Raw genomic sequence first — 51,541 nt, forward strand, 5'->3', positions numbered from 1 at the left:
ACCTGTAAATGCCAGAATTTCATTCTTCTTTATCGCTGAGTATTTCATTTGTGTATATATACCACATTTTCTTTATCCATTCATATTAAGAATGATTTTTATTTAAAGACAACTAATCATGATGGTAAATACATATACAAAACACCTGCAGAGCAACACCTAGATTAGTGTTGTGTTGAATAACCAAGCTGACACACAGATCTGTCATGCCTGGTTATGTGGGATCATCTGACATGGCTCAGAGAGGTCTAAAATGTCTTAACTCAAGATTTGAAGAGAAACAGGGGGAAATTGGGGAGGGCAGGATTGTGTGACAGAAAAAAAAATAAATTTCATGGTCTCTTTTGTGGCAACCTCTCAGTTCCATGGATGGTTCTGCTGTTGGTACTATTTTGCCATGGGAACTCTGGGAATAACTAGAGACATTTAAACTAAAATCCAGTGAAGAGAACTGAGTGACATTAAAAAAAAAAAAGCATAAAGACAAAAACACAGACTGCAACCTCTCAAAAATAAAAAATACAATTCGTTTATTGAAAAGAAAAAGTTCAACACATAATCTATGTGTGCAATCCAAAACAAGATCTTCTACACATTCTGGCAAAATTCACATCTCTACACATACCATGGCGGAAAGACATCTCTGTAGGCACAGATGCAGTTCTGTCTGTCATCCAGACGTTGTGTGTGGTAGTTCTCTTATTCCTGGTGTTCATACTTCAATCAGCTTAGTTTACAACAGTCACCTGATTTCATTGTTCATCAAAAGAAAATTGCTTTCCCGGCATCACCTTGATTTACACCACAGAACACACCTAACAGCAGGTACCTTCCACTGTTTTGCACCTCCTGTCATCTGATAACTCAGTATCATCACCATTTATGTCCTCCGGCCAGGAATGACTCAGTGGTTTGAAGGAAAAGGAAGTACCCTCAGAGGCGGAGGCTGAGGCTGCCCGAGCAGACAGCCAGCCGGACTAACTGTCTTTGAAGTATTGACCATGATTCTCAAAGCAACCCACATTGCATTATTTTCCTCTAATGGTCTCAGAGATTTGTAATGTACTTTGGAAAATTAAATTCTAAGGCTGACTTGAAGCCGCCCTCGTGATCACCACATCCTGCCATCTCATACTGTCGGTCTCCTGTTGGACAAAGCAGCGCTGATTCCCACCGGGGGAGACACTGAGGTCTGCCATGCAAGAAAACCACAGGTACAGAGCCCTTGCCAGGCACACAGACCAGAGACCACTGAAACAGACAAAAGGGAGACGCTTCACTTCCGAGAAAGGTGAGGATGTGTAGTGTGAGACATTGATGATACTGGAGGAGAGACAAGTTTGAGAAGCAGACAGTAAGAGGAGAATAGGGAGAGGAAATGATTTTTCTAGTGATTGTTATTACTTGTCACACTGACATTATTACCTTTCCCAGGGGTAGAGAGAGTGAGCAGCAGGCACCTGCCAACGGGTTTGGCTGGAGAGGTGAGACAGGAGAGGGCGGGTCTAAGCTAAGTCATGCCTCCAAGTCACACATCTGGCCAGGGCTTGTGCAGGGGAAGGGCTCCTAGCAGCTGGATAGCAGCATGACATAAATAATGCCACTTGTGAATGGTGATAACGCCTGGGCAGAGTGAACAGCCAATGCCAGGTTACACTGCTCCCACCAAGTGCCTGCATTTATGGGGGAGGACACTGCCCACCGGGAGCTGTAATCCTGTGCCCAACAGCAGCATTTTAGAGGATTCTGAGAAAGCTACCTGTAGGCTCCTGGAAATCTGGGGATGAACCAAAGAGACGGCAGTAGGAACAGAAACCCCACGGTTTGCTTTTGGTACGTCCAGCATGCACCCTCACACTCGGGAAAACCACGGCTGTGTGATCAGTTTTCTACTTAACTGGGTGCACTCCTGAGGGGCACAGAGCACAGTGAACAGCTGGGAAGCCGGCTCATAGCCAGCATGGGAAGACACAGAAAGGGCTCTGACTCGGCAAGCACTGTGGGCAGCAGAGGAGCTTCTCAGCTGGTCCAGGGCTCCTTGCAGCACAGGAGGAAGGGCTTCCCCCAACCCACCACCTGGCTTTCCTCCTTGCCCATAAGCTGAGCAACTGCACAGCGAGGAAGGCCCTGACTGGGTCACCTTGCCTGGGTTTTCTGAAATAGCCATGCAGTCAGGTTGTCAAAGCAACAGGAGCACAAGAAAGAGATGAAGCAGGCATAGGCCATGCCAAATGAGCTCCCATATCCCTACACACTAAGGCCAGCTCTCCTGCTCACCACACTCTCTAGGCCAGGGGCCTTGAATCAACAGCTCACATGTTGCTACGAGCTGGAGCTGGAGGACCTCAGTATCCTTCGGTCCTGCTCTCAGGTCCCAGCATCACAGTCCCAACTGCAGCAATGTCCTGGGCAGGGTTGCTTCTAGCAGCTCTGAGCATACAGAGGCCTCCAATGAGGAAGTTATGGGCAGGACACAAAGTCTGGCCCCTTCACTGGCTTGTACCTGTCCACTGAAAGCAACGCTCAGGACAGCTACAGGAAGATGGGGGGTGGGGGGGGGACTGACAGTTGGGCTGCCAGAGCCCAAGTTCGGGAACAGGAAGTGACAGTTTCTGAGCCCACTTTGGTAACTTCTAGAGACCTGAGACATCAGAGGGCAGTGCCTCTGCTAATCCCGTCTGGGACCTTGGTCACATAAGCACCTATTAGAGACGACCAAAGAGCAGCAAGGGTGGGTTAAAAAGTGTCATTCTCCTAAGGGAGAATAAGTAAACAAAGGTGACATCTTCCTAAGTCATCAGATTATTAGGTAGGTTGGGACATGAGAGGGTCCACTCTTCCCATCGCCCTACCAAGAAGGTCAGGCCTTATCAGCTCGGATGGCTTTGGAACAGAAGAGAAAGAAAAAGCTGGGCTGGGGGGCGGGGGGTCGCAGCTCTGACGGGCTTTGGTGAAACACAAAAGCAAATCCCTGATAAATTCTTGCTGTTTTCCCTTAACCAACTTTCAAGCCAAATCATCTCTAGGTAAGCGAGGGCCTGGCAACAGGAATGCAGGAGACACAGAAGCTACTGTACACACACACACACACACACACAGTGGAAGAGCTGGGTAGTTAACAAATGCCTATCTGAAATACTTCACACACCAATAGGAAGGAAGTGGCAGCTCAGAGTGGGGTAACCCATCTCTCTCTGCCCTCCCAAGTTGCTCCCTAATCTGCAGGCTGACTTTGAGGTTACTCAGGATGCCTGGGAAAGGACAGGGGCAACAGTTAGTGTTCATTGGTTCCTTTCAAGGTCCAGGGCACAGAGGCTGCTGGGATGAGGCACTACTTCTGCCCTCCCCCCGTGATTATAAAAAAACCAAGCACCATGCATAGTGTCAGATCATCTGCCTAAATTCTACGAACTTCACAGCTGACTTTGTGCACACTGACCGCAGCCTCCCACCCATGGCGACAGAGTGGGTGTCTTCCCCAGAGGATGGCAAGTGAGCACTGCCATCTCTTTCTCTTGTCAGGGGATGAGATTAAAAGGGGGGCCAAGATGCACTAAGCAACCACAGGATAAGCCTCCCTTGACCAAACCCTCCTCCACTTGGCCACGCATGCCTTGGGCCCAGAGCATGCCCGAGTATTTCCCTAACACTCTTGTGTTCAGCATGAGACCAAGCTGACCAATGGGAGGAAAACCCGTGCCTCCCCATGGAGGCACACGTGCAGGCGATCCTGCTTTAAACCCCTCTGGGTGCTCCGCCAAGGGTGTGCTGAGCACCTCAACAGACATTTCCCAGAGCAAGTTTCTTTTCAGCAGGAGGAGCTGACTCAAGAAACAATTGAAGAAGAAACAATTCCTCCTAATGACCCCAGATCCGGAGTCAGATCTTAAAAACCCTCATCTTAAATAAATTATAGATACTGTCCATTTCCACAGCACTGCGTATCTTTTAAGAGTGAAAGCAATGAAGAATATAGTGTTGTGACCTGTGTGGAAGAACTCAGAGAAGGTGTGGCCCAAGGGTCCCAGCAAGCCAGAGAGGGAAAAGATTAAAAACTCTCCAGTGTGGGGTCTGGCTTAGAAGCACTAGGTAGATCCAGACACCCCCTGGAGACTTGAATAGGTAGAATACTGAGGTACGATTTTGGGAAAGAGATTAGAAAGAGGCCTGGCTTTATAAAGAGGGGAGGCTCCCACTTACTGAATCTGGGTCTGGCCTGGGACAGGAGGAAACAGCAGGTACGGGGAACTAAAATTGTTAAAGTGAGCTGTGCAACGGGGAGAATCTGGGCGAGGTTCTAAGAGCGAGGGCATGAGGAGGGGAAGAACTGAAAGTTCCGGGTTAAAATAGGTACAAATGAGCTGTCATAGAGCTGTCACTAGTGCACCTCCCAGGTGTCTCCCTGCCCCGCCCCCACCCCCAGTCTTACCCAGGCCAGGGCACCCAGATGCCACGTAGAAGGGTACCCAGACAGAGCCTGCATTTCCCAGAGGCTGACCACATCAAGGCTCTGGGGACAGTTACTGGGGGCACACACAGGGGTGGGGAGTAGGCAGGTGCAGAGAAGGCACCCAGATCACTATACAGAGGCACTGGTGGAGTTGATGGAGATGGGAGCACTGCTTGGCTGGATCAGCTCACTAAGGGCCTGGTAAGTCCCCGCCACAAAGCCCACAAAGCCCAGGATGCTGATGAGGGCGTCCTTGGCGATGGTGAGGGGGTTCATGCCCTCTGAGTAGTAGGTGGTGATCTCCAGCAACGGGGGGATGATGAGGGCCAGGGCGCTGCTGCTCATGGAGCCCACCAGGGAGATGACCAGGTCCAGGCGGGGGACGAGGATGGCCAAGATGCCTGTAGGGAGAGAGCACATGCCTGTTCACAACTGCTCAGGGCGGGGAGAGAGGCTCTCACTGATCAACCATGTCGCCAGCATCTGTCCATGTTCTGGAATGGAGAGCGCTAAGAAAGCTTAGACACCACCCGATTCAAATCTCTCGTTCCAGAGATAAGCAAGCGAAAGCCCACAGGTGTGGAACCCCCAGCGTCTCCTGGCTCAGCATACTTGCCTTCTCTGGGGTCTGGTTCTCCGTGTGCGTAGTGACAACATCATGGTGATGGCTCCACTTGACCCAATGGGATAGAAACAACACCAGAGCAGCAGTCAGGGGAACCGAGCCCAGGGAGTGGGTGGTAGGAGAACGTGGTTTGGAGCACGGGCTCTGGACTCAGAATGCTCCCAGCCCAGCCCCCGCACTAGATAGCTCATTACTTCCTCTTTTCCCAACAGCTAAATCGGGACATTAGAATGCGATCCCTGGTGTAAAAAAACTCAGAGCACTAAAAGTGCATAATCAATGCTTATGTGTTTGCTAACTTCACCACCAGGCCCTGCTTATAATAAGCCATATGGTTTGAGCCTCAATTTGTTTACAGATGAAATAAGGTGACTATTCATCCCGGATGACAGCGAGAGTCTCACCTGACTCAGAAGTTTTAAGAGGCCGTACATTCTAGTTTGGGCTCCTTGGAGTATTCTGGGATGCTTCCCCAGCACTCTGACAGCCGGGAAGCCCCGTGTGCAGCCCAAGAGGGCACAGTGCAGCAGCAGCATTCCCTTCCCATGGCTGTGCCACAAAGAGCAGCTCCCAGCCCACTGGTTTTAATCCCAACAGAAGGTGTGTGAGTGATTGCTCAAGTGCCAGCCACGTGAGTGTTTCCACTGACACACAAGCCCCTGAGAGGATGGAGGCCTCTGTCATCAGGAGAAAGAGCTCCTGGCAGGAGACAAGTGGAGACCTGCCCCCAAATCGGAGGAACCGACAGTCTCACCCTGTAACCTGGGTGGACGTCTGAACTTATGGTGGAGGAGGTAAGTGCAGCCAGACATACGCTGCACTTGGTGAAAACACTTAGAGGAAACAGGAACGGAAGCTTGTAGGGTCACAATCAGTTCTCAGTTGAACAGAGATCTATCTTCCTTCCACTTCATCATATGTCATAAGCAATCTCAGAACTGGTTCTTGCCTTCACTACAAAGTCACTATGCAAGACAAGCATTCATAATATTATCAATAGAGATTTTAAAGAGGGCGCACATTTCTCCTAAAGTTAGGGCTGCAGAGGGGAAGTCCTACTTCCTGTCTTAGCTGGACCACATGCCTCCTCCAGACCTCAATGAAGCCCAACACTGGAGAAGATAAGGAGGTAGGGAGGTTGAAGAGTGAGCTTCTCAATAACAGGAAAAAGGAAGAGAAGCAATACTCAGCCCTGGGTTCCAGAGCAGGCATGTGTTTTGCTACCAAGCAAAATGGCTTTCATCCCAGGATAGCAACCAACCACTTAGGGAAGATATGGGGCAAATGAGACCCCTCCAGGCACTAAATATCTTCATTCTGTGAGTTAAACCTTCCTAGAAAGAGGAAATCAGGAGAGATCTCAGGAAGCAGCGGCCTGGGAACACCCCGCCTCCCCACTCTTCCCTATACTCCCCCAAACCTCCTCCCAAACAAAGAGGGAGAAAGTGTTTTCCCTACCCCGGCTACATGGCTCTTGGCAGCAGCCTAGCTGTGGCCTCCACGGAAAGAGGCACTGAGGAGAACCTAAAACTAGACCACGTGGTGAGTCAAGAGACTGCGCTATTACACAACTGTGGCTTCAGACGCCAACAATGTGATCCTGCAACCACCGAAGCTCCATGAGGCAAACAGCCAGGCTCAGAAAAGGAGCTGACTGGAGCCTGTGGCTTTGGACCACATTAGAAAGGGCTGATTCATACCCAAGGGAAGAGCAAAGCACTTCGAAGGACAAACTCGGAACTACAGAACGACTGGGACTCTCCCGGCTCCCGCGGCAGGAAGCTCTTGCAGCTGCTCTTAAGATCAATGTTTGGGTATGATTGCACGAAGGGTGTGACTCTACATCATGCACAACCAGAGAAATGAAAAGTTGTGCTCCTTTTGTGTACAAAAATTAAATAAAATGAAAAAAAAAATCAATGTTTGGTGAAATCCACCAGATTAATTTTTACTACTTTTTAAATTTAATTAAGTCATTATTTTATTAAGGTCAAGGGATTTGTCATCATTCTACAATCATGGATATACTGATTTTTCCCCCCATATTTTTTATTGGTACATTGTAATTATATATAAAGTGGGATTTGTTGTTATACATTTGTACATGCACATGGCATTACAATATAATTTGGTCAGTATTGTTACCCATTGTTCTTTTAAATGTCTAGAAATATGCCTTCAAAATAGCAATAATCTTGAGCAGATATAAAATTTCATTTAGTACATAAAAGCAAGAGAAACAGCTGGGTGCGGTGGTGCATGCCTATAATCCCAGTGACTTGGAAGGCTGAGGCAGGAAGAGTGTGAGTTCAAAGCTAGCCTCAGCAAAAGTGAGGCTCTAAGCATCTCAGTGAAACCCTGTCTATACATAAAAATACAAAATAAGGTGGGGGATGTGGCTCAGTGGCCAAGTGCCCCTGAATTCAATCCCTGGTACACTCCTCCCCCCCCAAAAAAGGCAAGAGAAACTACCTATATGTCTAATACTAAAGTAATAGTTTAAATAGAACCTACCAAAAGAATGGAAAATTGAATCCCTTTCTCTTGCCATGTACAAAAGTTAACTCAAAATGGATCAAGGAGCTAGATATCAAACCAGAAACTCTGCGTCTGATAGAAGAAAAAGTTGGCTCTAATCTCCATCTCGTGGGGTCAGGCTCCAAATTCCTTAATAGGACACCTATAGCACAAGAGTTAAAATCAAGAATCAATAAATGGGCCTAAACTAAAAAGTTTTTTTCCTCAGCAAGAGAAACAATAAGAGAGGTAAATAGGGCGCCTACATCCTGGGAACAAATTTTTATTCCTCACACTTCAGATAGAGCCCTAATATCCAGAGTATACAAAGAAATAAAAAAAATTAAACAATAAGAAAATAACCCAATCAACAAATGGGCCAAGGACCTGAACAGACACTTCTCAGAGAGGGATATATACAATTAATCAACAAATACACGAAAAAATGCTCACCATCTCTAGCAATCAGAGAAATGCAAATTAAAACCACTCTAAGATACCATCTCACTCCAGTAAGAATGGCAGCCATTATGAAGTCAGACAGCAAGTGCTGGTGAGGATGTGGGGAAAAGGGTACACTTGTACATTGCTGGTGGGACTGCAAATTGGTGCAGCCAATCTGGAAAGCAGTATGGAGATTCCTGGGAAAGCTGGGAATGGAACCACCATTCGACCCAGCTATTCCCCTTCTCGGACTATTCCCCAAAGACCTAAAAAGAGCATACTATAGGGATACAGCTACATCAATGTTCATAGCAGCACAATTCACAATAGCTATACTGTGGAACCAACCCAGATGCCCTTCAATAGATGAATGGATAAAAAAAATTTGGCATTTATACACAATGGAATATTACTCAGCACTAAAAAAAAATCATGGCATTTGCAGGGAAATGGATGGCATTAGAGCAGATTATGCTAAATGAAGCTAGCTAATCCCTAAAAAACAAATGCCGAATGTCTTCTTTGATATAAGGAGGGCAACTCAAAACAGAGCAGGGAGGAAGAGCATGAGAAGATTACCATTAAACAGGGACGAGAGGTGGGAGGGAATGGGGGAGAAAAGGGAAATTGCATGGAAATGGAAGGAGAACCTCATTGTTATACAAAATTACACATAAGAGGATGTGAGGGGAAAGGGAAAAAAAGAGAGAAATGAATTATAGTGGATGGGGTAGAGAGAGGTGATGGGAGGGGAAGGGAGAGGAGGGGGGGATAGGAAGGGGATAGGAAGGGGATAGGAAAGGCAGCAGAATACAGCAGACACTAGTATGGCAGTATGTATAAATGTGGATGATAATCAATGTGATCCTGCAATCTGTACACGGGGTAAAGATGGGAGTTCATAACCCACTTGATTCAAATGTATGAAATATGTCAAGAGCATTGTAATGTTTTGAGCAACCAATAAAAAAATTTAAAAAAGAATGGAATATATAGTAAAGTCATGAAAATATAAAGAGCATGCATATTCATGATATAATATTAAACAAAATGGGAAAAACCGTTATGTGTGCACTATGATTACAACTATTTTTACCATGTACCTGTGAGGGTTAAGACAAACGAGATAAAAGTGCAAAATAAAAATCATTTTTGTTAAGCCAGTGGTATATTGAGAACTTTTTTCCCTTCAAATGGCTTTATATTAACTTTCATTTTTTAGAGCAATGTTTTTGTGGAAATTTAATCAAGTCAAGCATAAACTACTATAGAGAATCACAGAACTTGGAGTTGAGAGAGACCTCAGAGATCAGACCTCTTCCTATCTCACAGTTGAGGAATCTGAGGCCTCCATGAGGGGCCCTGGGAGGTTCCCCATAGCTGCACAGCTCATTCAGGATGCCCTTCTTCACTGTAGCTGCAAGACGGTGAAGTGTGAAAGGCCAAAGACCTCGAGAAGCCACTCTGCACCTAGACACTATGTGCTCTGGAAGGTCTCGCTGCCCGGGATGTTTTGTGTCTGTGGGTCTCAGGCTGAGCAGGCCTCATAACTGATATTGTTTTATGTTATTACATCTTCTATGGTAGGTTTCTGAAAATCTCATCCCTAACTGAAGTAACATCTTTCACATGGCAAATGCCACCGAGATTTCAGACCAAGCATAGAAGGATGGGTTAGTGCCTGAGGGATCCAAAGGAAGAATTTCTCCTTCACCTCCAGACTCTCAGGTGCTCCGGACATAAGGTAACCCGCTGAGTCTGCATTTCTGACTTTGGAGTTCAACTTTCTCATCACATCCCCCACCCCACAAGGATGAACAGTCATGACTACTTTTAACACTTAAAGTTGGACCAAAGTCCCCTCTGCCCAGGACCCCTGGGAAATAGAGGATGAGGTAAAGGAGGAAAAGTTGAGAAAATTCTGGGAAACACCACAGATGGCAAGAAAATAAGCTGCCACTTAAAGGTCTGGTTATAATTGAAAACAATCAGTTACATCAAAGACCTAAAATCCTCTACCAGTCAGCCTGTGCCAGAAGATCTGAAAGAACTGAGAAGCAAGAACAAAAGGAGCTCTCATCAACACGAAAGGCCTCTACCAATTCCCACAATTACTTCAAAGTCTCCAGGGAAGGTAGGAGAAGCCAGAGTGCTGTGGGCTCTGCTGGGCTGCCTGCTTTAAAAGGATGACAGTGCCCTGCTAATCACAGCAGATCACAGGAGAAGGGCAAAAAGGGCAGGTCCTCCAAGATCAAATGCAGCCTGTGGCCTTTGAGCATCGTTCTGTAAAGGGGAGGGGAGCCACACAGAGCAGGGACAAGTAGAGCAAAAACCCAGGAGTCATCTAAGGACTGCAGGAGGCCTATGAATCAGGACTCCTGCCTCCTGCAGGGTGTGGTGGAAACAAACCTGGTGGGGAGCCAGACACAGGCTTCGGGGAGGCCAAGCCAGGCTTGAGAAGAAAGTGGGACAGTGGTGGGGGGGGGGCAGGAATCTGGGCCAGTATCACCACCCGGCCCTCCAGGGCAGGGGGAAGGAGCTGCTTGGTCAGTTATAGCACATTTTACATAGACAGACCTACTTCTTCTATAGGAACCACTTTGAAAAAAGGCAAGTGATTTAAACTATTCCCATCTTTTTTTTTTTTTCCAATGCCCTTTATATTTAAGAATCAGGCCTTCAGAGCTGATATTAGAAGTTACTGCATACATGGAATGTGTCTCCTCAACACCTGAAGCTCACATCCATCCATGGAAAAAAACCCTATACATCTAAATCAAAGCACAAGAGCTGCTGGCAGAAGCCAGGATTGAAATCCACATGCAAGATGACTATCTTACCATCACCCGTTCGGGCAACAGCTGGAAAAGCAAGACACGTCAGTGGCTCTGTGCCCTGGAGTAGCTGTTCCCAGACACTGCTCTAGGAGATGTCCAGATAAGAGGCAGAGTAGAAGCCAGGTTCCTGGATGCTCTGTAGGACTGGTGAGTCCAAGTTATCCACCCTCTGCCCTGCTCCTACCTAGACCTACTCTGCAAGAAATCCTAAGGAGAGCTGCCCGTGATTAAATCAGAAAGTCAGGCAAAGGCCTTCATCTTCCTAGTCCTAGATAGTTCTTTCCACACAGAGATTTTGGATGCTAGGCTTCCACCCTCTATCTTTGAAGAACAACAATGGCAGGGTCTGCAGGTGGCCCAAAGAATTCATTATGGGACACATATAAGTCCAGTCCTCACATCTGCGTGGGTAGATGAACGGAATGGATAGCCTCTTGCTTGGCTTTCCCTTGGTAATAGACCACCAATCAAGTCAAATGCTAGACAACATTCGCGTCTTTCATCTCTAAAATATTCAACTATGGGTCACCTAAAACATCATACAGACCTATCCTTATTTCAAAGATAAAGAACCAGACTGAATAATTTAAGAAAATTCCCAGGAAAGTCCCAATATAATATACAAAAATGTTCTTGTCCCAATAAAACAAGAAAAAAAAAGCCATATATAGCCAAAAAAAGATAAATTAATGCTTTAAGCATTTTAATTTAGAAAACAATGGCAAATCTCCTAGAAATTTAAGTTAGATATTATGGACCAATTTGTTCAGGGGTTCCATAGCCTATCAATTCACAGAAGTTACAAAAAAAAATTTTATTGTTTTAAATTAACTCAGTTTTCAACTAACAGCAAATAAGGGGATATCATCTTAAATCGTACCCCTTGTCACAGGGGAAGGGGAATAAAACAACTAGATTAATGGATACACATTGTCTAAGAAACTTATTAGACTGACATTCAAAAATGCCCAGAATTGTATAATCCCAGCTCAGAATGAACAACTATGAGAAAAAATAAGCATGCACCTTCTGTGTAGGTGACCTGACCTCATCATGGATGTAGGCCAAGTGGCTCTCTCTAGGATAATTTACCTTAGTTTATGTGGAAGAGTGATGACATGTCTTTACTGAGTTACTATCATCCCTGCAGCATTTCATTCCACATCTATAAACAACTGTCCTCATTCCAGAGTCCTTGAGAGCACACACTAAGCCCACCCCCTTCACCATCTGGATGTGCCCTGACTCCGAGTGAGGTGTGTGCCGGGTATTCTGCCCATGGTACAGGTGGCCTCACGACAATACACACACCCTCTTCCCCCATGTAAGCCCTCTGGGAAAAACAAGCAGTTATCTTTCCTTCTACTCACACGTCAGGCAGACCATCACCGTGCGCACGAACAGGTCCACCACCAACTCGCAGTGCTCAGGCGCTCGGGACACAAAGAAGGGGATGATGATCTCAGCCGGGACGTAGAACTGGAGCGCGTAGGTGAAGAAGATGCCAATGGAGTAGAGCAGCTTAACAGACTGGTACAACCTGCAGAGGGAGCGGGGTACCTTCAGAAGCCTGCTCAGCACGCCTAGACATCATCAGAGGGAAGGCAAAAGAGTCCCACAGCAACCTGGGAACACCTGTTCAGGTCACACACACATGTCCTTTAGGCCCAGCAATTTCACCCCTAGGAATTTATCTCACAAAGGCACTTGTAACGTGTGCACAAAAGGTGCATTCAAAATATGGCACAGCAATGTTATTTAAGAATGGAAAACTGAAAACGATTGAATGTTAATCATTGAAGAACTGGTTAATTAACTCGGCCCCATGAAGCTCTTAAAAAGTATAAGGCAGTGCTCCAGGTGCTGATGCAGAACTATCTCCACTGTGTGCTACAGCTTGATGCAGTCCAGTGTCTACCAAGTGCTATAATTTGTTTCAGAAAAAAAAAAAAAGAGAACCCCACCAACAGCCACACCCTGGGACATTCTCATGTACACGAAAACACAAGAGGGTGGAGTATGGCTGCCGCTGAAATTATAGCACTGTCTTCTAGGGATGGGGGTGGTAAAACTTAATATTCTTTATATACATTTTGCACATTTGTAACCTTCACCATGCACAGACAGATATATATATCCTTCCAAAATAAAAATGGCTTAAAATATAATAAGCCTATTTATATCCTTCCCACCCAGTTCAGTGCTCCCTAGAATCAGATAGTGGCCATACAGGGATCTACAGGCAGGTGCAGAATCGTTTCCACCCCACCCTGGCTGCCTTTCTACCATGTCTTTACAAGTATCTGCCTGCGAAGACCATTAACTCACCCTAGGATATCCCCCAACTTACCACCCCAGGGTCCTCTCATGCAGGGTAGAAGAAAGTGCTTATGGCTCTGATTCAATCATTCAAGGGAAAGGCACTCTGCCCTGAGCAAAGCTCCACTTTCAACAATACTGTCAGGTGTTAAGCAGGGACAGGCATTTGGCCTCCCCTGTTGGGGATCTAGCTAAATGTGCTCATAAATTATGTGTTGGACTGAACACCTAGATGACATTCTACACTATGAGTGGGAGAACCCTGGGGAGAGACTGAATTTAGAAAAAGTCTCACTTGCTCCAGGGTAATACAATTTCTTGGAAAAACCAGCTGGTGGCTCTATAGCTAAACTCAAAGCAGCACCAAAGCCCCCAGAGATGCAAAGTCTGGAGTCAGGAGAGTCCCATGCAGGGAAAGCTACATGCATCAACCCAGGGTGGGTGGAGAGATGACAGCAGCTGGGTTTGGGTGTCAAAGGGAAAATAAACACTGACAAGTGTTCCCCGAGGTTTCAGGTGATCTGGCTGCTTCTGCTGATCCTGATCTTCTTGTCTCCCAGGGAAAGGTGACATGGTTACGCCAAGCTACCACCTGACTCTTCTCTATTGAAAGCACAGGCACATTGGAAATTTAAAAGAGGAATAGAAGAAGAAAGACTTTCTGAAAACAATGGTCCATTGCCCAGCTACTATTCGGCTGGCTGTGCAACATACTTAATCCTCAGACTTCTGATCAGGGCATCCTGTGTTACATGCTAATGCTACTGAGTAAATATTTTCCTCAATTTTCTCCATCTGTTCTTGTCCAAAGACTCACCAATCAGAGTTGCAATATGCACACACAGGCAGGCAGATCAGGCAGGCTGGACTGAAAGGTTAGTTTTATTCCTTGGGGCCCTAACAAGCTTCTCAGAGTCTACAAGCAGCTGTTCTCCATAACGAGATTTTCATCTTCCAAACAGAATTACTGCTCAGCACACACGCTGTGACATCTAAGCATTTCAATATGTCTCAGTGTTTTTTTACAATACATCCACTAATGAAAGATGAATAGTCTCCAGGAAACTGGGATCCAAAGCAAGATGCTCCCACATGGAGGCATGGCAGAAACCAGTAGTGAAACAGACTGGCCCTCCTCTTTTGCTTAAGGTGAGCAGGATGGACGCTTGGTCCTTCTAGGTTCAGGATTTCCTAGGAGAAATGACTTGTCAATCAGCTGATCAACACATGGATCTGTATAAGTCTCCATAGGAATGACTCACCCAAATAATCATGCATTCAGCTCAGCCAAGGAGCGATGTGTCCAACCAAGACTGATTTAAGAGATAAGAGGAAGAACACACCTTCTGATCCACTAATTTTATAAAACATCTTGTGCTTCTAGGTTTCCATCCCCCGCCACATACCAGCAGTTGGGCAGGTTGAGGGTGATGCTGCCTTGGATATCAGCTCCAAATTCCAGGTACCCGAGGCATCCCAGGGTGATGTAGAGGCCGGTGACGATGCCCATCCCCAAGTATAGGATGAGTGGAAATTTCTGAGGATCCTTCATTTTGTTTTCAAGGGGCAGCACCTATGAGACAATAGTAAGAGAAGAGAGAAAGCACAGGAAAAAGTAAAATTAACAACCAACAAAAATATTATCATCAGAAAAAAGGAAGTTCTTTATCCCCAGAATTCCCTAAAAGCCCAACTATCCTTTACTAGACAGACAACTCAGCCAAAGTGATTTCTTCGTAAGTTACACTCTTGGGACTACAAGAGGCTCCATCATCTCCATAGAAGTCCTGAGAGGTAAGGGTGGGTAGGAAAAGAACCAGGCCAGCTCTGTCGTCCTGCAGCAGGACCCCTCAGGCAGGGAGGACCATTCCCCTGAGTGCAGGTGTGGTCCCCAGCAGCCCCCCCTTACCTGACTGACATCACAGCTTCTTGCTAACCTGTCTCAAAAGGTGAATCACAGGTCAAAGAAAATGGCCAGGGTAGTTCTCAGCAACAAATTCCCTACCTCAACAGGGGCAGGGACAGTGGTGACAACTTAAGCCTCCAAGTTAAAGGAGCTGAGATGCTGGACACAGCTTGACCAACAGAGGATCTTGAGACTCGGGTGCTTAACTGGGTCCAGTTTCCAGGTTCCTGTTTCAAACCACTGACGCTCGCTGCCTCCTTAGTCCTGTCAGGGCATGTTCTTTAACACCGGGGGAAGCAAAGGCTCCTTAGAAGGGAGACCTCATTTAGGAACTGAGGGGATGGAGGGTAGCAGGTATGATGTGACATCTTCACAACCTGCTACCAACTAGGTCTGGAGCCATGATGGGGAAAATCAGTGTAGGCAATGACCAACTGTCCCACGAACTACCTCTGACCTTGTCATGATGCTCATTTTCCTGCAGTGCCCGTGGCCATGAGGCATAATAGGTCTGTGCTGTCTACACCTGACACCACTGCTCAGGCCCCATGCTGCAGCTCTGCGCCCTTCTGGGCCTTGGCATCCCCATGGCCAGCTGCAGCATCTCAAGCCCCAGCTAATCCACATCCAATTTGAAACAGCTTCCCAACTTGTGTGTTGTTTTCCTTCGTGCCAGAGTACCAAGAGCCTCTGGGCAGGGAACCATCAGGCCTGGGTCAGTCATGAAAGCATACTGAACACACAGGTGCTTTACCTGCCACCCTGAGCAACCCTTCAATCCAGGACAAAGAGCCCAGATAGTAGTGTTAGCTCTCTAACAATGGAAAATACAAAATAATCTTGAAGTGTGGGATAATGATGTCTCCAGAGTGACTCTGTATCCAAGCCGTGGCTAATGATATAAAGCAAAGAACAGCCTCTACACTGTGCTGCTAGGAGAATTGATTAAAATTTGGTAGCACATTCCTTAAGAACCACTGACCCTGGGCATCTTTCCATATGCTCTCAAACTCTCCTTTCAAGTCCTGAGTTCTTGGGGCCACTTTTACACTGATAAAATATGGGCCCACTTGGGGCTCTGACCAGCAGCTGGAAAGCACTTATGTTCTTGAATCAAGGTGAGAAAGTCCTCCCAGGCCCCAGGAAAGAGCCCAGGGGAAGGTTTAAAACCTCAGGACAATTGTGTTTTACACGCAGTCACTCACAGTCTCCCCCTGGGTCAGATCCTTAAATACATTCCATCAAAATCGCTGGGGCGAGTCCTCAGTATTTTGACAAAAAAAAATTGGCTTCTAGTTTTTTAAAAAGTGAATAAGTGGTAGGGATTTCAAATTGGGAGAGAAAGGAATGCTAGGAAAGGGAAGTGTCTTCTCATTTTCAAAGCTTTGGTCAGTAGAGCTCATTAGTTACTTCGGAGAGGAATCCTGGGCCTTTATTATGAAAAATACAAATAAATTAGGTACAGCTGAGTGGCAGATACACTTTAGGTAAAGAAATCTGGTAAAACCATAGCAATGACAGGAGGAGCCTGGGCCATGAGTGAAGACTACTTACTCATTTGCACATAAAAAATATACTGCATCAATGTGCCCGGGCAGATGACTTACTCATAGATTTATTGATTCAATAATATTGTTGGTAAAATAAAAATTTATTGAATGGTTATTATCATATATGTCAGGGACTATACAAAGCACTGAAAACATATCTCAATAAAACTTTTTAATTGGTGCATATTAATTATTTAGGGTCTCAACTGTGGCATATTTGGACATGCGTATGACATAATTTGACCAATTCCACTCCCAGTACCTCCCCTGGTCCATCCCTCCTTCCTCATGATCCCTTTTCTCTTCCTAAGAGTTTCCCCTCTATCTTCATGAGACCCTTTATCCCCTTTTTTCTCTCTAGCTTTCCCATGACAGAAAACACACAACACTTGTATTTTTGAGTCTGGATTATTCCACTTGAAATAATGCTATCAAGTTCCATTGATTTTCCTGAAAATGATATGATTTCATCCTTTATGGACGAATACAACTTCTTTATCCATCCATCTGATAATGAAAACCCTGGATGGTTCCACAACTTGGCTATTGTGAATTGTGCTCCTATAAACATGAGACGCCATGTGAACTCTAAAGTACTGTCTTTATCTTTCGGATAGATACCGAGGATCGGTAGAGCTGAATCATAAAGTTCTTTAGTTTTTTGAAAAACCCTGATACTGATTTCCATAGTGGCCACACTGATTTACATCCACATGGACAGGGTATAAGTGTTCCCTTCTCCCTGCTTCCCTGTCAGCATTTATTGTTATTTGTGTTTTTGATGGTTGCCATTCTTACTGGAGTAAAACAGAATCACAGTGCAGTTAGTTTTCCTTTCCACATTTTTTATCAGTGCATTATAGTTGTACATAATGATGAGATTTGTTGTTACATATTTGTATATGCACATAATATAACAATACATTTGGGCCAATATCACTCCCCAGCACTCCCCCGCCCCCAGTCCCTTCTACTGATCTTCCTTTGATTTTCATGAGATCATCACCCACCACCACCACCACTTTTCTTTTCCTTCCCTGGCTTCTACATGTGAAAAAAAGCATTTGGCACATGACCTTCTGATTTTGGCTTATTTCACTTAACATATAGTCTCTACTTCCATTCATTTTCCTGCAAATGACATAATTTCATCTTTCTTTATGGCTGAATTGTGTACATATACCACACTTTCTTTATCCATTCATCTGTTGATGTACACCTTGCCAGATTTCATGGTTAAATTACTATGAATTGTGCTGCTATATAAATGGGTATACATGGATCATTGTAGTGTGATGACTTTAATCCTTCAGTATAAACACCAAGGAGTGGTATAACTGGGTCATATGGTGATTCTAAGCCTAGTCTTTTGAGGAACCTCCATACTGATTTCCATAGTGGTTGTACTAATTTACAATCTCACCAACAGAGTAAAAGTGTTCCTTTTTCTCGACATCCTCTCCAGCATTTATTATTTGTATTCTTGACGACTGCCATTCTGATTGGTGTGAGATCAAATCTCAGTATAGTTTTGATTTACATTTCTCTAACTACTAACAAAGTTGAACATTTTAAAAATATATTTGTTGACCATTTGCATTTCTTCTTTTGAGAAGTGTGTTTAGTTCATCTGTCCATTAATTGAGGGGTTTTGTGGGGGTTTTTTTGGTGTTAAGTCTATTGAATTCTTTATATTTTCTAGATAATAATCCTCTGTCAGAAGAGTAGGTAGCTTTACAGCAGACAGTGAGGTCACCAAGCTCAACAGGGAACCCTCAGGCCCAACCACAGCACAACTCTTACCATTCCAATGCCTTCAAAGGCAAAGATGGCCGTGCCAAAGAAGAGAGGGTAGGTTTTCCAGGATGCCACCAAGGGGAGGTTTCTGGGGTCAGGGATTTTCTGAAAGAGACAAACAAACAAAGCAAAAGGCTATATGACAGAGATTGAAGATTTGAACTACAAATCAGAGAAGTCAGGCCTTTTCTGAAATTCAAGATTCTCCAAAGGGAGAAAGCCTGATATCTGACAGATGATTTGGGGACATTTAGCCCAGTTGTATTTTTTTCTCTTCAAGCTGGGAAAACCCTAAATTGCTTTGGGGGATGACTAGTTCAATGTACCATAAGACATTGAAATGCTGGGGCTTGCATAAAGAGAGTCACATTCTTTCACTGGGTAATCCTATCCCCAGAAATTTAATGCATGAAGAAAAGAAAATCAAAAGATGAAAACAGTTGAGCATAGCTATTTAGCAAAGTAACTGCCAACAACCACTTTAAAGAATCCCAATTGCTCAGTTAAGTAATGACCCATATACTAACTGTATCACAGATTATATACTATTTAAAAAGTAAAAATTGAGATGATTAGTAGTAAATACAAACTATTTATGCAATAGAAACTTTTTTTATATTTGTATAATCACTATGATGGGCCTATATAAGCACTCCATATAGATAAATATGAAGGGAAGGGGGTCAATTTTTAGATTGGCCCCTTTCCTTTTTTCTCTTTTTTTAAAATTGTCAATGAAATGGAGCATTTTGAACATATGAGTAAGTATAAGACAAGAGTGTTGAAAAACACAGGGGAACAGCAAAAAGAATATTAAAAATAAACAGGCAAGTTTTTTAAAAAAGCAATTATTAAGTATAGGCATAATGTTCCTAGCAGGGAGGGATGGTCCCAGAGTCCTATTTGGCTCACCCCTGACCAGCTACTGGTAATGGACTGTGTCAAAGAAATGGGGGATGGGTGGGGACTCAGAAGTTGCTGCCCTTTTAGAATTGGGCTTTTCAACCAAGTGCATACACTACTTAGGTTAAAAATTGCCTCTTATAATATGCTATGGTTTGAACATGGCTTGTCCCCTCTGAAGCTCAGCTGAAACTTGACTGCCGTTGTGGCAATATTGAAAATAGGGCCTTTAAAAGGTTGTTAAGAAGGATCAATGCTTTTCTTGTGAAACTGTCCACAATGAAAGGAATAAATAAACTCTTGCTGTCAAAGGACTGAATCAGTTACAATGAAAGCAGGTTGCTATAAAGTGAGGCTGCCTCCTGTTTTCTGTCTCTTCCATACGTGGAGATTTGCCCTTCTGCCTTTCTGCCATACTAGGAAGTGACACAAGGCCCCCACCATTATTCAAACAGTCCAAGGTATCATTCCCTTGGACTTCCCAGACTTTAGAACCATGAGCTAAATAAACATTTATTCTTTGTAGATTATCTAGTTAGTATTCTGGGATAGCAACAGAAAACAATAGTAATGATTTTTTTAAAAACATTTATTTTTTAGTTGTAGTTGGACTCAATATCTTTATTTATTTATTTTTATGTGGTGCTGAGGATCGAACCCAGGGCCTCGCATGTGCTAGGCGAGTGCTCTACCTGTGAGCCAAAACCTCAGCCAATGATATTTTTCAATCAATTTAACTATTGGGTTAGTCAGTTTTCTGTCACTGCGACAAAATACCCGAGGTAATCAACTTTTAAGGAGGAAAGGTTTCTTTTGGCTCATACTTTCAGAGAATTCATTCCATGGTCAGTTCACTCCTTTGCTTTTGGACCTGTGGTAAGGCAAAACATCATAGCAGGGAGTGCATGGTAAAGCAAAGCTGCTCATGTCACAGAGGCTCAGAAGGAGTGGTCAGAGGAGAGCCAAGGTAATACCCCTTCCTTCAATTCCATGCTTCATATGACCTAACTTTCCCACCAGGCCCCATCTCTTTAAGGTTCCATCACCTTCCAATTGTGCCACAGACTGGTGACCAAGCCTTTAACCTATGGGCCTTTGCAGGACAATTGTCCAAACCTTCTCAACTATATAGGTATTTAGATAAATACGGGGCATGCTCTAACAGTGCAACAGAATAGCAGCAAGTGAACCAAGGAAGGTCTATGAGCAATCTCTATGACAGGCTTCTCTCTAAAAGATTTCAAGATTGGTCATCCGGCAAAGGGAACAAACGGTCACCATTTGCATGGGATATCACCATGGCAGAGAAATGGCGTCACGGGCGGAGGAGATAACTGCATTGAAACCAGCGCGACAGGTGTGTAATCCCCTAGCCATCTCTCTCCACACAGCGGGGAAACCTTAAGGGCCACTCCCAGCCCTCCTGTGAACGCAATAACCAGACCCAGGGAATCAGGAGTGGCACGGGACTCGCGGCGCGGAACTCCCGGCTACCGCTCCCACCAGTGCTGACAACTGAGGTCTCTTGCACCAGCTACCGGGGGCGTGGCTACAGGAGGGCAAGCAAATTCGCTGGGGGATCTCAGCCCCAAGCTCTACAAACTTAGGGTCTGAGGGAGGCAAACAGGGAGAGTGAGCCCAGGTGTTCATGAAAACAGGGCTCCCAGGAGCAGCAGACCTGGCGTGTAGCCAGTATTGTGGTGAGCGCCACAGGTGAGCACGGCCTGGCTTGAGGAAACACAAGACAAGGTCCTAGACACTCAGGATTGGAGACCCGCCCAGTCTAGGAGAAAGAGCTGCTGCACAGTGAATGGTTCCCACCTATTGAGAGGAGAAGCTTGGCCCAGTGGGCACAGCTCCACCTACTGGAAGAGAAGTTAATAGAACTCTAGGACTGCATTTATTATTATTATTATTATCATTTTTTTTTCTTTTCTTTTTCTTTTTTTTTCTTCTTTTTCTTTCATTTTCAATTTTTATTTGTTGTTCTTTAATTTTTTTTTCAATGTTTCTATTTTTTTTAATTTTATTTTATTTTATTATTATTATTTTTTTTTAATTTTAATTTTCATTTTTTATTATCACTATTATTTTTGTTAAATTTTTTTTTCGTCTTTTCTTTCTTTCTTTATTATCTAATCTTTGTTATTCTTGTTTCTTTTGTCTTTTCATTTCTTTTCAATCTTCTTATTCCCCCTTCCTTGAATTCTACCTGCCTACTCTCATTCTCTTTAGTGACTTCTTCCCTTCCCTTCTAATATCTTTCCTCTCAAGCATCAAATAAATCTATAAGAGTAAACAGTAACTCAGCAGTCAAGCAGAACAAGAAGTAACATGAGCAGCATAAAAAAGCAAGGAAGAAAAGGAGTACAAACAATGAAGGACAGCCTAAATATTCAGGAGGACCTAGAGTCAGCAGAAAAATGGTCATATAAAGAACTCAAGGAATACCTTAGACAGATGGAATGGAACCTTAAAGAAGATACGAGACAGCAAATCCAAACAGTGAAAGAACACTTTGAAAATGAATTACATAGACAGATAAAAGAAGAAGTTAAGCATCTTTATCAGGAGATTGAGATTATAAAAAAAAAAACCAAACAATAATTCTAGAAATGAAGGAAACGATAAACCAAATTAAAAACTCAATTGAGAGTATCACTAACAGAGTGGAGCAAGTAGAAGCCAGAACATCAGATAATGAAGACAAAATATATCATCTTGAAAAGAGCCTAGCCAACTCAGAAAGGCTGGTTAAAAACCACGAGAAAAACATCCAAGAGATATGGGATAACATAAAGAAACCAAACCTACGAGTCATCGGGATAGAAGAAGGTACAGAGATTCAAACCAAGGGAATGAGTAACCTGCTGAAAGAAATAATTACAGAAAACTTTCCAGAAATAAAAAAGGAAACGGATATACAAATTGTAGATGCATACAGGACACCGAGCACACAAAATCACAGTAGACCAACGCCAAGACACATTGTTATGAAGATATCCAATATACAGAACAAAGAGAAAATACTAAAAGCTACAAGAGAAAGGAGGCAGATTACATTCAGGGGTAAACCAATAAGGTTAACAACGGATTTTTCATCACAGACGCTGAAAGCGAGAAGATCCTGGAACAACGTATTTCAAACACTGAAAGACAATGGATGCCAACCAAGAATTCTGTATCCAGCAAAATTAAGCTTCAGGTACGATAACGAAATAAAAATCTTTCATGATAAACAAAAGCTAAAAGAATTTGCAGCCAGAAAACCAGCATTGCAAAGCATCTTGAGCAAAACACTACACGAGGAAGAAATGAAAAACAATAACCAAAACCATCAGTGGGAAGTGCCTCTATAAAGACAGAGGGCGGGGGGAAAGCTAACCATGGAGAAACAAACTAAATTAAAAAAAAAAAAAGAAGATAAATAATCAAACATGGCTGGAAGTACAAACCATATATCAATAGTAACTCTAAACATTAATGGCTTAAACTCTCCAATAAAGCGACATAGGCTGGTAACATGGATTAAAAAAACAAATCCAACAATATGCTGCCTCCAGGAGACACATCTGATTGGAAAAGACATACACAGGCTGAAGGTGAAAGGTTGGGAAAAAATATACCATGCACACGGTCCTCGTAAGCAAGCAGGGGTGGCCATCCTCATATCGAATAAAATTGACTTCAAGACTAAATTAATCAAAAGGGATAAGGAAGGACATTATATACTGTTAAAAGGAACCATTCACCAACAAGACATAACAATTATCAATATTTATGCACCAAATAATGGTGCTGCGACGTTCATAAAACAAATTCTCCTCAAGTTCAAGAATCAAATAGACCACAACACAATAATTATGGGTGACTTCAACACACCTCTCTCACAATTGGACAGATCCTCCAAACAAAAGCTGAATAAAGAAACTATAGAACTCAATATCACAATCAACAACCTAGACTTAACTGACATATATAGAATATATCAACCATCATCAAGTGGATATACTTTTTTCTCAGCAGCACATGGATCCTCCTCAAAAATAGACCATATATTATGCCATAGGGCAACCCTCAGTAAATATACAGGGGTGGAGATAATACCATGCATTTTATCTGATCATAATGGAATGAAACTGGAAATCAATGATAAAAGACGGAAGGAAAAATCCTACATCACATGGAAAATGAACAATATGTTACTGAATGATCAATGGGTTACAGAAGACATAAAGGAAGAAATCAAAAAATTCTTAGAGATAAATGAAAATACAGACACAACATATCGGAATCTATGGGACACAATGAAAGCAGTTTTAAGAGGGAAATTCATCGCTTGGAGGTCATTCCTCAAAAAAAGGAAAAACCAACAAATAAATGAGCTCACACTTCATCTCAAATCCCTAGAAAAGGAAGAGCAAAACAACAGCAAATGTAGCAGAAGGCAAGAAATAATTAAAATCAGAGCGGAAATCAATGAAATTGAAACAAAAGAAACTATTGAAAAAATTAACAAAACTAAAAGTTGGTTCTTTGAAAAAATAAATAAGATCGACAGACCCTTAGCCAGGCTAACGAAGAGAAGAAGAGAGAGAACTCAAATCACTAACATACGGGATGAAAAAGGCAATATCACAACAGACACTACAGAAATACAGAAGACAATTAGAAATTATTTTGAAAACCTATATTCCAATAAAATAGAAGATAGTGAAGACATTGATAAATTCCTTAAGTCATATGATTTGCCCAGACTGAGTCAGGAGGATACTCACAACTTAAACAGACCAATAACAATAGATGAAATAGAAGAAGCAATCAAAAGACTTCCAACCAAGAAAAGCCCAGCACCGGATGGGTATACAGCGGAGTTTTACAAAACCTTTAAGGAAGAATTAATACCAATACTTTTCAAGTTATTTCAGGAAATAGAAAAAGAAGGAGCTCTGCCAAATTCATTCTATGAGGCCAACATCACCCTGATTCCGAAACCAGACAAAGACACCTCAAAGAAAGAAAACTACAGACCAATATCTCTGATGAACCTAGATGCAAAAATCCTCAATAAAATTCTGGCAAATCGGATACAAAGGCACATCAAAAAAATTGTGCACCATGATCAAGTAGGATTCATCCCTGGGATGCAAGGATGGTTCAATATACGGAAATCAATAAATGTTATTCACCACATCAATAGACTTAAAAATAAGAACCATATGATCATCTCAATAGACGCAGAAAAAGCATTCGACAAAGTACAGCATCCCTTTATGTTCAAAACATTAGAAAAACTAGGGATAACAGGAACTTACCTCGACATTGTAAAAGCTATCTATGCTAAGCCTCAGGCTAGCATCATTCTCAATGGAGAAAACTTGAAGGCATTCCCCCTAAAATCTGGAACAAGACAGGGATGCCCTCTATCACCACTTCTATTCAATATAGTTCTCGAAACACTGGCCAGAGCAATTAGACAGACGAAAGAAATTAAAGGCATAAAAATAGGAAAGGAAGAACTTAAATTATCACTATTTGCAGATGACATGATTCTATACCTAGAAGACCAAAAGGGTCTACAAAAAAACTACTAGAACTAATAAATGAATTCAGCAAAGTGGCAGGATATAAAATCAACATGCATAAATCAAAGGCATTTCTGTATATCAGCGACAAAACTTCTGAAACGGAAATGAGGAAAAACACTCCATTCACAATATCCTCAAAAAAAATAAAATACTTGGGAATCAACCTAACAAAAGAGGTGAAAGATTTATATAATGAAAACTACAAAACCCTAAAAATAGAAGTAGAAGAAGATCTTAGAAGATGGAAAAATATACCCTGTTCATGGATAGGCAGAACTAACATCATCAAAATGGCGATATTACCAAAAGTTCTCTATACGTTTAATGCAATGCCAATCAAAATCCCAATGGCATTTCTTGTAGAAATGGATAAAGCAATCATGAAATTCATATGGAAAAATAAAAGACCCAGAATAGCAAAAGCAATTCTAAGCAGGAAGTGCGAATCAGGCGGTATAGCGATACCAGACTTAAAACTATATTACAGAGCAATAGTAACAAAAACAGCATGGTACTGGTACCAAAACAGGAGGGTGGACCAATGGTACAGAATAGAGGACACAGAGACTAATCCACAAAGCTACAACTATCTTATATTTGATAAAGGAGCTAAAAGCATGCAATGGAGGGAGGATAGCATCTTCAACAAATGGTGCTGGGAAAACTGGAAATCCATATGCAACAAAATGAAACTGAATCCCCTCCTCTCGCCATGCACAAAAGTTAACTCAAAGTGGATCAAGGAGCTAGATATCAAATCAGAGACTCTGCGTCTGATAGAAGAAAAAGTTGGCTCCGATCTACATATTGTAGGGTCGGGCTCCAAATTCCTTAATAGGACACCCATAGCACAAAAGTTGATAACAAAAATCAACAAATGGGACTTACTTAAACTGAAAAGTTTTCTCTCAGCAAGAGAAACAATAAAAGAGGTAAATAGGGAGCCTACATCATGGGAACAAATTTTTACTCCTCACACTTCAGATAGAGACCTAATATCCAGAGTATACAAAGAACTCAAAAAATTAAACAATAAGAAAACAAATAACCCAATCAACAAATGGGCCAAAGACCTGAACAGACACTTCTCAGAGGAGGACATACAATCAATCAACAAGTACATGAAAAAATGCTCACCATCTCTAGCTGTCAGAGAAATGCAAATCAAAACCACCCTAAGATACCATCTCACTCCAGTAAGATTGGCAGCCATTATGAAGTCAAACAACAACAAGTGCTGGAGAGGATGTGGGGAAAAGGGTACTCTTGTACATTGCTGGTGGGACTGCAAACTGGTGCGGCCAATCTGGAAAACAGTATGGAGATTCCTGGGAAAGCTGGGAATGGAACCACCATTTGACCCAGCTATTGCCCTTCTTGGACTTTTCCCTGAAGACCTTAAAAGAGCGTACTACAGGGATACTGCTACATCGATGTTCATAGCAGCACAATTCACAATTGCTAGACTGTGGAACCAACCCAGATGCCCTTCAATAGATGAATGGATAAAAAAAATGTGGCATTTATACACCATGGAGTATTACGCAGCACTAAAAAATGACAAAATCATAGAATTTGCAGGGAAATGGATGGCACTAGAGCAGATTATGCTTAGTGAAGCTAGCCAATCCCTAAAAAACAAATACCAAATGTCTTCTTTGATATAATGAGAGCAACTAAGAACAGAGCAGGGAGGAAGAGCAGGAAGAAAAGATTAACATTAAACAGATACATGAGGTGGGATGGAAAGGGAGAGAAAAGGGAAATTGCATGGTAATGGAGGGAGACCCTCATTGTTATACAAAATTACATATAAGAGGTTGTGAGGGGAATGGGAAAATAAACAAGGAGAGATATGAATTACAGTGGATGGGGTAGAGAGAGAAGATGGGAGGGGAGGGAGGGGGGATGGTAGAGGACAGGAAAGGTAGCAGAATACAACAGTCACTAATAGGGCATTATGTAAAAATGTGGATGTGTAACCGATGTGATTCTGCAATCTGTATTTGGGGTAAAATTGGGAGTTCATAACCAACTTGAATCTAATGTATGAAATATGATATGTCAAGAGCTTTATAATGTTTTGAACAACCAATAAAAAAAATTAAAAAAAATAAATAAAAAAAAATAAAAGATTTCAAAACAACAATACCCCAGTCTCTGAGGGGAAACAACAGAAGAAAATGAAAGAAAGAAAGGAAGGAAGGAAGGAAGGAAGGAAGGAAGGAAGGAAGACTATTTTCTGCTAAGAAGTCAGTCAGACTTCTATTAAGTATTTTGGTACCTAGTATGAAGACAGACTAATAGGTATTTTTGCTCTATAATGAGGCAGGAGAGTGGGATTTCCCTGTAATTACTCCTGTGGCACAAATGAAACTTAAGTTCCTTGAAACAGGTGCTACCTGTTGATTAGTGGATAAGTACTGCCCAGGTTCATACATCAGATCAGACTGAGGTATCAGAAAGGGAATTTCACAGGTCATGTCTGGGGATACGGTTCACATGTGACCATCTACATACTTCATGATTGTTATTGACTTACATCTCATTCAACTAAATTGAACAAGTTTCATTTACCAAGAAACATGAAAATTAAAATCAGATCATTATTAACATGTCTCAATTCAATAATACTTATCTATTATAATTATGAAAGTTTTTTCAAGAAACTGCTATAAAAGGTACAGACAGACTCAAAGATGTACTCCGATTTTGGAATCATTATAATCATGCAAGAATATATCACAGAATGAAGGATATGCAGTGATAACACACTCACTGGGAGGCCCCTCTGGGAAAGGCCTGGACTCAAAACTGTGCCACTCATCCTTCCCCATGAGAAGGAAGGGAAGCCTGCTCAGGTGGAGGACCTTGGCTGGCTTCCTATGGTGCACGTGCACAAAGAGCAAAAGTAGCACCCCCACACCCATATTTGGCATTAGGGGAAAAGTTCAGAAACATCTGAGAGTAGGGGAATCCACGTAGTAAACAGGGCAAAATGCCAAACAGCAGTTACAAACAGCAGCAGCAACATCAAAAATGATGCACAGGGAGCACCAGTAGCTGTGAGCCACCTGGAAATGGTGCTGTTACCACACTGTGGACAGCAGCTGTCCCTGGGAACTAGGGCAGAGAGCACTGCTTGATCAGAGACCCTGTGGGCTTAGCAGACAGACTGAGAACTGATCTCAAGAAACTGGCAGAGCTGCCTCACCTCAACATGCAGATTGCACTAAATGTCCACACAGCTCAGGGTGGACGCCAGCAGTAAAAAGGAACTAAGATGTTACAGGGACACAAATTCTCACCCAGTCCTCTGACCATGGCAGCCATCAGTGTGTAACCACCTGCAATGGTTCAGTGCAGCATGTGCCTGTCTGTGGAGGTGGCCTCGCTTTGTCTTTAGCCCTCACTTGAGTATCTTACGGACAATGGAGAGAGAGCTAATTACTAAGGGAAATTATGTGTTTATTTACATCTTGATCATGGAGATGGTCAATCACACATTCAACATAAAAAATAGGATTATAGATTTTTATGTTTTGTTTAAAAAAAAAAAACTGTTCTGCAGAGGAGACAACATCTACTACCCATCTGATTTACAATAAGAGAAAGCTAGTACACACTCACTGACAATCTAATTCATCCCGTCATTCCCTCAGTACAGGCAGCCAGCCCCTGCTTTTCAGGGTCTAGCGGTTTCCTAGAAACCACATCAGTAGGTGACTGGGTCACTGTGTGAAAAGTGAGGCAATGGTCACCTGTCGGACTGACCAAAACTAACAAGACTGACATATCCAGAGTTACCTAGGGGGGCAAAGCAGGCACTTGTATGCCATGGAAGCATGGAGGGGACTCTATGTGAAATCAGTCAACAACTTCTGGAAGAAGCAAGTTGGCAATATAAAAATTCAAAAGTGTACACTTCCTGGGCATAGTAGTGTACACTTGTAATCCCAGTGACTTGTGGGGATGTGAACTTGAATAGCAAATTAAAGGCCAGCCTGGGTAACTTAGCAAAGCCTTATTTCAAAATAAAAAGTGCTGGGATGTAGCTCAGTGGTATGGTACCCGAATTTAATCCCCAGTACCACAAGAAAAAAAAAAAAAAGTACATGTTCTGCAGTAGTTGCACCCCTAGGTAAGTAGTTTATAGAATCATTCATCATGTCCATAAAAAATGAATATTCACTGTCTTAATACTGCTGGGCGCAGTAGTGCAGGCCTGTAATCCCAGTGGCTCAGGAGGCTGAGGCAGGAGGATCACAAGTTCAAAGCCAGCCTCAGCAATGGTGAGGTGCTAAGCAACTGAGTGAGACCCTGTCTCTAAACAAAATACAAAATAGGGCTGGGGGTGTGGCTCAGTGTTTGAGTGCCCCTGAATTCAACCCCTGACACTCCCCTCCCCCCAAAAAAAAGACTATAAGTGATAAATGACCCAATGGTCCACCCGTAGGGGACTGGTGAAGTAAACCATGGCCCATCTGTTCTCTGATTCTGGGCAGCAGAGAGAAACAGTGAAGCAGAGCCAGCTGCACCAGCCTGGAGAGCTGGTAGATGAACACTACCAATAATTTTTTTAAAATTTGTTTTAAAAAATGAAAACAAAACCTAATTTTTGTTAGTTATATTTCCTACATGCTTATATAGTGTTTAAAGCATTCACAGGATCCAGAACAAGACAGGCCACTGGCACAGACGGCATCCCTAAGAGGAGACTCAGGTGAGAGGTGGTACTCAGACGGTTGTTTGTGTTGTCCTCATTCCAATTAAAAAAATAATGACGTGAGTTTATTGGGAAATTAAATTTAAATATCTTAAGTTATGCTTAATTTACCTACTTTTACTCTTTTCCTTTAATCGAATCTTGGCAAAATGCATTTTCTTTTCCACAAACTGCCATGGTGTTTAAAGACACGTTTTTCTACATGTGATCCTCTCCCCATCTGTGTTCCAGTGTTCTCTAAACCACCCCACAGATCCACCCACATGGGTAAGCAAGTGGCATGAACACTAGTGCCTTTATAATTTTGACAAATAAATAGTAGGGAATTACTTATACCCAAGTACAGATTAGAAAAATTGATTTTTATTTTGATCTTTCTATGTTTTTACTATTTTCCAATTGTGCATAATGATCATTAACAATCCAATTGAAAAAAGCCTAAAGCAGAGATTTCAATGGGGGGTGATTTTTGCCCCTCAGGGTGTTTGGCAATATGTAGAAACACTTTTGGTTGTCAAACTGGGGGAGTAGTAGCCACTAGTGTTTTCAGGGTAGAGACGAGGGATACTGCTAAATATCCAACAACACAGGACAATAACAAAATTTACCTGGCCCAAAATGTCCATAATGCTGAATTTAAAAACTTCTAAACATACTTCACATAAGTGACATGGAACTATGTAGGTTCTGCTGACTGCTTTTGTTCACCCCTCTAAGAGGATGGGGGAGGCCTGGGCTCACACCTGAACAATGTACTGGTAGATCATGATCAGGCTGACCAGCATGCTGATGTTGGCCAACAGGGAGAAGATGGACAGGACACGGAGGTTCCTGATGAAGACCAGCAGCACCAGGAAGGGCAGGAAGGTGAGCATGTAGAGTCTAGAGTCCATGGTGGGCGTCAGAATCACCGTCTCATTGTCATGGCAGTTGGTGGTGGTCCCGTTGGCTGCTTCTATCACCTAGAAGAGGGGAAGAAGGAGAAAGGTCAAGGCCTCCAATCACAAAGCTGACGACTGTCCTGCTGGAAGAGGCTTCTCACTAGGAGCTCAGAGTGTGAACCAGGCCTGAGAGGCATCTGTGGCCTGTAAGCTCTCCATGGAGTCTTCATGCTACTGTTGCTAGCAACCCAAGTGTCTGAACTGGGTGTGATCACATCTTACCTAAGACAGAAGGGTTAACAAGACATCTTGAGGTTTCTCTACATCCCAGGTCTTCACATGAGCATCAAAAAAAAAAAAAAAAAAAAAAAGGCACTGTACATAAAGTGTTAAAACCTCAACTCTTTCGTTGACCAAAGCCGGCTTGGAAACAATCCTAAACAGAAATTGCACTCATCCCTTTTCATATGCTTTCTTTTTTACCAGAATCCTACCTGTTTAAAGTTCTCAGCAAGAAACACAAAATAGACACAGCAGAATCCCAGCTGAGTGACAATCAGGAAGAAGTCCACGATGTGCCTGGGGATGGGAAGGAGGGAATACAAAGGTCATTAAAATACAAATGGAAGACTCTCAGACAAATGCTTTCAATAGTGCTTTTTTCCTAAGTCATCACAGGCTCTTCCCAGCAGGTGACGAGGACAAGCATGTCAGTTAGAGCTTTGGAGAAGACTCTATCTGTGTGGTTCCTGAGATCCCCTTCCTGGCTTCTCTAGGATGCTGCATGAGGTAGGCAATCACCAGAGAACAGCAGGAAATGAGGGTCAGAACATTAAGATCTGGACACAACATTTTATTAGTGGTGCCACACCCCAGAGGGATAATTCCTAAAGTCTGAGCCTGGAGCACAGCAGGGCTTTTACTTTTATACACCACCAAGTTTTGGATGCACCAAGGCAAGAGAATGGGTGCATTCTATGTACTTATTTGGGTACAAGCTTGTCAATAGCTTAGGGACTCTTAGCTCATACAGTTTAGGGACTTTTACTGCACTAAGCCTAAAGGCGGATTCTTCTGTACCTGCTACATTGTTTCCTGCTTCTGCTACTAGGTACCTGTTAGCAGCTGCAGGCTTCTATGGTTAAATGTCAGTAAGCTGACCTGCTGTGGGTCAGTGTGCAAAACCACAGCCCGTCGGCTCTTAAACTGCTGAAGTTCCCATTCTGTTCTACCACACAGGCACCATGACCCCTGCTTAGCTCCTCTTTGTACCCACCCCCAGCCTACTTCACATGGTGAGCCCTTGACAGAGAAGGCCAGGAAGTGGACCCCTTTACAGTGTCTCCCTATAATTTGGACCCAAGAGCTAACCTAATTTCATATAAATAAGCAGAAATAAATGGACCCAAACAGATTGCTGGTTGAAGCACCGTTGGACAACAGGTGGTTACTATCCAAAGGGCTATCAAAAAGGAAACTGATCGTGTTATTGACTATTCTTAAATAAGACGCTGCTTTGCAGCTAGAATGTGTTAAAATCTATATGTGCTGACACTGAAAAAGTGAAAAATATCTAGGTGATTTAAGGGGGAGAAATCAAGTTTCCAAACAGTATATACTGTTTGGTCCATTTGTACAAAAAAATGTTTTAAAAACGTTTGTTTATACACAGAAAAATCTAACAGGATACCCAATGCACCTCTGACCTGGGTTTATTTCTGCTTTTTACTTTATGTCCTCCTGTCTTGTTTTAAAAATGCTTTTCCTATGAGCACACATTTTATTAGAAGAAAGGAGGGTGTGAGGAATGAGGGAGGGAAGATGGGAGGAAGGGAGGGAAGGAGGAAGGCAGGAAGAACTGATAACCAGCCAAGCACCCATGCACGGTGTGCTCACTTAACAACCGGCTTCTCCCAGGCAACAGAAAATGATTTTGCCAAAAGAACGACACAGTCTGTATCACAGGATGAAGCTGACTGTGAATCAAAGTTCCTTCTATGACCCCCAAAGGAACTCTTCTAAAGAACAAAGGTTTAATGTGGTTCAAGTAAGAAAAACAAACAAATAAACAACAACAACAACAAAATAGGATTCAGTCCTTGATGGTATCAATTCCCATAGATCCAGGAAACAAAAAGTAGAATATTACCCTGCAGGCACCTGAGCAGTCACCTAAGGGGAGATTTCCAGACACTCCCCACCTCCTCACAAACCTGTCTCCCACCTTGTTCCTTCTCTCACTAATTGTGGGTGTCTCTCTTCTGGCCCAGCCAGACAAGAGAACCTTCCACCTGAGCGCAGGCTGTCTCTCACCTCATTATGTTCTCTTCCTCTCAGTTTACACCATTACTGGTCTCTTGTCTTGTTCTTGGGTTCTTTCTCCCTGTACAGACCACAAGCCCCTGGAGGGTGGAGACCATATAATTTACCCCAGGGAATCTCCCCTCCCAATCAAGAACTGTTTTGTGCCACTGAGAGTTCTTCAAATGTATTTATTGAAAAGTGAGTGAATGGAGTATCATCACCAGATGGACATCAGGACATTCCACACTGTCAAAGCCAGAATGGCCTCCAGAGATCTTTCAGGCCAGGCCTCATGTATTACAGATGAGGAAGTGGAGGCCTGAAGAAGTGAGGGAGGGCTCTCACTGTCCCAGGACACAGAGCACAACAACTGCAGAGCCAACCCAAGCAACATTCTCCATTCCTGATGCTTTCCCCACACGGTACTTCCCTATCTGAAGGCCTCCACACTGGGGGGGGGGGGGGGGCACAGCTGAAACCAGTTACCTTCCCCAGTGAGCGTGGTTCCGGAGCCAGGAGCTGGGGCTGGATTCTAGACCATACATCACAGTGTCCCCATAGTCCACAAAGGGTTTGTTCAGCCTGGGAGAGGGGAGAGGCAAAGGAAGGGCAGAGCCTAGGGTTAGTCAATGACAGTGATGGCACAACTGGAGCTGCTGAGACCTGAGCCTACTCCCCACCAACCACCCTAAATTAGGCACCACTACAAGTCCTGCGTTTAACGCTTCTAACGATCAGAAGTGTGAAGTCTAGGGGACAGTTACTTAATTCACGGCCACTGGCAGGACCATTTCAATGCAATAAACATTACAAAGCAGATATAATTAGGATGTGGCCTCTGTCCACAGGTAAACCTAACAGATGACAGGGCAAAAAAATAATTACAAAAATAACCAGGGAACGTGATCCTGCTGGGATAATAGCCTTCACACTCGGCCAGTGTGAAGATGCGGGCGTTGTCTGCACAAGGGCCTACTTTCAAGATACAAGAACCAAAAATGATTTATGTCTCAGAGGGCTCTCACCTGCGGCAGAAGTGGTGAGCACATTTCACCAGGATACCCATGCAGTGTACGGCCACAATGCCTATCACCAGCAGGCTGAGGGGACCCATCTGGGGGCAGGGGTTGCAGGCAAAAGAAGAGAGAAAAGCAGTGAGAATTAGGATTTGCCAATGATGAAAACGCAGCTAAGGCATCTGCCAGGCATAGACCTTCTGGCCCATGTATAAGAAATGTGATCGTGGAGACCAGCTCTGGGAGATGGGCAAACCTGAGTACGTCTTCCAGAGAGCTAACCTCCTGGACAAGAATGACTCAAGATAAGCCTGTTCCAAGACTGTTGCAAACCAGCAGAACAAAGGTTCCTGTGACTCTGTGGGAAGAAGAGCTGGGCAAAGGGATGTGAGGGAGGGGAAGCTATCGTTAGCACAACGCCACCTCCAAACAGACAGCACTTAGCTGAACATCTCTGAAACCAGGATGGCTTTGGGTGGACAGTCTAAAGGAGGTGAATCATAAAAAGAAGATGTACGATTCTCTGCAAAAGCCACTTAGTGATGGGGTGGGCTGGGGGACTGTACAGAAAATGGACAGATATCTGTCACTAGCTCATTAGTGCATATTATTGATAGAAACAATCTGAATCATTTTAAGTACATCTTCATCACCACAAAGCAAGCCCGGATTAATTCACTGATAACAGTCTAAGAGCCAAGAACAGTGCCTGGCACACAGAAGGCCTTCAATAGATGAATGAATGTCTGAATATTGATGTTTTCTCAGCTGAATTTAAAACAACAACAACAACAAAACCTATTTCCTACTTCCTTGCACGGGTGCAGACCCTTACCAAGAGGCCTGCATTTTTCACTGCCAAAGGCAGCCCCAGGAGTCCTGTGCCAATGTTGCCTTTTAACAGGTGGATCAAGGTCTGGAACCATCTGAAGAGGGAAGAAGGTAGACAAGGGAATGTTAACCGTGACGACAGCTGATGCACAACAGATACTGAGCACTGCACTACCTGCCTGCACGCATGATCTCTGACTTCTACAACAATCCTGAAGTTTTATTTTATGGATGAGGAAGCAACTTGCTCAAGGTCACGGACCTAGTAAAGAGCGAGCTGGAATTTCAGCCCAGGCACTCTGACCTCCGAGTACACTCTCTTACAGTTGCTGTAAGCCTCCCCTGACCCTGGCCCTTCAGAACCTCTTCTATCTCAGGCCAGAGGGATGATGGGCTCTCTCTAGGCATGGGTATTGGGGTCTTGTCCTAACCACTGAACTGACCACTGTGAGGACTCCCAATAGGGCAACAGAGCATGACAAAACATAATGATGACAGACAGACACGGTACAAAAGAATAGAGGAAATAAAAATTGAAACCAAACCTTGTAACAGAAAGCTTTATGAGACATGAACAGAGTTAAAGTTATATATACCATAGCAGGCTGGAAATCCCCAGCGTACTTTGTATAAAAAGGTTAAAAAAGAAAAAAGGTCAATTGCCATAGTGTCCTAGGATTGGAGGAGCCCTCTTCCGAGAGCCACCTAGTTACCTTTCTGCCTTAATGGCAGATTTCCCCTCCCACGTGTACAGACTGTGCCCCCCTCTCCAGACTGTGATTGAAAAGCCTCCTGTATTTCCTCAGTCATTTTTCACTCAAAAATACCATCTACCACGTATAAAACACTGTATTAACTCAAGTGGTGGAAATAGGTGTCAATCAGGTATGGATCTTAGGCTCCATAATTAGTAATGTCTCAAAGGAAACAGGGGACACATTCATAACCACCCGAGGTGGAAAGATTCTCAAGGAAAGGCCAGAGAGAGAATCCACAGAGAAGGCAGGCAAGGCTTGGTGGGGCAGAATGCCCTGAACCAAACCCCGCAGACAGGCAGGAGGTGTTTGTGGGTCACTGCAGAAGAAGATGCTATGGGTGAAGGGCCTGGAAACAAGACCCTAGAGAGAAATGTGGACCATGTACATGGAACAGTTCACCTTAGGAGTCGCTCGGGTCCAGGTGAGGGCAGGAGTGGGCACGGAGTTCCCCCTTTTTCTACAGGGAATGGGGGACCCACCAGGGACAGACAGAAGAGTTGTCTGGTCTTGGTATTTTAATCCTTTGCTACCTTTAGGAAATAGGATAGAAAACAGTTCAAATGAAGTATATTTCTTTGCTCTAAATCACTAGGATTTGACCCCTGGAACCGCTGGGAAATTCTTCTGCACAAATAACTAAATCACTCAAAACTGATGCTTAACATGCAATGTTTCAAATCTTCAATTCTGAAAGCAAATAGCACTTGTTACTCATAAAGGCTATTTATAAGACCCATCTATACCCTTTGGAAAGCAATTCTACTTTAACCCTTCTCCTTTGACATCCGGGAAGAAACTTCTTGATCTTCCAACTCTCCTTAATATTTTTGGGAAGAATCAAGGAAACTGTCTGAGAAGAGGTGAAGTGCTCTCCTGGCCTCACTGAAGCAACAACCTAAGGGCCTCAAGGGTCTAGCTGCATTATCAGCAGCCAGTCACCAGGAGACAATGGGTCTATTAAATTTCTTTCTTGGAAATGTTTAATCCACTAAAGTGCAAAGGTAAATGTTGTACCAAACCTATCTGCCTACCACAGGCCTCCCCAAAATGCCTTTGAGCTGGGAGACCAAGGCCCTCTGGTCCTAGCTCTGCTGTCACCTCCACCTGGCAATTCGCTTCCTTTCCCTGGGCTGTTGTTTGAGGAAAATGAACTAGGAAAGATGGTCTCAATGGTTCCCTCAGCTGGGATTTCAGGCCAGAGGTCAAAATTACTTCGTTCAATAGGTGACCGCAAGCAGAGATTACCCAGTACCATAGGAATAGCACAAGATCATCACCAGGGGCGACAGGTCTTAGCTACAGGGTGGATTATGTGGGAGAAGGAAGAAGGCTAGGAAATCTCTTGAGGTTCCATTTATGCCCCATCAGTAGTTCTTAACACTTTTTGGTCTCAGGACTTCTTTATTCTCTTCTATTTTAAGGACCTTAAATAGCTTTTGCATTATATCTGTTAAGACATATCATATGGGGGCTGGGGTTGTGGCTCAGTGGTAGAGTGCTTGCCTAGCATGTGTGAGGCACTGGGTTCAATTCTCAGCACCACATATAAACAAATAAATAAATAAAGGTCCATCAATAACTAATAAAAATTTTTAAAAATACATATTAAAGTTGAAACAAAAATGTTAGAAATTTTAATTAAAATAAGTTCATTAAATGTGAATAATACATTTTTAAATGAAAAATTAGCTCCAAATGAAAAAGAAGAAAAATGTGAGAAGAATAATATTTTTTTTCTTTTAAAAAATTTCATTAATGTCACTTAACTGAAGATAGCTGGATTTACCTATTTCTACATTCGATCTATTGTGATACATTATTTTGGTTGATGTATATAAAGAAAATTTGTTCTGTCTAGATATGTAGTAGGAAAAGAGTATTTTAATAGGCCTTTTAATTAATTTTTCTTTTCACCCTACTCCAAAATGAAACACCTGATAGTTTCTAAGACATTAACTGCAATGTAGAATGTGAACTTTTCATGATCTTTTGCATTCAAATCTATTGATCTTGCTCTTGATGGATCTTATACCCATGTACAATTTGCTAACATCACATTTTCAGCTATTTGGAAGTTATGGGTTTCCTGAGTTATGCAGATCTTCCAAACATTAGCACATTTCTTTATATAACATTGAGAAATCACATTAATAGATTTAACATGACCATTGACTAATATCACTGCTGATCTCATTAGGGGAGATTACAGGTAAGTTGTCAAGTTCATAGTGTTGGACACAAGGGTTTGTTTCCCTAATTTTGCTTGAAAGCTCAAATTTTATTGTAAGCAAAAAATACTGTTGATTGTTTTGGGGGAGTTGATGAATTCATTTCTTTCATTGTCAAGAAAATGCCAAATACTCAAATCCAAATAACCTACAGTTAGTTGTTCTTTCTAATAAAAATGACGTTCTATGGTGGGGAGAGGGGGAGAACAGCTAGTTCAGTTGACAACTCCAACCCTTACTCAAAGCCTTTGCCCTAAGGCAAGTGTCATACTTAGAATGAAGAAGTGGTCCCCCGTGAGCTTTCCATTTTGTCATATAGAGATCCGTGCTGAAGGGTTATAATTTAATGAAATTGGTGATTTGATTGTTTCATCAATGACATTCTTAAGTAAGTGAAACTACAATAACAATTAGTAAGGATTGGCGCCATTGCATCAACCTGTGGTGAAGCACCTGTGATTTCACCCACCATTGACTAATGATAATCTCCCCTGATGAGATCAGCGGTGATATTAGTCAACGGTCATGTTAAATCATGCTCAAAAGTCAACACAGTGAAGAAGAGGCAAACTGCACCTCAGGCTTATTATGAAGAGGGTTCTGTCCCCTTAGACTTCTTGAAATGGTCTTGAAAATCCCAAAAGGTCTGCAGACCACACCTGTCAAATGGCTGCTCCAGACATCTAGAAAAAAGCCACTTTGAATGAGCTGGGTTCTCAGTCTGCTAGACTAGGGAAGAAGCACAGAGGTGTGATCAATAGCTGTTAACACTGCTCAATAGGGCAACAAGAAGAAAAATGTGCCCAAGAATGTCAATTGAGGCTTCTGTCAAAAGTCAACAGCTGAAAATACCAAATAATAGGAAACAGTCTCACCAAACACTTCATCATGAAAATGTCTGGGGGTTTTCACTTACACCTACCAATTAGGGAGTTTTAATGAGCTATTAACTTCTAAAAGAGTCAGGTGTGTGCATGAATATATCTGTAGGCTAAGAAGTACATCCATGTACTTTGTTCCTTAGCAAACCAGATAACAGGGTAGGGCAAGGCACAAACAGAAGTGGAATCTAGCTCAAAAATTTGTCCCTAACACTTCCTAAGTACTGGACATTTGGTTGTGTTAACAAGATTCCCCAAATCAACCTAGAAAATATATCTGCCATGTTTCCTACATAAATGTTTGTGTGGATCCTGTGCCCCAGACTGGAAATAAATCAATCTTTCAAGTCCCAGGGGAACACCTTTCCCTGGACCGACTGCAGTGGGACAGTGAAACCTGCCATTACCTACAGATGGGCCTTCCTGATCACCTACCTTGTATCACAATATCAGGGCAGGATGGAAACCTCAGAATCAAGTACATCCCGGAAAATGTCTGGATACAAGCCCGAGGAAGGCGTCTTCTGATTTTTTCAATTTCCAAAAAACAAGGGAAAGTAATTTTGGATTCACTACTAATTATAACCCAATGTGAAATAAAAGAGAGATTCAGCATCTCTAGCAGGCATGCATCAACCTCTGTGTATCTAAGACATATAAGCTCCAATTCTAGGGTTGCTGGCTGGTTAGTTTTGAGTTTCAGAGCCTTCTCTATAAAAGTGAAAAACAAGACCCTACAGGGCAAGTACTGCATAGACAAGTTGAAGCCTGAGAACAAGGAGGAGCAAAAACTGGGAGGGAAGGTACAGAAGAGAAGCTTGGAAGAGGTATTTCACAATAACGAGCGTGACCCACTGGCTGCATGTGGAGTTCCTTCTGCCGGGCAACGCCAGTGGGGGACAAGGTTAAAGGAAAAGAGGAAGAGTGGTCCTTGCTGCTGCCGCCTGTGCTTTAAGCAATCTTTCAATCAGCTAAAACCACAAGCACATGAGAATCTACACAAGCATGTTGGCTGAGAAATAAGCTACCGAACCGAGCACAAATCCTTGTGAGCAGAAACCAGCCAGTGGTGGCGAGGGGCAGGTCACGTGGACAGACCATATCCCCTAGATCCTGGCCAGTTCACAAGAGAATATGCCCTGCCCAGGACAGGGTGCAGGCAGAGGGAGCCACCCTAGTGAGGGGTTCCAAGACATGTTTCCACAGTCCCCTTGGGCAGTCATGAGGGACAGCATGACCAACTGCAGGACACAGAGGATCCCTCACAGTCTCACTCAACCCACCAGGGAACACCGGAAGGCTGACAGCTCAGCCTGAAGATAAATGGAAGGTGCAGAGCATGAGGTTCAGGGACCCTGAGAAAGGTCACAGGTCCACTGAGGCTGGGGGTAGCTGGGAAACCTTCGGGAGCCTAAAAGTCTCCTCTGAATTTTTCAACTGAGGTGGTGGTGCCACCCAGCCAGTTTAGCTTCAGGGTGACTTCCTCCATGTTTCCTTACATCTAGGGAAACTGAGGCCCAAAGAGGGCCAAACTCAGCCCAGATGAGCCCTGAGTTTCAGTGGGGAATTGGCTAAAAGGGTGAGAAGAAATGACTCCAAAGGAGACTTAGGAATATGACTCCCGCCCAGGAGGGAAGAGGGTAACAGGGACTTACGTTGTGCTGCTGCTTTCCCCAAAACGCTGGTAGGAGCCAGGGGAGAAGTTGCTCAGGCCTTCCGACGGGCTCTCCTCAGGGCTCACATCCGTGGAGCTGTAGTCGTGGTAGTCTTCGTTCCGAAGCCTCTGGGTGGACATGGTAGCTGCAGGGACAGGGTCAGCATTAGGACCTCCAGCAGTTGGGGACGAAAGCTGCAGGTCTGGGGCAGGCTCTGGGGCAGAAGTAGTCATGGCCACAGCTGCTTACAGGGCCAGCTGCACTATAGATCAAGTACAAGGAGAGTGGCCTGTACCAAGGAAAATGCAAAGGTACAAAGTGCATGGGGCCAGGCTGAGGTCTCGGCTACTGCTCTGCACCTCCCCAGCAGGTGCTGTGCTCGTGAGCTTCTAAATTCATCCCAGTGCACTTGCACCCAGCAGAGGTGAGGCAATGCTTGGGAGGAGTGGGAGATGACGCTGGCAAGCCCCTCCGGGAAGCCTGCCCTGTTCCTTTGCTCTGGATTAACTGCTCCTTCCTCTGAGGACTTCAAAAATGCTTAGATTTATGTGTCTTTCCCAAGAGCAAGCCCTCAGAGGACGGGCATATGAACAGCTCTCATTGTATCCTCTTTTTCCTTCTCCTGCATTAGAGAATCCTGGTGCATTCAAGAAATCCCCTCAGGACCATCGAGTTCTGCTCAAACTCCCCAACAGGTCAAGAGCCACCAAAGTTCATCTCCTTCTTTCCGTCATGACCTCAGGCCTGTTCTGTACACTGGAGGCTACTCAGTAAGTCTCATCCCTTAAAAGTAGGTCTCTTCTTGCCACCAGTGTGAGTACTGAGCAATGGCAGCTGAAGGCAGCTCAGAAGAAGACCAAGAGTGTGAGGGAGCAGGAGACCTTGATCTTACTTTCAACATCTCCCCTCTGCAATCCTTTACTGGGGCTCAGAAAATAATACCTCAAAGCCTGGTGCTTTTGTGTCTGAGCACCTGAAGACAGACTGGAAGCCCTCAGTCAGAAAGTCTCTGACTTACTCCCACCTTCCTGTCTCCCACCCTGCCTGCTCCCCTGAAGCAAGTCACAGAAGCAGGATTCCTCTTCCCCAAGGTGAGTCCTAAATTCCTGGACCCTTCTCCTGCAAAGTGATGACAAAATCCAGAAAGGCCACTCTGTCCCTTCTCCCTTCTCCTTTGAAGATTTTCAATCCAGAGGATCCATCCATGGATGGAAGGAATTCTACGCAGAGAGGTCAAGAAGAATCTGAGCAGACTGGCCTTGCTGGGTTTCCCCTCATCTGTTTCCATGACCTCCGCCCCTTTTGGGTAATCCCATTTCTCCACAGTTGTCTGTGCTCATCAAACTTAAGCATCAAAATGGGCGGATTCCCCTAGGTTCTTGAGCCTTCATTTCTGAAGACTTGTGTGTTACATAAAACTTGGATTAAATAAATGTTATGATTTTCTTGTTAAACTGTCTTATTACAGGAGTGTTGGCCATGACTTTTATGATGGGGAGGGAAAGTATCACACCTTCTCCACTCCTACACCTTCTTCATTTTCGAATTGCTCATGTTTAAAAGACTGTGAAGAAGAAATATTTCCTGTGCGTGCTGATGAAGGACAGTGAGGGTGGACTCCGCTGGGGGCATGGAGGACTCTCCATAACGCTATTCCAGAAAGGAGAAGAGCAAGGGTTTCTCTGCGATTCACAACAGGGAGGCCATCTGGGAGTTGAGGAAGTCCCCAGAATCCTAGTAACTGTCACTAAAAAAAGCCTAGACAGGTCACCCCAACCCATCATCTGACAGAAGAAGAATCAGCACCTTGAAGATGAGGGGGGGGCTACAGCTAGGAAATAGCAGAGCAGAAAACATCTCCTGATACCCTGCCTGAATCTGGAAATGTCTACTGAATACGGTGTCCACTGCTGTGAGGGAGTATACAAAGAAAAAGAGCCAACTTCCTGCCCTTCAAGAATCTGCAAGTGGTGCACACCTATAATCCCAGTGGTTCCAGAGGCTGAGGCAGGAGTATTGCGAGTTCAAAGCCAGCCTCAGCAAAAGCGAAGCGCTAAGCAACTCAGTGAGACTCTGTCTCTAAATCAAATACAAAACAGGGCTGGGGATGTGGCTCAGTGGTCGAGTGCCCCTGAGTTCAATCCCTAGTACCAAATAAATAAATAAAAGAATCTGCAATCAAATATGGAAGAAAAGGTACACTATCATGAAAAATTTCAAGTAAAAATCCTTTACCAGTTGGCAGACTACATACCATGCTGAGCCTGACATGTTATCTCAGAAACCTGGAGACGAGGCAGAATCTCCAGTGGCTATCACAACACTCCATCCATCCCAACATCCAACCCCACCTGCCAGAGGACAGCTCTCTGCAGGTTACAACAGGTCCAGTACCTGAGGACTCTTTAAAACTGGCCCTGAGCATAAGAGTGATCCAGGGGAGATCTCATTTTCTCCCACGAACCCTAATGTGGAAAAGACCCCATGTAATCTTACCAGGAAAATGCTGAACAGAAAACTGGAAAGGGGCTATTGTCGTCCATTTTCTACTGCTGTAACAAAAATATCGGAGTCTGGATAATTTATAGATAAAAGAGTTTGCAGTTCTTAAAGTCCAAGAGCATCTGCTCAGCTTCAGGTGAGGACCTCTGGTTGCTTTATGCATGGTGAAAAAATGAACCACCAGTGTGTGCATGAGGTAGAGAGGTCACAAGAGAAAGACCAAGGAGAGGTGCCAAGCTTGCTTCTTAACAACCCATCGTCACAGTAACTAACCCACTCCTGTGAAAACTACATTACTCCCTCCATGAAGGTGAAGCCCCAGGACCTAAGTACCTTTTAAAGACTCCATCTCTCAACCATTCCCCAACATGAGTTTTGGTGGGGAAAACCATACTTAAGCCACAGCAGGGCCTGTAAATCCCAGGGAAGATCCTGTCCAGTTCCATTGTCAGAGTCTCAGCTAAGGAAGGGGATGAATCTATAAAGAATCTTTAACACAAGTAATTGAAAACCTCTGGTTATGCAGGCAAAAGCTAGTAAGTTAGCTCATATGTCAAGAGACCTGGGTTCTAAGCCTGCCTCTCTCACCTGTTTGCTCTGCAATTTTTAACAATTTTCTTTCTCTAGAATCTCAGTTTCCAAATGCAAAAGCAGGGTGGAAGTGTAAGCTGAAATATCTCTTAGCTCCTCCCCATTTCTAATATTCCAGATAACAATGATTGCATTTATGAAAACAACGGCTAATTTCTAGTCTCTTCCAACACACCAAAAGAATCTAAGGAACAGAACCTTTCAAGTAAATCCTGTACAATACTGAGGGCAAAGGGACAGACCACAGGGAGTGCTAAGTTCCCCAATCCCTCCTAACCAACCAGGAAACCATTCTGTTGCATACTTACTTAGTACAGATGCTTGAATTATTTCAAACATTGTAAAGAGTCTTCTTTATGTCATATACAAAAACAGAAGCTAGCTGGGCATGATGGTGCATGCCTGTATTCCAGTGGCTTGGGAGGCTAAGGCAGGAGGATGACGGGTTCAAAGCTAGCCTCAGAAAACTTAGCAAGGCCCTAAGCAAAACAAGACCCTGTCTAAAAAAAAAAAAAAAAAAAATTAAAAAGGGCTGGGATAAGGCTCAGTAGTCAAGTACCCCTGAGTTCAATCACTGGTACCAAAAAAGGAAAACAAAACAAAACCCTGAAGCTACCTATATCAGAATGTTGCTTAGAAAGCTCAAGAAGAAGCTGAAACCTAAAGAACTAAAGTCCAATAAACAATTGCAGGATGTGGGAAATGTGGCTTAGTTTCTGCATACATACTGAGAAAAGAAAAAATGCTATTTATAGACTTTGGTTAATGATAAGCTCAAAAGAGGTCAAATAATATAATAACAGATGTCAAATAAGCAAATACAATTCTAGGTTACATTAGGAAGGGAGAGAACCAAGTAGATGAACCAGTTAGCTCTGCATGCACCACATCCTGATGCAGGCTACAGACTATGAAGGGGATAATGACAAACTATGGTTCATCCAAGGGTCAGGGCCTAGGTCAAGAGGGGGCTGGAAACCAACTGGTAAAGGAAAAGTTAGAAGCACCAAGAAGATTCAACCTGGCAAGTTAGAAGGCACAAACATGTCTTTAAAGACTGTTAAACAGATTTGATTTGTTTTTTTTTTTTTTTTTTTGGTACCGGGTATTGAACCCAGAGGTGCTCAATGGTTGTTTAACTGAGCCACATCCCTGGCCCTTTTTATTTTATTTTATTTTTATTATTTTGAGACAGGGTCTTGCTAAGTTGTTCAGGGCCTCACTAAGTTGCTGAAGCTGGCTTTGAACTTGTGATCTTCCTGTCTCAGCCTCCCAAGCTGCTGGGATTATAGGCCTATGCTACCATGCCTGGCTTGATTGATTCTTTGAGGCCTCAAAGATCAGAGCTAGATTCAACAGGTGGAAAATTAAGGATGGTAGATCTTTGGCTAGATGTAAGGAAAAACCTTCTATTAAAGATAGTGGTCCAAATGAACAGCTGGAGGGAAAGCAATTTCCCATCTCTGGAATAAGTGAAGTAGAGAAGACATTTCTCAGAGCTGTTACATAGGAGCCAAGCATCAGAGAGAGTGGTGGTATCTACCCCTTCAATGGCTCCTTCTGGCAACCAAGGCCTCCTCCTCCTGCCCTCTTGCTGTGCCCACTGAGCACCGTCTCCATGGCCACCCTGCCCCTGGGCTCCCCTTGATGATGGCTGGTATGCAAGTCTATTACAGTAATTTTTAGTTTCTGCCCTCTGGAAGACTTTAATAGGACCTTGTTACCTGTCCAAATGAGGCTTGTAATATGTGAAAGTTGAAGAAGAGCCTGTCTTTCAGGTTCTTGAGTAAAATGAACAGTTTATATATTATGTGTGGTCCATCAACACGAAATCGAAATCTCCATAAGATATCTAGACCCCAAGAAAACTTTTCAGAAAAGTACATTCAACCCAAATTGCATTGAAATAGCAACTATTTGTATAACCTTGATAGATTTCCTTCTTTTTCCCTATACAAACTCTTTTAATTGATTCGGTAAATAATGCCTTTAGTCTACAAAATATGCTGTCTTTAATGTTATACCATACATAAATTATGAGCAGTTGGAATCACTTTGTACAATGGATGAAGTATGGAGAATGTGTTTGCAAATAGATTTTTTGTTAAAAAAAAAAAAGCACTGAATTTCTAGTAGAGGGTGATTTTTAAGAAGAATTTTGTAGTGATTTTTTTTTCTTATTTTGGTACCAGGAATTGAACCCAGTTGCACTAGACCACTGAGCACATCTTCAGCCTTTTTGAAAATATTTTACTTAGAGACAGAGTCTCTCTGAGTTGCCTCACTAAGGAAGTTGCTGAGGGCCTCACTAAGATGCTGAAGCTGGCTTTGAACTTGTGATCCTCCTGCCTTGGCCTCCCAAGCTGCTGGGATTATAGGCATATAGCACCATACCCAGCTTGTAGTGATTTTTAATGTAAAAATAAAAGTCTCTAACTGTGCCAGGATTCAGGAGAATATAACCTGGCCAGCAAAGTGTCCTGTACTATCCAATTTAGTAGGCACTAGTCACAAGTGGCTACCAAGCACTTGAAATACAGTTGGTCAAAATTGAAATGCACAGACAAGGGATTTTAAAAATTTGGTATAAAAATTATGATATATTTCATGAATTCATAATTTTATACTGATTATATGACATAATAATACGTTGGGATAGAAGGAGTTAAACATGTTTAAAAAAAGAAAAAGAAAGAAAAAAATGCAAAAGAAAAAAAACCCATAGATTTCTGGGCCGAACCTGAATCCACCTGAGCATTTTATTTTTAACCAACTTCCCAGGTGATCCTGGTTACAGGAAGATTTAAATAAAGCACTAAAAAAATTATGATCTTCTTATGATGGGTACACCTCACCTCCTACTAGAGTTTACACATTGATGATATCTGCAAACTAAAAAGTGCTTTCCATTATTTTGAATTGAGGACAAGTCTCACGCTAGGGCAGCCACAGGGCAGTTGCTGACCTCGGAATTCACTGCTGAGCAGGCAAACATGCCCACTTTTTATCTATAATTACAAAGATCACTAAGTATTAGAACCATGTGTGACTTCAAAAAAGACTCTAGTCCAGCTTTCCAGTTAAGAGGTGAGAAAACCAAGGCCCAGAGAGGTTATTCCACAGAGGCCCCAGCTGGCCAAAGATATGGGATTTAAATCCAGCAAACCAGAGTCCCAGGCCAATGTTCTTTCCATCATACCACACATTATCTACCCTTTCTAAAATCTCCAGAACAAAACTGCCCCTGGAAGCTGGGGCAGGGTTAAGTCTGCCAGGGCCATTCTGCATGTTTTTTTTTAATATTTTTTAATATTTATTTTTCAGTTTTCGGTGGACACAACATCTTTATTTTATGTGGTGCTGAGGATCGAACCCAGCGCCCCGATCGAACCCAGCGCCCCGCGCATGCCAGGCGAGCGCATTACCGCTTGAGCCACATCTCCAGCCCATTCTGCATGTTTTTAAAAAAGTACTGTTTGGAGTCTGAGAGACTCCAAGCCAAATCACTCAAATCATCTATTGCCTTGACTCCCTCATATGAAAGATATTGCTAATATCATCTACGTCATGAATTTGTTATGAAGATACATAGATGTTAGGTAAGTTATCTGGCACAAGAGACCCTTATAATGATAGCATTTGTGATCATTAATATAGAGACATTAGATAAATATAGAGTCATATATTGAGAGTCATAATATAGAGTCATGGATGTGAAATAAGAAAATTCACTATAGAAACTCTCTGGTATTTTCTTCATTTAATGCCCTAAAGAGTTGAGCCAGGTCCCTCTCTTGGTAATAGAGATCCAAGTGTCATGTGGACCTTAGATTTCCGACTTCAAAGAAATGGGAAACACAGAGAAGTCTTTGATGCACTGGCCCTGGGTGTCCAGGCTTCCAAGAGAAATGTATTGGGGCTAGAAGAGGGGACAGCATTAAACACAGCCTCATGTGGTATCTATTCTGGCAAACTCTGAATGCCCCATCTACTGACATCCATACCTATTGAACAGTGGATCACTTTGTGTGTGTGCTTAACCCAGCAAGCTCTGGCCAAAGGAGGGAGGTGCAGGACCACTCCAGGCCTGTGTTGAGGTAAATGGACTCAATGGTTCTCCTCTGTGAGAAAAAGAAGAGCTGCTCCAGATATTAGTGGTATTAATCAGTAATAACCTTCTGGAATGGGTTATTAGCACCAACCCAGCAAATGCAGAAAGAGAAGACCATTCATTCAGCAAGATTGGGGGAAAGAAGAAATGTATAGTAACCAGCAATAATTCCTTAGCTTCTGACCCTTAAGGAGATGTGAAGCATTTAAAGAATTGGAACCTTCATTGGAGTTGGTTTCGAGAAAACTTCAAAGTACATCCAGGTCAATCCTCCACGCAACACGGTAATTTCATACACAACAAAGCCCTGGGTAATTGCCAGTGGGAATTACCTTCAGTGACAGGGAAATCCATACTCTGTGTTCCAATGAAGGAACTAATTCTTTGAAAGTTTTCATGCTCACCCCAAAACTACTTCTTTGGGCACTTCCATCAACTGGTCCTAACTGTAGATTCTGGAATATCACAAAACAAATAGAATGCCTCTTCCTTACACAGCCTTGGGAACAGACACAGACAGCTCAGAGCATCTGAAGCTGCCATGGAGATGAGGCTACCTGGCTTAAAGAGAAAATAAGGACTCAAGAGCAGCCAATTATAAAGAACAAAAAAGGGGAGTGGGGAGGGCAGCAACTGACTACTGTCACCAGAGCAGTCTCTGCTGCCTACAGCCTCCACCCCTAGACAAACAACCTCAAACCCCCAATGCAGGAAGGAGCCTCTTGTTGACCTCCAGAAAACCTGTAAAGAAAACTGTTCTTGTACATACAAGTTAATTACTGTAAATAAGGCTCTAGACAAGAGTCAAGAGAGGGCTCTGATCAGGAGCAAGACAGTTAAAATCATTTTTAATCCGTCATCATTTAGCCTAGACAATACAGAGACAGGAAAATAGAGGAGAATTTCATGGTAATGTAGAAATAAGTACAGGAAACTGTTGCCTGGACAACTGGACTAAGTCTTGTTGAAAGGTGATGCTTGAAGCATAGAGGGAGGAAAAAATATCTCTGAGTAAAAAACAAACAGACCTAGATGCAACGAATGTTAGAGCAGAAGAGACCCTTAGGGATTAAACCCGATCATCACACAGACTGAGAAACCTAAACCCGGGAGAGATGGTTGTCACCTAAGGTGGCAGAGTTTAAGCGGCAGAGCTAAAACAAAATTTCCTGATTCTGCTATCTCAGTTCTTTTCAGTACATGATTCTGCTATCATATTTCAACAAGTCCCAAATAACAGCAAACATCCATTCAGATAGCGTCTTCCCCAAATCTGACAAGTTACAGAAAAATAAAGCAGAGGTCGTTCCATTCTTCAAATTAATACCAGGAATCTCCTCTGCCTCACCTGAGCCATGTATTCTCCCAGGGGGCATACTCCGATTCTTATTTTGATATGACTTACATGAAATTTGCAGGACGGTTGGAAACCAAGCCTACACAGTGATGAGTTTGCAGAAAAACCGTGAACAAACGGAACCACGCCCAGAGCCAATCCAACCCTAGCGATGGAGAATGCAGAGCTAAACAAGCAGAGGACTAAAGGAGAAAGAAAGTGGAAAGGGTGTCTTTTCTCACACCGTTTCCCGCAGGAGGCGGTGTAGTCGAAGTCCACAGCTGCTGGAGCTCAGGGACACTTGGAGTCTAGTGGCAGGTCTGGGACTAACTCACTGGGTGACCTTAAGCAAGCCCCTATACTCCTTTCTGGGGCTCGGTTTTCCTACGGTCCGAGGAGGCGGTTGCACTAGATGACTTCCCTGGGTCTTGCAGGTCTGGTACTGTGTGACCCAAAGCCCCATTATCAGCAAGTCCGGGACACAGCGAGGGAGACTCGCCCCAGATAGCACACCGCTTTGGGAAGCGTGGACAAAGCCAACAGCCCGAAGCCCGAGACGGTCGTTTGAGTAACCTTTTCCGTCTCCGGACTTCGGTTCCACCCGTCATACAGGGCGGAGACCCCCAGCCCCGCGAGGTCCAGGGAGAGAGCACGAAGAACAAGGGGTGGCCACTCCACCTCATGCGGGAGGGCTACCCGCATCACACCGCCGCGGGGGGCCAAGAGCCTCGGACCCACAGCCCGGGCGGTTCCAGCCCCTGACCTAGAGCATCTGCTAAGCCGGACCGCAGGAAGGCAAGATGGGCCCTGCGGAAAGCAGTGACAGCAGCCAGAAAGAGCAGGTCAGCGCAGGCACTCACCGCTTGGAATCCGGCTCCGGCCCTAGCTCCAGCTCGGGCTCCGGCTGCGGCTCGGGCTCCAGCTTCGGCACAGCCCACCCTTCTTTGCCTCAGCGTGGAGCCCTAGCCATCCTTTTCTGCAGCCCTGGCAGCTGCTTCCGGGCCCTGTCACGTGATGTAGGTGCCAGAGCCCCAGGCTCAGGTCACGTGACACTGGGCTCGGCCCCTGTTCTCCAGAGTCTGTTCAGCAGCACCACCAGACGACCAATTTCTGCAACTGCAAGAACGACCGCGTTCCTTGAGCTTGGAGGGGTGGGACTAGGAGTGGACCTAAGAGGGACATTGATCTAGAGGGGAGAGGAAGAGCACTGTTGTGTACTGTGCAATAATTCCAATTTTAGACTTTCTATCTTGTCTGTAACACATTTCAATGAGCATGTATTGCTTTTATAGTAAGGAATACACATCTTTAAAAAAAAAAACCCATCTCATCCTGTTACAAGAAACAAACCCTCATCTGTGATTGCTACTGAAATGAGACTGTGGGGTAGGCCAACACTATCTTTCAATATATTTTAAAATGTTTAATTTAAAAATCGGTTGGCCTGGCGCGATGGCACACAGCTCCAGGGGCTGAGGCAAGAGGATCACGAGTTCCAAGCCAGCCTCAGCAATTTAGCAAGGTGCCAAGCAACTCAGTGAGATCCTTTCTCTAAATAAAATACATATTAGAACTGGGAATGTGGCTCGGTGGTCAAGTGCCCCTGAATTCAATCCCTCTTATGTATGTATGTATGTATGTGTGTATGTATGAATAAATAAATAAAATGCAACATTTCAGTGTGCTTAAGATGTATGGATTATATAGGCTTCTCCTCTTTCCTCTTTGCACATTTTTCCTTTAAAATTTTTGTCACAATAGGCTGTAGTTGTGGTTCAGTGGTAGAGCGCTTGCCTAGTGTGTATGAGACACTGGGTTGGATCCTCAGCACCACATAAAAATAAAGAAATAGAATAAAGGTATTGGTCCATCTACAACTAAAAAAACCTTTTTTTTTAACTATGTCACCAACAGTCTTTAATTCACAAGACACAAAATTATTATTTCATTATAAAGTGAACAATTCATCAAGAAGTCATTACAATTATATATTATACACGTAAGTAATGCATGTATAACAATTATATATGTGTGTCATATGTCTCTCTCTCTCTCTCTCTCTCTCTCTCTATATATATATATATATATATATATATATATATATACAGCAAATATCCATGGACACAAAGGGATAAATTGTCTGCATTATAATTATCGTAGAGGACTCCAATACCCAACTTTTATCAATGAATAGAACCATCAAACAGAAAATTAATAAGAAAATACTGGACTAGTGCTTCAGACCAAATGAAGAGAACAATGATACAACTTTTTTATAAAACTGAGGGGATATATTTTATTGTTTGTATAGACATAAATTCTGGAAAAATATACAAGAAAAAATGCAAAATCAATTATCTGGTCTCACCCAGTGCTACTTCTCACCTGTATCTCCTTCACTTTCATTAACAAGATGACTAACTGGAGACTTTAATAGGTACTCTTAGAAGCCTTGATGCATGTTAAAAACAATCTCCTGCTATAGCTATACTATTGGAAGCTGCCTTACGGTACACCTGCTGTGGTAAAGAGTCATCTCAGAGTTGGGCTCCAGATCAACAGAATCAGCATCACCTGGGCATTTTAGAAATACAAATTCCAGAGCCACATTCCATACCTACCACATCAGAACCCCCAGGAGTGCAGCTTGCAATCTGCATTAACCAGGAGATTCTGATTGCTCTGGATTCTGATAGCCCCTGTCCTAAGGGCTCCTACTTCAGCCATGGACCCACAGGCTATGTATTAGTCCAGTACCTGAGGGTGTGTGGTAGAGGGTAACTAG

At 43.4% G+C, this 51,541-nt stretch overlaps 1 protein-coding gene across 3 annotated transcripts; it reads right to left on the reverse strand.

Moving 5' to 3' along the window:
- Positions 1 to 506: 506 nt before the first annotated feature.
- On the reverse strand, positions 507 to 49,785 carry Slc36a1 (solute carrier family 36 member 1). Of its 3 annotated transcripts, none has more exons than XM_046446403.2 (11): positions 49,617 to 49,785; positions 40,217 to 40,361; positions 34,699 to 34,789; positions 33,873 to 33,961; positions 33,334 to 33,429; positions 31,038 to 31,122; positions 30,406 to 30,624; positions 18,452 to 18,550; positions 14,599 to 14,765; positions 12,244 to 12,413; positions 507 to 4,851 (listed from the first exon to the last, which is right to left on the reverse strand). In XM_046446403.2, the coding sequence occupies exons 2-11, from the start codon at positions 40,354 to 40,356 to the stop codon at positions 4,580 to 4,582; spliced, it is 1,428 nt and encodes a 475-aa protein (XP_046302359.1). In that variant the 5' UTR covers positions 40,357 to 40,361; positions 49,617 to 49,785; the 3' UTR covers positions 507 to 4,579. The 3 variants fall into 3 exon arrangements, with proteins under 3 accessions (XP_046302359.1, XP_058435897.1, XP_058435896.1); XM_058579914.1 differs by lacking the exon at positions 507 to 4,851 and adding an exon at positions 4,879 to 5,123; XM_058579913.1 differs by lacking the exon at positions 507 to 4,851 and adding an exon at positions 5,151 to 7,755.
- Positions 49,786 to 51,541: the final 1,756 nt, after the last annotated feature.

Source organism: Marmota monax, unplaced genomic scaffold, assembly GCF_021218885.2.
Source record: "Marmota monax isolate L192 unplaced genomic scaffold, Marmota_monax_Labrador192_F-V1.1 WCK01_AAM20220418_F8-fsc00188, whole genome shotgun sequence".
In the NCBI taxonomy this organism is placed as follows: Eukaryota; Metazoa; Chordata; class Mammalia; order Rodentia; family Sciuridae; genus Marmota; species Marmota monax.

Bases quoted from the DNA above. Each gene is read 5' to 3' on its own strand.
- Slc36a1 (XM_046446403.2), bottom strand. From the start codon at position 40,356: ATGTCCACCCAGAGGCTTCGGAACGAAGACTACCACGACTACAGCTCC. The intron at 33,962-34,698 runs GTAAGGGTCTGC...CCCTGCCCCCAG, and splicing joins TGAAAAATGCAGGCCTCTTG to ATGGGTCCCCTCAGCCTGCT. The intron at 12,414-14,598 runs GTATGTGGCGGG...CTCCCTCTGCAG, and splicing joins CTCAACCTGCCCAACTGCTG to GTTGTACCAGTCTGTTAAGC.